At 45.3% G+C, this 60948-nt stretch overlaps 1 protein-coding gene across 1 annotated transcript; it reads left to right on the top strand.

Annotated features, from left to right (window-relative positions):
- Positions 1-1618: 1618 nt before the first annotated feature.
- Rcl1 (RNA terminal phosphate cyclase like 1) lies at positions 1619-43663 on the top strand. The gene is made up of 9 exons (XM_052187607.1): positions 1619-1876; positions 16420-16491; positions 18791-18966; positions 21800-21874; positions 22294-22418; positions 27781-27906; positions 30457-30613; positions 34018-34121; positions 42922-43663. Exons 1-9 carry the CDS (start codon positions 1741-1743, stop codon positions 43070-43072), a joined length of 1122 nt encoding a protein of 373 aa, XP_052043567.1. The 5' UTR covers positions 1619-1740; the 3' UTR covers positions 43073-43663.
- Positions 43664-60948: the final 17285 nt, after the last annotated feature.

Raw genomic sequence — 60948 nt, 5'->3', positions numbered from 1 at the left:
TGGGAAGAGATGCAGGGAAAGAAGCCAGGAAATTGTGCTTAATCAAGAGGATACCACAGTCAGAAACTGGAGCTTAAAGGACACCCCAGAGTTACCTTCCAGATGTGTAAAGAGAGCCTGGGTATTTCCATGTCAGCTCTAGTTTGTCATTGCTTGAAGACTAGGAGAATTAGTACCCCAGTACTATTGACCTGCAAATTCCAGGTAGGTTTGAAAAATCTAGAGGCAGAGGCGAGAAGCTGATGGAATAAAACTCAGCAGGTTTGCATTGAAAACAGTGAGCGCTGAATGGATGTGAGCATTCTTTATTGAATAATAATTTTTCTAAAGATTATTGATTAATTAAACGAGATGGCATTAAAAAGGAAAACAAAAAATCCATTCCTGATGTGAAAGTACTCCTGGCTCTTTAATATTCTTCATAGCAGCGTTTAGAGGAGAGTCTAAGGGTCCTGGAGCTTTTCCAACGCTGCCTGTCAGAGGATGCTTAGCTGTGTAAAGGCAGTCTGACAGAATGGCGTTGTGGTAAGTGGGTTAGCCGCCTTAGTGGATTTCAGGGTTGATCCATAGACTAGGTGCCTCCTCACTGATGGCCACCTTTAGATGCTCCTCTGGAGTTTCCTCGGCACTTACCTGCTTAGGATGACTCCTCTTTATCTTTCTCCAGCTTCCACATCATCCTCCACTGTGTTTTCTGGGATTTAAGGTCTGGGGTTACAGCCTATGAACGGCTGGCTGCAAACTCAATATTAAGACCACTGTGTTCGTAAGTTTGTAGTCATTTGATAGTTTTTTTAATGGAGGAGTGAAACAATACAATATTTAGGAAAGTTTTGGAGCGCAAGCTTGGATAATAGGAAAGATGGAAAAGCAAGATCCCCACCCACCCATCCCTGGTGTGTGCATGAGCTTGTATGTAGGTCTTGAAGTTACTGCAACTGTCCATTTTGAGCAGTGCGAGGTTACAGATCTGCCTTGACACCAAACTCAAAGACTGTGAACGAAGGGGCAGATGAGAAAGGGACAAAGAGGGGCCCCTCATTACAAAATAAGCAATGGCCTCTTGTCTAAAGGCTCGAGTCCTAGTTCAGGCAGCCTCTGACAGCTTGGCAATTTCCAGGGAATGAAAATTTGTAGGCTGCACCTCAGAGGATTTCGGTTCAGACCCAGACACCGCGCCAACAACAGGGTAAGCGCGCCAATCCTGCTCTCTTCTATAGCAGGAAAGCACGGGATAGGCTAGCATCTTTGCTTGGGGCTGCCGTAGGTGCGATGGTAAGTACCAGCCAGTTGCCAGGCGGAGCCATTACCTCCTTTAGCGCAGAGACTGTGAAAGTCGTGCACAGACAGACTCCCACAGCGTCTGGGTGCCGGGGGTTTCCCCCGCAGCACAACGCATTCTCTCCAGCCGCGCGCTGTTGCTGGGGTCCGGGCACCGCCCTCTTTCACTACTGGCCAATGGCGACGCGGTAGGAGCACCGCCCAGCTACAGCGCAGACCAATGGCGACGCAGAAAGGGCAACGCCCAGCTCCCCGGTAGGCCAATGGTAGTGTGCCCTGGCGCCCGGACCGCCCCAGCCAGGCGAGGAGGCGGGCGGGAGGCCACTGGCTCCTCCCCGCTCCCCTCTGACCCGGTGTCTAGTCGCTCTGTCTTCCTGTTCTAAACCACGTGGACGCGTCGGGGGCTAGTGTGGTCCGGGTCGCGCTCCCTGCTCCCCGGCCTCTGCGGACGGCGCGCACATGGAGACCCAGGAGCACTTCCTCAGCTACGCCGGGTGTAACTTCTTGCGCCAGCGGCTGGTCCTGTCTACCCTGAGCGGGCGCCCGGTCAAGATCCGCAGGATACGGGCCAGGGACGACAACCCGGGCCTCCGAGGTGACTGGGGGGCGGGGGGGGGGGACGCGAGGAGTGGGGATCCGGGGTCGCAGCCCGGAATGGCCACTGGGCGCGTGGGAGGGATGGTGGTCGGGCGGCGCGGGAGGCAGATCTGTCTGCTAACTGCGCCACGCGTGGAAGGATGCCCTGCAGCTCCTGGGCGCCGGTAGTAAACAGCTACACGTTTTCCTGGCTAGCTTGTTGCTATGAATCGTAGGCATCGCCTACTCGCTTCCCTCTCTGGAGTCTCTTGCTTTCGCCATAAACCTCCCAGGAGAAAAGCAGTTTATTGGACTAATATGTAGTGATTGAGTGAGTGGACGGACAGACAATTGGAGAGAAAAGTACCACTGATTGCTTTCCCGATCTCATCCAAAGCAGGTCTCTGAAACCGCTGCCCGCTTGAACACCAGTTGTTTATCGGCCTCTGCTCCATCTCTTCGGGAGTGTATTATACAGTTTTATTTTTAAATGATGCGCTTGTTTCTATTAGTCACCGATGTACGCAATAGAGAAGCTTTGAAATGGGGTTTTGTTTTATTTTTTGAAACGGGGTCTCATGTTGCCCAGGTTGGGCTCAAACTAGCTATGTACCTGAGGATGTCCTTCAAGTCCTGTTCCTTTACCTCCACCCCCCGAGTGCTAGGATTACAGGCCTGCTACAGAACACTCAGCCAAGACAGTTTTTATGTTGTAGACCTAGTTGTCTTGACTTAAGGAAAAGGAAGGCCAAACAATAAACTGCAGGCTTCAAAGGTCTTACTGATTTATCTGTTCCACAAAGGTAGATAGGTTGAACTCATCATTTGAACCCTGTCTCATTAAATGGCCTTAGTTTGCTGCTGTCCCGGTAGAATTTAGGTAGGTGTTCCAAAGTGTCTCCTAGATCTCTCCAGATAAAGACAATTGAATCAATTAAAACCAAAAAGAGAAAAATCTGTCTGTAGCCTGAAGGTGGGGCGGGGCTGTAGTTGGTTTGGGGGACCTCCTGGGTCAGGCTGTTGTATTTATTTGTGCAGAGTTTTTTGTACTAGAGGGCTAGACCATTTCATCATCTGTCTGAGTGTTTTTTATAATTTCATTGCTACAATTCTTAAAGTTTTGTGCATGATGATGGAAATAGAGGTTAGCAAAGAAAAAACTAGAAGGCTTAGTAAAGTGATGTGTAAAGTCTCTGTCTTCCCCATCCTGCTGGAGAGAGCTTTGGGCTTGCTGACTCAGTAGGCTGAGGCAGGACGATCCTAAGTTCAAGGCCATCTGGGACCACACAGTGAGTTTTTGTCTTAAAAAAACTGGGAAGCAGAGGCAGGTGTGTGTCTCTGAGTTAGAAGGCAGCCTGGTCTACACATGTGAATTCCAGCCTAGACAGAGCTATGTAGTCAGATCCTGTTTTGGAAAAAAAAAAATCAGTTTTATAGAATTAAAAACTGAAAGCAAGCAGTCAAAACCCTCAGAGGTTGAGGAGAGACTACTAAATTGGTTGTTCTCCTTTCCCTCAAATCTCTTACAGCCAACCCTCCTGCACCACCCCTCCACACCTCCCCCCCCCATACCCTCCCCTCTGTACCCCCAATTTTAAATCTGGTCTTTGGGAGAAGTTATTGCTTGAGCTGCCTTGTGTTTCCAGCCCCAGACAAGCCTGGAGACCTTGCTTCTGCCTTGACCGCGGGGCACAAGGTTTTGTTTTGTTTTTCTAAATTTATCTATTTATTTACTTTGATCAAAAGTGCTTTAGCCTGGAGACTTGGGCTTTCTTTCGGAGTTGACTTGATAGGTTGATAGGTGCCTTCCAATACCGTATTTCAATGTTTCTAGGAACTTACGTGTGAGTGCCTTCCAATACCGTATTTCAATGTTTCTAGGAACTTACGTGTGAGTTCTGTTTCTTTCAAAAGCAGGACTTTTACCCATGGCATTTTTCTGAAACGCTAGGGATTCTGGTACCCAGGGAGGCAGTGCTAGCTGGTATGTTATGGGGTGCACCACTGTAGAAAATAATTTGCTTTACCTCATGACTTAGGGTTCAATTGGTATGGCAAAACACTATGACCCAAAAGTTTGCAGTTGTAGTGGATCAGGAAGGGAAGTCAGGATAGGCGCCCAAACCAGAGATCAAGAACCTTTTATACCACAGGGCTACCTGCCTGGGGGCAGAGGTGGGGGCAGAGGTGGGGCGGGGCATCATTCTCAGTGGACTTGCCTGTAGGCCAGTCTGGTATGTGTACTTTCTGAATTGAAATTTCCTCCCCTCAGCTGACTCTAGTTTGTGTCAAGTTAACAGCAAAACCTAACTAACACACCTTCTCAAGGTTCTAATGTAACAGAGACTGCCACTTGAGGTTTTGTACTGGCTTATAGGTTTACTGCCTGGTTACTTACAGAGAAACCTCGTTCCACATCTCAACTTTAATTTGTAGACTTAACATGCCTGTGAATACATACATAAGTTAAGTATGCGAAATATCCCCATATACATAACCGCATGTATGAGGCCTTGGACATATGATTTGGGTTCATAGTTCAGTCCTCAGTAGCATCTTCCATCTCTGCTGCCTCTTTCTGACTCAGGTTATGGAACTTGGAAAAAACTCAGAGAATACCCAGTAGTACAGTCTCCAGCTGGAACCAGTGCAAGCACCAATCCCATCCCCCAAAGGGATGTGAAGGCTGCCCCAGACTATTCACGAGTTTATTGAGCCTCATGTTGTGCAAGGCGTTGGGGAGGGGAGTCTAGATAGACATAGGTTGCATTTGCACTCCAGGAACTTGTCCTCTAAACCAGAACTTGATTGGACTAGCTTGGCGAAATATCAGAGTCTAGTGTGGTGGTGGAGGGACTCAGTGGACCCAGAGCAGAGACTAACCTGGCAGTTGTAGGGAAGACATTCTGGATGTCCTTCTATTGTGACAGTGGAAATGGTGGCTGAGGGTCATTACAGGTGAAGGAATTAAGTCATCCCCCTTAACACTTTGCATGTGTATGAGAGTGTCACACAGGGCTTCCTCAGGTTGTCCTCTGACCCATGCATGCATCTGGTTGTATATACACACCCATCCTTACACATAAAAGAAATGTCAAAACAAAACTCATTTCTGAGCCTCAGGTTTTTCTGTTGGTAAAGAGGGGTCATGTAGTACTACCAGCTCTACCAGATTTCTGTGAGGCTCCACTAAATCCTTAGATCCAGTAAGCCGGACCCAGTGAGCAGGAGGAACAGACATTAGCTGGCTTAGTAAGAGTCTCTTGAGCACTGGGTGAAGTTGTGCTGTCTGGTGACCCAAGTCTTTCCCTGCTATCAGTGGGACCTTTTCAATATTTAAATTATATTGTCCTTTGAAGTATCCCTTTTAAGTGCTGATTTCTACATATTTGCATATTATTGCTAGTTTCATCCCCTGCTATGTTGACAGTATTTATAGACATTTTTTACATGTCACTGGGGGAGTTGTTATACCCTGTAATAACAAGATGGACCCCTCTGTCAGGAATTTTATTCTGTATATTAGCAATAAGTCTACTAAAGTGTCAGTACTGGTGCTGAACAACTCTGTTCTAGTAGACTTTAATAGCTAAAGCTTTTTAAACATAATTTTTTAATCGATTCTTTGGGAATTTCATATCATTCACCCCAATCACCCTCATTTCCCAGTCCTTCCCTATGTGCTCTCTACCCTTGTAACCTCCCCCCACTCTGGGAAAAAGACAATTAAAAAGACAAACAAAACCATCTTACTGTCCCCACTGAGCCCCTCTATGTTTGCAGCACAGCCTTCTCTAGCTGATGGGCAGCTGTCCCATCTCTAGTTCTACTGTGTCCGTTATCCTTCCGCTCTGCAGTGTTTCCTGCCTCTCCATCATATATTTGTTCCTTTTGTGGCATTGGATGCTGCAGTGTGTCTGTCACACAGTACAACCTTTTGCCCAAATAGCTTTACTTGCAAATGCTCATTACAGTGGGTCCTTGGTCTGGTTCAAGGCCTCTGGCATTTGCTACACCATTAATACTGAACCCTCACCAAGACTCCTCTGGGATATCTTGCTCTTGCCCTGGATCATGGAGGTTCTGTAGGTTTGGATCTGCAGGACCAGTCTCTTCATGTGCTGCAGCAGTTCATAGATGGGGTAGATGCTGGGGTGGGCCAGCTCGAGTCCTGGATCTGGGCCTGGGTGGTAGCTGAGTTGGTCGTCCCACCAGCTGTTGCTTTATACTCCAGATTCTTAAGAATAGTAGCAGGTATTATTAGAACATAGGTTACACTACCGTAGAGATGGCTGAGTTTGGAGCCAGTCTGGGCTGCAAAGGAAGACCCTCCTTGGTTTCAGAAGTGAATGAAGACTCAGGTCATGCCCAAGCCCTGGGACTTCAGGCAAAGTAATGAATCTGTTAGATAGAATTTCCGTCTTCCTGTGCAGAGAGGTTTAAATAATGGGAAGAAATTGGACTCCAAAGAAAGATGATCCTGGAGTGATTCTAGTTGACTCTGTAGAGACACCTGGTATGGTGGCACACACCTGCTATAACTCCAGCACCCGAAGTGGAGGCAGGAGATTAGCTCAAAGGTCATCCTGAGTTACTTAGCGAATTCTGTGTCAGCTAGGCAAAGTAGTCTTAACTTATGTCAAAACACTAAACAAAACAAAAGCAACAAAAATGCAATCACATGCAATTTATATTTCACTCTTGAACACAACAGCCAATTTTGCTGCCTCATTATAGTCTTCATGTCAGAGAAAGTAATATTCTGTTGTCCTGCCATTTTCCTGCAAGTAAAATAGCCTGGGTAGCTGAGTGATGGAGTTGATGGGGTTTATTTTATGAGGGCTCCAGCCTGAAGGGCTCATTTTTCTGTTACAGGTGTTGGGTATTCTATGGTGGCATTATAAAGCACCCGTCCCCTCTGTCCCCTCTGTCCCCTCTCACTAACCTCCCTCCTGCAGGGTGTCTCTGTGTAGCCCTGCTGTCCTGGAACTCACTCTAGATCAGGCTGGCCTCAACACCCCCCCCCCCGCCCCCCCCACCACCACCACCCAAATAGAGATCCAGAGCTGCACCTCCTCCGCCTCTGGTGCTCTGGGATTAAACAGGCATATGCGCATCCCCACGCCTGGCTTGTCCTGGGTGTCCTCACCTCTGGACTTCACCAGGGCCTGAGGAGTTCACTAGGTCTGATGAATGTGAGCTAGATGGTCTGGGTGCTAGCTGCCCTGGTGATACCTGGGGATATAGATTCTGACCTCCCAATCAGATCTCTGCCTCCCTGGCCCTGCAGCACGCACGAGGAAGGCAACTCAGAGTCAGAGTCAGCAGTGCACTGGCACCGTTCTCCCAGGACTTGAGTGGTGTAAGCCCATCGAGACGACTTCTGCCTTGCTCTGAAGGCATGACAACTCTGTCAGATTCTTACAAAGAACATTTTCCTGCCTTAAACGATGGCCCCATCCCTCCTTGTCACATTTATCCTCCTGGCTCCAATCCTTCTTCTTACCTCCATGTGGTACACACCCGCTTCCAGGAAACTGACAACTCAAAGGGAAGAGGGCTCATCTGGGCCCTCAGTACTCACATCCATTGTCCTTCTTCTCATTCCTCCTAATCTCTCTTCTGGTTGCAGTTTTGCCATAAATGTAGATGATCGAAAATACCGCGTGTAGAACATTCATATGATATTCAGGAAGGATCCCTTACGGGTGGCTAACTTTTGATATAGCAATGTTTATTAGCCGGGCAGTGATGTGCATGCCTTTAATCCCAGCACTTGGGAGGCAGAGGCAGGTGAATTTCTGAGTTCCGAGGCCAGCCTGGTCTACAGAGTGAGTTCCAGGACAGCCAGGGCTACACAGAGAAACCCTGTTTCGAAAAACCCAAAAACAAAACAAACAAACAACCCCCCCCCAATGTTTATTGTTCATACCTTATCCAAAAAACATGGTATTTTAAGTAAGTTTAGGAGTTTCTTGGGCTGCATTCATAATTATCCTTGGCAGCATATTGCTTGTAGTTGTAGAGTGAACATTGTTTTAAGTCTTTTTTTTTAATCATATTTGATCCTTTAAAAAAAAATTCCTGAATATGAAAATGAAGTGAGCTGGGTAGTAGTGCCACATGCCTTTAATCCCTGCACTTGGGAGGCAGAGTCAGGCAGGTTTCTGGGTTCAAGGCCAGCCTGGTCTACAGAATGAGTTCCAGGAGCCAGGGCTACACAGAGAAACCCTGTCTCGAAGAAAGGGGGGGGGGGGGAAGAAAAGGAAATGAAAATACCACTTTTTTGTCCGTCCCTTCCTTCCTTCCTTCCTTCTTTCCCTTCCTTCCTTCCTTCCTTCCTTCCTTCTTTCCCTTCCTTCCTTCCTTCCTTCCTTCCTTCTTCCTTCCTTCCTTCTTTCCCTTCCTTCCTTCCTTCCTTCCTTCCTTCCTTCCTTCCTTCCTTCCTTCCTTCCTTCCTTCCTTCCTTCCTTCCTTCCTTCCTTCCTTCCTTCCTTCCTTCCTTCCTCTTTCCACAGGCTTTCTCTCTGTAGCCCTGGCTGTCCTGGAACTCTGTAGACCAGGCTGACCTTGAACTCAGAACTCCACCTGCCTCTGCCTCCCAAGTGCTGGGATTAACGGCATGTGCCTGGAGTTCTCTTTTTATTTGAGGAACGTCTGGCTCTTTTCTAATTTTTGAACTCGTCTGCGCACTCGGTCGACTGGTGGCTCTTCTGCTCTGAGGCGCATGGTGTTTTGTCTGCATGTGTGACTGTATCACTTGTGTGCCTGCTCCCTCAGGTCAGAAGACACATCAGACCTGGAGTTACAAATGGTGTTGGATCTTTACGTGGCTGCTGGGAATGAACCTGGGTCCTAGGGAAGAGCAGCCAGTGCTCTAAACTACTGAGCCAGCTCTCCAGCCCCACCCCCTACCCCCTCACCCCTCCCCTACCCACCCACCCCCATTGATTTCTGGTTTTTGTTTTTTTTTTTTGTTTTGTTTTTGTTTTTGGTGTTTTTCGAGACAGAGTTTCTCTGTATAGCCCTGGCTGTCCTGGAATTCACTCTGTAGACCAGGCTGGCTTCGAACTCAGAAATCCGCCTGCCTCTGCCTCCCAGGTACTGGGATTAAAGGTGTTCGCCACCACTGCCTGGCTGCCTGGGTTGATTTCAGTGAGGACCACAGTCTTTTCTTGGTTGTAAATCATGCGTTGTATGTTAGCTGCCTCTTTCATTCTTTGACAGGGTGCCAGCTCTTTCCATGTGGGTCTCCCCAGCAGTGAGAGAGCACTTCAGTTCTCTCCATCCTGCCAGCATTTGTTGAAATGCTTTTCCTTTTAGTCATCTGGGCCATGTGTACTGTGCAGCCATTGCTCATTGCATTAATTTGCGTATGCCACCATATAGCTAATGTTGTCTGTGAAATGTCTTCATGTCATTGTCCATTTTTAAATATGGCTGCATTTATTCTTGTGGTCTTGGGATGTAGCTCACAGGTAGGGCCCAGAATATTTGCGGTTCTGTTCTTTGCCCTCCCTCCCCGTCTTCCCCATCCCCCAAGGCCACAGAGAGGGAGAAGGAATAGGACTGGTCTTTGTTTCAGTGAGTTTCTCTTATTCATTAAATTCTGCTTATTTCTTTATTATTTTATTCTCTAGTTTCGGGTTTATTTTGCTTTTTTTTCCTAGGTCCTTGAGGTGTTTAGAGGGCGATACCTCTTTTCTAATAAAAGCCTATGGTACACCAACCAGCCCCGTTCAGTAGTGCTTTAGGTGTAGCCCACACATTTTGATATGCTGTATTTTGGTTTTCTTTCCGTTTGGTGTGATTTAAAATGTTTCCTTTGGGACATTCTCCCTGATCCATGGATTGGTTATTTTCCTAGTATGTTTAATTTCCTAGTGTTTAGATTATTTCCTGCTTTCTTTGAGGTGTTGATTTTAACTTTATTATGGTATGAGAAGAGCACTATGATTTAACTCTTTTAAACTTGTTGAATTTTTAAGTCTATTTTGGTATAAGTTTATGGTCACTTAGAAGAACTGTCTATTCTGCTTTGGTTGGCTAGAGACTTTTTCTTGGTTAAAAGCCTCGACAGTGATATGTCAGCGCTAGTTGGGACACACCTTGACCAGGAGTGGCTGGATGTGCAGATCCTTGGTCCTCTCTTTACATCCATCTATCTCACTTAGAATTGCTGAATCCTTTACCTCTCTTCCCAGTGTAGCCATCCATGTGAATAGATCTCTCTTTTCTACTTTCTACTTCTTTTTAAGATTTATTTATTTATTATATGTAAGCACACTGTAGCTGTCTTCAGATGCACCAGAAGAGGGCATCAGATCTCATTACAGATGGTTGTGGCCATCATATGGTTGCTGGGATTTGAACTCGGGACCTTTGGAAGAACAGTCAATGCTCTTAACCACTGAGTCATCTCTTCAGCTCCACTTTCTACTTCTAATTTGGCTCTTTTAAGTGGCTTTTTAAGGATGGGTGACTGGATTTGACTTGGGGCCCAAGTGATTCTGCCCCCAAGTTCAGTAACAAAGGTATCACAGTACTTAGAGCCTCCACAGTGCAGTGCTGGCCTTACCTCACACCAGGGGAGCTCTGCTCTGTGAGAAAGGCAAAGGTGCTACTGGAGGCATTTTGAGAGACAGAACTCTCCCGTAACTTCTAGTATTTTCTTGAAATCATTCTGTTTTATGAAATAATGTTGGTCTCTTACTGAATTTTCAAATTAAACACAGATACATTCTGTATATAGGGAAAAAAGCCTATTGTATTTGGAATTTAGCACTGCCTGGGTGTTTTAGCATGGATTTCCCCATGACTAAGGAAGATTTCTCCATTCTTGAACTAAGGCTTCTATTTTAAAAACAAACCCTTTGTTAAATTTAGTAAGTGCACCATACCTTTCAAAACAAAATGTACGATACAGATCTGAATTCTATCAGATGCCTTTTTAGCAGTAGACTATGTGATTTCCTCCTAATTTATGCTTTCAGTGCTGTAGTTAGTAGTAGCATAGTTATTCTTTTTTTAAAATTTAATTTTATGTGCATGTTATTTTGCCTGCATGTATGTCTGTGAGGGTGTCAACCTGTGTCCTCTAGAAGAACATTCAGTGCTCTTAACTGCTGAGCCATCTCTCTAGCCTGTGACGTAGATATTTGTGTGTTTCATCTTCAATGTTTTCTGTTTGTTTTCTCTTTTTTATTAGAGAAAGAGACATTCGTCCAGTCTGACTAAGGAGTGTATTTCTTGTTGGAGTGGAGAGTTGAAGAAAGCATGATGATGATAATGTGTGTATCTGTGTTCTTAGGTGTGATCTGGGGGTTTTGATTTGTTTTGCTAAATTATATTAGCTTGTACTTGAGGTTATTTTGAAAAATAGTGTTTACTATTGACTTGCAGGAGCCTTCTTCTTGTGTTCTTTTTGTACTTTGGAATATGCAATTTACCAATAATTGTATTTTTCTCTGAATGTTGAAAAGATTTCCAAGGACTTCACCACTACTCTGCAGTATTGTTACATTTTCTTAGTCTTTGGGTTGGATCTTTTTATGTCTTTTGTTTTGTGATTTGTGTGCTTTCTTAATTATAAATGTTGTAATAGAGACTAGTGCGTTACAACAGCTCTTAATCCTGGGGGAGGGCGGAGGAGCTACCTGCTCTGGTGAGGGGCTTGCAAGCGTGAGAATGTGAGTTTGGATCTCCTGCATCAGCGTTGTTGATTTTATTTCTTTCTCAGTTTCATGTAAGAAAACCAAATTACACAGAAAACTTGCATGTATGAGCAAAAATTGTAGTTTCATGTTTATCTTATAAAAGTAGATTGTACACTTACTTCCTAGACCGTAGAACATTTCCGTGTTCCGGGAAGCAGTCTTTGAGACGTTTCCATAAGCGCCCAGTTCATCCGGGTCTGGCTCTTTCTGCTTTTCAGACTTCCGCGGTAACTTTTGCTTCCTGGACCCTCCGTGTACTTTCATGATTTGTGTTTTTTGTTTAGGATATTTGTTACAGTCTGTAGCTTTTCCATTGTTCTTAATCTAGGAAAAATGTTCTGTCTCTTTAAGAATTATGCAGGTCAGGCAGGCAGTGGTGGCGCACACCTGTAATCCCAGCACTCGGGGTGGCAGAGACAGGAGAATTTCTGAGTTCGAGGCCAGCCTGGTCTACAGAGTGAGTTCCAGGACAGCCAGAGCTATACAGAGAAACCCTGTCTCGAAAAAACCAAAAAACAAGCAAGCAAACAAAAAAAGAATTATGCAGGTCAAGAAATTATAAAGTGTTACATAATCTCATATAAAGGATTCATTTTTTTTTCTTAGTGATTGGACATCCCCTAACTGAGAACCAGGAGTGTGTTTATAATTTCTGTCTTTAGGACTTAATGGGGAAAAGGACAGCACTAACTTAACCTTTCAATGTCTTGCTTTCTCGTTTTTTTTTTTCTAAAGAACTTGAAACCACATTGAATATGTCCCTCTTAACCCTTCTCTTAATATAGTATGAATACTCCTTTGTGCCACTGAATAATTCTTTTCAACTGTTACTGTTTTTCTTTTCCAGTTGCTGAGGCACCGTTTTACTCTGCAGCCTGTGCTGCCTTGGAAGTCTTTCCTTCCTGCCTCAGCCTCGTGAGGTCTGAGATAACAGCCATATCCTGTAGTTTGTGGTTTAAAAACATTCTTAATGACTGACTAGTATCACAAAATTTGATATTTTGTGAATGATGTCAATTAAAGAATGATAGGAAATAATTTTTTAACTTTTAAATTGTGTGAAAAAGTAACTGCATTTTATGTGACTTTCTGTGCACTTAAAAACATATGAACATGGTTTGTTAATGGACAGCTGACCCCATTTTGGTTCAAAGTTTAGAAAGATGAAAGGAATTTAAAGTCTGTTTTCTAGGCTCAACTCTCTGAAACAGCCAGTCTTACTAACTTTGTCTTTTTTCAGGCTCTGTTTTTATCATAACTGCTGTCTGTCTGTGTCTGTCTCTGTCTCTGTCTCTCTCTTTCATACACACACACACACACACACACACACACACTGTTTTTTTTTTAAACATAGTGATCTGCATCATAATACATCTACAGGTTTTCTTATTGTACTTTATACCTTGGAGGTGACTTTCACTAGCTGAGTGCAGTGCTGTGGATAGGCTAGTCCAACTGCTATTTGTAGACATTTGAGTTAGAATATCGTTAAGTTGGAGCTGTTAAGTATAGTTCAATGAAATGTACTCCTTTTAGGTGGATCTGAGTTTGAGACCAGCCTGGTCTTCATACTGAATTCAATGGCATATATACAGTATTATAAACGTGGTATACTATATAATATATTACATATATAAATATAAATATTTCTAAAGGCATATTGAATCTATTTATGATATATAAATAAATATTTAAAATACATACATAATATATATAGTAAGACCCTGTCTCAAAAAAGCAAACAGTGTCTGCAAATTGGCTCCTTTTTTATTTTTTATTTAATTTACTTTTTGAGACACGGTTGCCTGTCTAGCCCAGATTGGCTTTAAAGTCCTGGTCCTCCTGCCTCAGACGGGAGTGCCGATGACCCTTGTTTTAAAGCATAAATCTAGGCCTTCAAGATGGTTCTAGTACCCTAATGTGCAATACAAACCTCAGAGTCCTTTAAGACATAAAACAGTGCTTAAAAGAGTGTGCCATGAACCTGTATGACCTCATCCAGGACACGAAGTAGGCCTTGTCCATATTTGTGTACTTCTAGCTTTTCACAGCCGTCGGCTGTGTCTCTGGTGGCAGCCACATCTTGCCCTGAGTTACACCGTGCATTTCCAAACAGTGTAGCAACACTGTGTTGGTTTTGAAATCTTGCCCCTGCATTTTTCAGCCCTCTGAGATCTTCGTCCCTAAGGAGTAATCCTGATGGGAGGGTCCAGGTGTGGTAGGTGGATGGGCAAGAATCTTGTGTGTCTTAGCTGAGGGCGGGGAATTGCGCTGTCCTTAGGACACTTCATGATCCTTACACCAAGTGATGGAGCTGTGCCTTCGCTGCTGGGAGCCCTGGAGCTCCTCTGAGCCTGGCTTTCTGGGTGAGCCTGCCATGACCCAGGATGGTCCTGCCTAGAGGCTTTTTGAGATGCCTCTCTCTTCCTACTCATGCTCCTGCCCAGCGATCGCTCCTGACTGAGGCCGAGATGAAGAGCACCCAAGGATTGCAAAACAAAATGATTTCATATTCCCTCCCTCCTTCCCTCTCTCCTCTCCCTCCCTCCCTCCTTCCTCCCTCTCCCTTGAGCTCTTCCTTCTCTCCTTCCTTTTCTTAGTGTATAAGACCTGTGGGACTTTAATTTTAGGCTTTATTTGTAAATGTCTCTTTGCTCCTTTAAGTACCTAGAAAGCTTGAAAGCTTGAACAAACCAAAAGTTTGCTTCTTTTCAGAGTACTTTGCATCTACTCTAAACCTAATTAGAGAGTGGCATTGTAATGAAAATTGTGCCTGTTTTTAGAAATAGCATGTTCTATAGAAGTAGCTAACTCTATCCTCCAATCACTTGCAAATTTTCATGGTGCTTCCTATAGATGAACCTAGTACGTATGTATGTATGTATGTATGTATACATGCATGTAAAATTGAAGCTACAGATTTATCAGTAGCTGTGCTTGTGCTATGTATTAGCCATTCTGATGTACACTAGTAGTCTTTCTCCTTGAGGCATTTGTTCTGTGACAGCCCCTACCACACCCCCACCCTCCATCACATCTCCCATCCCTCACCACACCCCCTCCCCCATCCCAGTTGATGCCTGAACTGCACATAGAATGGAACTCCAGTTGTGCCAATGCTTTGTTTTATTTTTGACAGGGTCTCACTATGTGGTTCAGGGTGGCCTGGTGTTTGCTGCTGTGTATTCTACACTGAGCTTGAACTCTTGACCCTCCTGCCCCACTCTCCCTAGGGCTAAGATTGGTAAACATTTTTTTTCCCATATACAAAAATACATACTAAAAAAAATACATGCATGCATATTCTTCTGAGCATAACCACATTCCTAGCGTCTCTACCTTGTGCTTTAGCGTCAAGGTAAAACATTAGGTAAGCTGTTGTTTGTTCAAGAGAAGCCTTGAACAAAATGCTGCGCGCATCTGATGATAGCTGAGATGACTTAAGTTACCTGAGAGCAGGAAGAATATATGACTTCAGTATGTTAGGTAAGTTAGGTAAAGGTAAGATTCATATTCTGGCAGAACAGAAGAAAATTGTTTATTTCTAGGACTTTCCATTTAAAAATTCCAGACTGTCATTGACTGGTAGTAATTTTTAAAAACATTTTACTTATATATTTTGTGTATGTTCATGCAAAGGTCAGAAGACAACTTGTCAGTCTTCTCTTCACTCTGGGGCCCAGGAATCAAACTCAGTACATCAGTCTTGGTGGCTGGTGCCTTTGTCTTCTGAGGTCTCACAGGTCTGACTGGTATAATTAAAACTGACTGGAAAATTAAGCTAGCTTGGTGACATACTCCTTTAATCCTAGTACTTGGAAGGCAGAGGCAGAAATATCTCGAGTTTGAGTTCAAGGTCAGCCTGGTCTACAGAGCAAGTTCCAGGACAGCTAGGGCTATATAAAAACAAAGAAACTGAAAACTGGAAAATGAAATCACTGGCTGCCTGTAGTCTACTCAGTCCTTATTAAAAAGGCATGTTGATTGGGGGCCATCCAACTGCCTGCAGAACCCTTCATTCTGTAGATGAGTTGGAAAGGTCTTGGTTCTGAGGTTGTAAGTGGAGGAGAGGCAAACTGTTGTGGTGTGGTTAAGGACATGGACTTTGGAGGACAGGCAGGCTCAAATCCTGGCTCCGCAATTGCTGTCATTTGAACAGGTTAGGCGAGTTGGCTTTGGTTTCCGCCTTTGTTCTCTGCAGTGGGAACAGTGCCATAGCCTTATGATTCTAAAGATTAAATGACAATGCATGGCTGAAAGGAAGTCTCCGGTAAAGACTGTAAATCACTATTTTTTTTTTCTAAGACTTAGTGGCATCGGCATCATTCTGACTTTTGGCCCCATGCTCTTTGGACAGATTGCAGAATCTGCCATGAAAGGAGTTGCAGTGTCGTTAAGAAATGAGAGGGTGGGCGGGAGCTGCTCAGGTGATTGGCTCTCCCTGTGATACTGTGACTTCTGGGGTGCTAGTGTATCAAGGGATGAGATCTGTCTAGGCAGGAGACTTGGTTAAAGTTAGAGGAGAGGCAGGGAGAGGCTTAAGGACATGGTCTCCTGTCTGTCACACTTATGGTTCCTTCTGTCATCTTCTTTTCCCTTCGACCCTACCTCTTCTAAAGAACTGCTAGTGTTTTTGTTTGTTTGGTCTTACACTGCTTGGCTTGTCTGGAACTCACTATGAATCTAGGCTGGCTCCAACCTCAACAGTCCCCCCTCCCGCCTCAGCCCACGATTGAACTGACAGCCAGTTCCAGAGGGAAGCCCAGATGTGACACCACAAGTAAAGGTCTTCTCAGTACCTATTTAGAAATAGTGCCTAATTGAAGCTTCTTTTTCTCCCTCACAGATTTTGAAGCAAGCTTTATAAGGCTATTGGACAAAATTACTAATGGTTCTCGAATTGAAATCAACCAAACAGGTAAGCTGCTCCTCTCTGTTCCTAAAAGCATCTGCATGTACTACTTAGACATTCTTCTGCTTCTCGTTTGAGTGGTATAAATACTGTATTATGTTTTTTTTTTTTTTTTTAAAAATTTTACTATTTCGTGTTTATATAAGCCATCTTCATGAATGTCCAGGAAAGACCTTTTGAAATTAACCCAAGGAAATGCTAAGTGGAGATTGTAATAAAAGTTTGTTATGTAATAAAGTGTTCGGCAATATATGAGTTTCAAATGGAAGGACCCAATATTTTTATGGTATGATTATATATGTACAAACACAAGCATACCATAAATGCGCGCACGCACACACACACACACACACACACACACACACACACAGTGCATGCCTAGCTTGCTCAAGGCCCTAGGTTTTCTTCTCAGCGCTAGAAAACAAATAAGGGAAGTCCACTCGATTTAGAGAAGTAGGCAAGTGGCTGTTTCAGACAGAAGTGAGCACTCCACTCTGACATACTTAGCACATACATAAACTTTCTGAAGTCTGTTTACCTGTGCAATTATGTGGAATTCTTACAGCAAACTCACCGTGTACTACATTGTTGTAGGTACTGAAATGTATTCTTGTAAAATTTTGTTTCAAGTTTATACAAGTATATTCAAGAAATGTGACAGTCCCTTCAGTTCCTTCTTCTTCCAGACTCTTCCTTGAGCCTTGTCATAGCCCAGTGGCACTGTGCATTTGATGTTCTCTTGCTGGTTGCTTCCTGCTGTCCTGTGCCGATCTCTGTATTCTGTGGGTCACAGTGTAGTACTTTATTGTATACGTGGGTAGCCATTCATTTAAATACTGAATAGGAAGAAGGACAGACATGCTTTGGTTGACTCCGTGAACTGTATACCTACATTCCAGAAAGGATTCTTTAGCCTTTCCTGTATGTGGAAGGCAAATTTGGATTTGTAGGTGGCACTGGACCATGTTGATATGCTGATCTCTGCCTGTGTTCATCCACATCTGATGGAGAGCAGGTCCAGGGATGAGATAGATGTTCCTGTGTCCCTTTCCAGTTGTGTTAGGGCTTCAGGTGGCAGAGAGGGTGTGGCCCACCTCAGCAGTTCACAGACTGGCGGGGCTTGGGGTAAGAGAAAGAATGTTGGTATGTTCTTCCTCATCCTTCTCTGCGCCCTCAAAGTGGGCCTCCTGCAGCTAATCCTCTCTGGACTCCTTCACGGGCACAGACAGAGGTGTCATCACCAGTCTCATAGGTTCTGTAGTAATAGTGATATTTACCCATCATGTGCCCCTGGTATATGCCATTCCTTGTCCTCCCCGGAATAATGATCAGGTCAGTTTCTTGTCTGATTAATTTGTAAATGTAAACAGAATGACATACCCCTTTTCAGCTTCTTGACCTAAAGTTTTGTTGTGGCTTAATATTGTTTGGAAGAATGACTCATATTCTCTTTCTGAGGAATGTTAGCAACTTTGATCAGAGGATGAACTCGGCTTCAGTTGTTTGGATTTCGTATTTAATATAGTAAAACCTATTTAGTTCATAAAATTTCCAAGAGACATTTTTCATTTGTATGTCTGAGTATATTTCCTTCCTCTAATGGTTTTATTTCTCGTAAGTATTCCAGAGATGACATAAAAGACTGAGCAGTAGAAACACTCATTTATTCATTTACTCTGAAACCATCTAGGATATTTTATTTGGTTTTCTTACCATATGTAAATTCAGTGAGAATTTTTTGTTTGGATTATATGACTACATGAAAAACTGAAGTAGGATAATGATGAGTGGCCACTAACATAAAATCAGTTGAGATATTTCACTAATATCAAATTAAAATAGCTGCCACTGATGGTGTAGGATATCCTAAGAGCCTATGTCATGTGATACAGTGTTTGGTAAGTGGGGTATGTGAGAGACCCCATTTGAGGGGAGTGTACAGGCTGCTGGTATGCTGAGACCATGGTCTGTGGGCCTGTCACCAGCAGTGTGAATGTGCCAGGAGCTTGGTGTCTGTTTGGTGCCTCTGTGCTCTGCTGTGACTGGCAGCTCAGCTAGCTTAGAGAGGACTTTATATATTCCTGGTGTTGTACCCATAGGTTATTTTCCAGAGGTATAGTGGCAGTGAGTCAGCTTTTGAGATGAAGTGTGGACTCTTAGGAATGGCGTTTTGTACTCCCCGGATGCCCTGGCCAGGCTCCCCTTGGAATGCACTACATTCATTGTCTCCGTGGTTCTCATTTTAGGATACTTCATTCTGTCTGTTCCTGCTCCATCACTTGTTTTGTTTTCCTCTTGGTTTAAGGAACAGCCTTATACTACCAGCCTGGCCTCCTGTACGGTGGATCTGCGGAGCACGACTGCTGTGTCCTCCGTGGCATCGGCTATTACCTGGAGGCTCTGCTTTGCCTGGCTCCGTTTATGAAGCACCCTTTAAAAATCGTTCTGCGAGGAGTGACCAATGACCAGGTTGACCCTTCGGTGAGTACTGACTTCAAACTGTGGTGTGATTTTTCTTTTGTCTGTTGTTATGGCCCAAGTTCTTAAAAGGAAGTCTCTTATAAGCACAGTTCTGTTTTCATGTGTTTCTTTTTCTTTTTACCTTGAAGCTTAGAGGTTAGTTAATTCACTCCAAGACACAGATGAATTAAGTCTTGTAATCATCAACTTGAAGATGATGGTTAACGTCCATCAATGTACCTTTCTCTGTTGTGTCTACAAACCTTCAAAGTAGATGCTGGCTGCCTCATGATGCATGACTTGAAATTTGGTTCTGCTGGCTGCAGTCAGGTGGAGTTCTATAAGGTTGCATTAGCACCAAGGCTAGAGGGCAGCAGATCAAAGTTTTAGGCACAAAATGATATCTCTGGGTGTTGCCACAGTATAGTCTTGCTCTATCCTGGCTTCAGCCATTAATTCAAGGACTTTTCACCTAAGAGGTTTCAGACATAGTAGGCGTGAGGGCAGGGAAGGGATTGCTGAGTGTTGACAGCTGTGGGAGACAGCAGGCTTGTCACTAAGCAGGTCACCTTCCTGTAGATAGGAGGAACCCGTGAGTTTTCATTTTGTTCACCTTGGTTGTCATGTCCATGATAGCATCCTCTGGGGGAGGGAAGGAGGTTCTCGTTTTAGGATACTTCAGTGACTAGAAGAGGCTTTGTGGCCATGATCTCCTCACTGAAGCCACCCCCCCAGTTCTCCGTAGACACAAGCCACAGCAGCTTCTGAGGGTAGTTGCAAGTTTTCTGCCTGGGAAGGAGCAGTTATGGTGACTGCGCATGCTTACCAGTGGTTCCATATGGTTAATGTGTTCTTGGGTAGTCAAGAACTTATTCCTCAGTTCTGGGAAACTTAGCTACATGGACTCTTCCAAGAATGCTCAAGATTCACAGCTTTTAGCTGTGGGTGAAAGAATGCTATGCGGCCTGTTTAAAATTTTAAATTAGAGCTTCTTGCCTCCTCCCCCACATCAGCTCTAGATTCTAGAAAATGGTTCCTTTACTTTAATTAGGAGAGGGGGCATCCGCACTTTTCTATTGTAGGTAGGTGAAGTGTCTCCTAATGGTAAGCACAGGTTTGGGGTCTTAGCACTGTGCTCTGTTTCATCCCCTTCTATAATTGCTAATGGTCACAAACACTATCTTAAGTCTGCATAAACACTTTATGTGTTAGTAACAGAGAGTTGATCAGTTCCCCACAAATAGTGCGTTTATGTAGATTTACTTTCATAGTTAGGGAACTGCTTTGCTTTTGCCACCTGTGGCTAAGATGACCTCCTTGGTTTAACCTGACTAGCCTAGGTTAAAACAAAGGCAGTTGATCCTAGGTAAAAAGTAACTTCCTCAGCCTTCAGGTCAGGAGTCTTCTCCGTGGTTCTGCTTTCTGCATAAGGAATAGCTTTCATGAACTTCATGAATTAATTCTTCCCTCAAAGAGCTTTCATTCTCTTGGGATGGGTAGCTGGAAGCCGGAAGGCAGAAAGAAGAAGCTGACCCCGGGAGATGTGCAGCTGAGGAGTGTGTGTCTTAGTCCGACGAGCATTGCTATAACAAAGTACCTGAGACTAGGTAGTTGATAAATTAGAACTTTTTCTTCAGGAATCTGAGAAATTCAAGAAATGGTGCACATTGTAACATGGTGAAGGGCATGGCCTGGCAGGACAGAGAAATTGAGGCAAACCTAACCTTTTATCAGAAGCTAGTTTCAAAAATAACTAAGCCACTTTCCTGATACTGTCCATAAACTATTAATGAAGACTGCATTTGAGTTACTAAGTCACCTCTAAAAGGCCCTGTCTTCTACCAGCATTACAGTGACAAACTTGACCGTGAGAAGGCTGTCAAGATAGAGCAATTAGGGAGTTACTCTCTCTGGGCCTTAGGGAAATCCTGGAGTAGACCATCATCTAGGTTTGTATAAGGACACTATATAGTTTCCCACAAGGACAAAATCACCCAACGACAGATTTCTGAGAACTTCTCCTTTTGGATGTATTTACCTTTAATATTTAGTTAAATTAGCTAATCTTCAGTAGTTTTGCCAGATCCTGCCCCCTCCACACCCTGTGCATTCTGAGTGAGTTAGTTCCTAGGCCTTGTGTATCATTTCTACTTCTAACCGCCCATCTGCTCCCCTTGGAGCCTTATAGGAGGATCATTTAATTGAATCAGCCTGTTGGACTTTGGCATCATGGAGACGTGGAGGCTTGAGGCCTGCCTTAGGGAAGGAAGTTCAGATTCTGTGATACTCCTCACCCCACTCCCCCACTGGAGCTGTGTAGCTCATCAGAGGCTAAGCTTGGGACCAGGACTGGGCTTCTGGTCTCTTCTGTTCATGTCGCCACTGCTCTTGCTTCCTGTCACAGGGCTGCCTCCCCAGAGTCTTCTGGGAGCTCTAGATACAAAAGAGATGAACTGTCAGTGCTGCTGTGATTACCATTGGGGGTTTCAATGCTTCATGCGTTTTGAGGCCATTGCTCCCTGTAAGGCTCCTCCCAACCCCCCTCATACCACCTGGATCAGATGTTTTAGGTAAACATTGAGGGGTTCATTGGCTTGCTCCAACCTAGAGAGATACCAACTCTTAAGTGTTAAAGAGCATACTTGTTATGTATATTGGAAAATGCTTAATAAAATAGCATTATAATAATATTTATTAATAAATTAATAGAGTAATGTTATGGGCGTGATACCTGTGAGAATGAGCAGGGGTCCCAGTGTCTCTTCTGTGTGAGTTCAGCAGTTTCTTGAGTTTTGTTTGCCACGTGGACTACATGTTCAAAGTTTAATTCAAAATTTCTTGAAATAACTTACAGGTTGATGTTCTTAAAGCAACAGCACTCCCTCTCCTGAAACAGTTTGGGATTGATGGAGAGTCATTTGAGCTGAAGGTGAGAATGTGTGAACTGCTGGCTGTATGTATCGGGGACATTTTTATTTAATTCATTGGAAGCATGTGATATATGATGAGGCTTATTAACCAGTGCTCCAAACCTTGAACTGAGAGAGACCCTTCAACAGTAGCCAACAGTTGTGTTGTTCTTCTCTGGTAGGTCTGTTATAAACACGTACGAGTCCTTCACACCTCACCACAGCTGTTGGTGAGCCAGGGAGTAGAGCCACGTGGAGTCTGGCCCTTTGCCTCTCTTGTCTGAATCATCCTGGTGTGATTCGTGTCCAGGAGCTCCTAAGACTCCACAGTGTCTTCAGAACCTAGTGGGAATGATTTAGCCTTCCTAGGTTGCGGTGTCAGGGGACCCATGTTTTCCGTGTTGGCTTTCTCCCATCTCCCCCTCACCACTTTGTACAGATCTTGCGACGGGGAATGCCACCTGGAGGAGGAGGCGAAGTGCTTTTCTCCTGCCCCGTGAGGAAGGTGCTGAAGCCTGTCCAGCTCACAGACCCTGGAAAAATCAAGCGGATCAGAGGAATGGCGTATCCTTCGCATTGAAGTCCCTATTCCCGTCTTGCCTGTGAGGATGACAGTGCTACATCTTTTCACTACTTACACTGTCAGCAACAATCTCATGAAAGTGTCAGTGGTGAAATTGCAGTTGAGATATGTTTTAGTATCTGCCTCACAGTCACAAGATTGACTCATTTTTCTTCACTTAATACTACAGTGTCTGGGGAAGGAAATAATTCTGTGAACCTTAGCTCCAGTGTGACCTGTAAATGATGTAGGGGTGTGGGGAGTGGCTGGGGGAGCTGGGACAGGGGTGGGGGTGGCCAGTTGTCTGGAGGAGTTTTTGGAGGCTGGAATTGTAACTGTGATCTCCTGTGAAGCGTTTCTTCTGTGTGCTTTAGGGAAGATCACTTTCTGCATCTCGGTTAAGCTTCAGAATGTTTCATGTTAACTCACATCCTATTTTGAGGATAAGGAAACTGGGGTATAAGAGCTCTCTGTTTGTTAATAATGTCACATAGCTGATAGGTACGGATGGGATTTAAACCCTGTCAATAATTTGGTGTCCAGCTTTTATCCTCTGCCTTATTTTTTTAACCTGTAGAAAGTGGAGACATTTGAATGAACCTTAAAGGATGGAAGTTTGTGAAGCAGGGCAAGAAAGGGGTTTGCAGAGGAAGCTACGCCACAGTTCCGGGGAGCGGCTAGTGATGTGGGTGGTTAAGACTCAAGTCAGGAGTGACAGTTGATGAACACGAGGGGGTATGAATTAGGCAGGAGCCTGTGAAGAACTGAAGGCCATATTGAGCCTTTATTTCAAAGTCAGTGATTTACATCTGAAGAACAAATTTGCATATTAGGACAACTTGGGTGGTCATGTAAGAACTTTTGTGATATTCTGGAAAGTATGGTTGTAGAAGAAACTCACCTAGGGACAGCCACTTAGGGACATGGTAACATAGTTATTGTGCCCTGTAGAGAGGCAGGGAGTGGGGTAGTAAGAGGTCAGGTTAGAGCTGCAGTAGAGAGCTCAGAGTCTCGGGGTGGTTTTAATGCTTTTTATCGAGGCTTGTTGGTAGGGATATTTGCTGACAGTTGCTACAAATGAAGGGAAGGTCAGTGTAGGCGGAACAGGGGCGGAGAGGAGAGGTTACATGTGTGGATTTGATGAAAGTCTAGAGAGAACTGCTCCACTGAAAGTCTAGAGAGAACTTTAGAACTGAGGATCTGTAGCTCAGGGGTCAAGATGAAGGCTAGAAGGACCTCTGTGAAGTAAGTCAGTCATGAGGAAGGGAGGAGCCTGGCCCCCTGGGCAGCCATCAGACCTAGAAAGCGAAGGCTAAGTGGGGAGAAAGACTCAGTGGGGAGGGACGGAAAGAAGCCAGCACCTGTTAAGGCTCTGAGGCATTGCTTCTTTTAGAAGCAATGGAGACAGAACCTGTGACCAGTCCTGGACTGGGGGGTGAAGGACAGAGAAGTAGTTGTGTTAAAGTTGTTCTTTTCAGAATCTTCACAGGCAGGAGGAAAAAGACGAGGTGATGGCTCAGTGGGGAAAACAGTGCAGAGCACACTCTTTAGTTTGGTTTTTTAATTTCATGTGCATTAGTGTTTTGCCTACATGTATATCTGTGTGATGTTGTCAGATCCTTTGGAACTGGAGTTACAGACAATTGTGAGCTGTCATATGGGTGCTGGGAATTGAACCCCAGTCCTTTAGAAGAGCAGCCAGTACTTAACCACTGAGCTATCTCTCCAGTCCAGAATCCACTTTTGAAGACAGGCTGTGGCTACACAGATGAAGTCCTGAGTGGGTTTCCCCAGCACCCACATTAGAAGTCCAAGTATTCTAGTGGCCTGTGTGTAGTTCTTACACTGGGGAAGCAGAGGGGGGACACCTGGGCCTTGTCACCCTGCCCACCGATCCTAACTGAGACGCTCAGACTTAATGAGAGTCTGGGCAGTTGCTGGTAGAGCTCTGTGGATGAGAATGGAATGGATTTTATGAGTTTCAGGTTGAAAGAGGCTGGGGGTAGGGAAAAAATAAAAGAGAAAAAAATGGGGTAGATGGTGTTCCTGGGGTTATCCTCTTGGTCTTCACATGTATGAGCACACACATGAGCACCGTTACAGAAACACAAACAAGAAAGGTCAGTCATGATTTGGGCCTTTCTGTAAAGGGATTTGGTGAGGATAGGAGTCTGAAGCAAAGGGACAAGATAGTGCAGACCCAGCGGTGGGCCGCCCTGGGTCTGCTGCACACTGCACTGCTGCTCTGATGTCTGGTGCACTACTGTCACCAGGCCTGTTCTGCTGCATGGGCTGTCATGGAGTTATCGAGTAGAGATGGGCAGGGTGAGGCACTAGAAGGCATAAGGAGGCCACTGGGGGACGGTGGCTCCTGTTAACGCAGGCACAGGCTGGTTCAAGGTAGAACTTGGGGGTGGGGTGGGCTAGAAAGGGTTTGGATGAGTTTGAAAGTTGAGATAAGATGAGGCGAGGCTACAGAGAGGGTCGTGGTAGGAGAAAGGCACGGCAGGAAAGCAGCTGTGTGCTGTCACAGTGTGGGGTCGAGACTGAAGACGATAAAAGTCCTGAGGTCATGAGACTGAGGGCTCAGAAGATGTTGGCATTTTCCCATGGTAGCAAGTCTGGCAGGAGAAGCAGGCGAGGAGGCGGCCTGTTTGCTCCAGGGATGGCAACCCCTGGCAGAGTGGGTGTGCAGTACAGGATAGGGCGGAGAGATGCGGAGAGCTGGAGAGTCAGGGTGAAGCTCTAGCCAGAATGTGCCTCACTCAGTAAGGTGGTGAGACTATTCTGGGGAAGGCAGGAGGTCAAGAGATTGGAAGCCTTAGCTTGCAGGTCAGATGTAGACATAGGTGTGAGTGCTGGGAGGAACTGGGGAGTTCCGTGTGGGAATACTGTTGGTGTTCTGTGTAGTAAAAGTGGTAAGAGATCTGGGTGGGAACAGGCATTGCAGGCTGTGAAGGGAGAACGTTGTCCTCCCTGGCTTCCCCTGCCAGTGTTCTTTGAACTCTTCCCCTGTGGAGTCTGAGGCAGAAGACACTTGTGAGGTGCCACATCCTGCCTCTGGACTGAAGCAGAGACAAAACACCTAAACTGGCTCCGGCCTGCCCACGGGCGCACCCACAGCACCCAGTCTGAAGACTAAACATCCCAGCACCAGTCAGCGGGACTGTTAGTTAATAAGCCCCTCAAAGGAATGTGGGCTTTCGTCTCCACCTTTGCTGGTTCTAGAATCCGAGAATAAAAGCTGACTTTGGAAAAGCAGTAGTTAATTCTGTGGTTTTTACCTGTAGGGCTGGTTCTGGCTGCACGGAGCTCGATTGTTCTGGAGTTGGGAGCACTGTGGTTTTAACTGATACCCTACCCCCACCCCAGTAAGGCTTCTCCGGCTTGCAGATCAATGACCAAGCAGCCAGGTCCTGGGATAGAGCTGGTGGGGGTCAGTGGCTGCAGCTGTGACTGCCATCCATTCTGACAAGAGAGAAGGAGCACAGTCTTAGCTTCATGGGCTGACCCAGAGCTCATGATTCAGTGCATGATTAAGTGCAGAGGCTGGGAACAGACAGGGGACTCGGACAGCTGGCGTTTGTAGTACAGTCTGGCTTCTTTTCCCTGTTGAAGAGTTTGAGTCTTTATGTGGACTTCACACACACACACACACACACACACACACACACAGTACACACCTTAACTCAGCCATCTCTTGCCCTCCCCTTTCCCTAACTCAGGAGGGGTGAAAGGAAGCTGGTTTTTGTTTGTTTGTTTGTTGTTTGTAGTCAGATCTGTTTAGCTTTGAGTGTTTCAGTTGTGCATCCCAAAGGCTCACCCAGTGATAAGTTTAAGAGCCAGGACTTAGGGCCCCATCACTGGGTTGCTGTGAACATAAAACAAAGTGAGGTGTATGAGAAAGAACTTTGGGAATCTTAAGTGTGGTGGGGTTGTCTCAGGGTGGTGGCACCTTCTGAGCTGTCTGAGGGACAGTGGGTAGGGTCAGTCCCCTGAAAGATGGCCCCCACTCAGTCCAAAGGCTGTAAGACCTGGGGCTGTTTGTCTCAACGGTGTTCAAAGTACATTCTAGACAGAAGGGGTGGTGATGAAACCGGGTTCTTTGTGTATTGAAAAAAAAATCCCTTTTGCTCTTTCGCCCTTTTGGATTTGTCCTCTGAGTCAAGTCAAATATTTGTCAAATGATTCTTAGTACAAAAGTGCTTTGGAGTTGTGAGGGATGCAGCAGTAAATCCCTCGGCCTTATGGAGCAAGACATGGTAAGTTCAAGTCAGGTGCTGCCTGGAGGGCTTCAGGCCGGAGGTGTCTGTGGACCGAGGAGAACTGGGAGGCAGTTGAGGTTGAAGACTGACTGGGTGGAGGTAGGCAGGGGTTGCGAGCTGAGAAAGGACTCTTCACAGCAGGATCCAGGAAGTTTGCTCTTTGGCTGTGTTCAAGTTCAGTCAAGGAGAGGAGCTGGCTGACAGGCTGTGCTCCGTGCACAGCCGTTTGTTCTTAGTTCTAATGAGAATCGGGTGTTGTCGATAGTAATTACTGAAGAGCCCTGTGGGAATGGGCAGCTCACACTGCACCGGAGTCCACATGGTTTACCATACGCCCTTTTCCCAGTGCTTAGTCCTGCACCTATCCCTCCAGCTCTTGAGCATACACCAAAGCTCGAAAGTGGGGTCAGGAGAGGCAGTCTCTGTTACCGAGTTTTAATTCGGAGTTATGGGTTCCAAAACCCCAGTCACCAACTCCTTCTGCTAATTTCTCCCTCCTCTTCTGGCGTCCCTTGTAGAGTTCTGGGTAGTAGTTTCCACCAGAGAGTATCAAGTAGAGCCCCTCTGTCCTCACAAATGCAGTAATTGATTCTTAAGTAATATGTTTGGGAAACCTGTGTACTGTGTTTAAAACAGCAGTCACCTTGATCTTTCAGGGACATTTTCTGCTTCTGACCCTCTGGGAGGCGGGATTGACCCAGAGTTAGCCATTGTGGTATCTGGCCTGGCCTTAGGTCAAAGAAAGGCTCCTTACAGCAGTCGGACTGCACAAAGGGTAGCAACGTTGTCACTGGGAGCCCGATTGTGACCGCAGTGAGTGCAGGCATCTTCACCCTGTGTAGAGTAGACAGTTTACAGAGAAGCCTGGCTGGGATGTCACAGCTGGGCTGTGGGACCTGACTTTATACCTTGTATTCTAGGAATCTAGATTCCTTTTCACCATGACTGCTTGAAACATTTTTTATAATAATGAAAAAAAATTTAGTCATAGAACTATTAAGTCAAATGGTGCCAGCCTGGCCCAAGCCTGCCAGTGTTCTGACTTGCTTTCTCTCTTGTGACTTCCAAGCATCGTAACGTCCTTAACCCTGGGCTGCAGGTACTCCGTGCGCGTATCACCTCAGATGGCAAACCGGATTGTGGAGTCTGCACGGAGTATCCTCAACAAGTTCATACCCGACATCTATATCTACACAGACCACATGAAAGGCGTCAATTCTGGGAAGTGAGTGCATCCTAGAGCAGACTTGAGCAGCCGAGCTCACTGAGAGAACCACGCCGCTCCTTTCTCATCTCACTGGTTTCCAGGTTTTATCTCCCCCAAATGAAAAAACACCGGATTCTGCAGTTAATCTGCTTGGGTTAGGAAATGGCCTTTTTCTCTTAAGGGCAGCACAGCCAATCCTCACAGCTGCTTCAGAGTCTCTCCTGATTTGAGCAAAGAGTCCAGACGAGGACCGGGTGGTTGAGTGTCAGTGAGGAGTTTGGCCTTCACACCCTGCAGTGGAAAGTGATGGTGTCAGAGGTCAGGGCTGGAAAGAATGTGTGTACAGAGCTGGCCCTTCCCTCTGGGGATGGAACGGTCATTGACATTTCCATGTCTTTTATTCAAACACCAGAACATTCTTTATTTACACACCAAGGGTAATGATGTACCCTAGGATAATTGTAAATATTAAACTTAAAAGGTATCTATGTATGCTATCTGTATCTAGCTGTGTGTACATGCTACAGAGACACACCTCCTAATGTTGGCCTTTTCTTCCTGTCTTCGTCCTCCGCCGTAGGTCTGGAATTAGTGGGTCTGCTCTTTGCTTTTTTCTGGAGGGTATTGCTGAGGCCTGGGAAAGGGTAGGTAGCAGCAGAGGCTCTGAGGGCTCCAGGATCGACTGCTCTCTGATCTCTTGCTTTTCTAGAACGGGCAGAAAGGAAGAGTACAGGCCTGAAGGCCAGGCTGCCCGCCACCAGCTGGACTAGCCTTCTGTAGTGCTGCCCACACAGCTGCCCTGGCATAGAGTGAGACTCTGAGGAGCGTCCTTAAATACAGATCAGTACATTGACATGATGAGCTCCGAGCTCCATGTTGAAAATTATGTATAAAACCGATGTATTTCTCACATTTGTGTTTAGTTTTTAAATTCCAAGTTACAGGTTATAAATCGTGCTGAAGTCATGCCCGGGTTATACCCCTGTCAACCAGTGATGGTTCCACATAAGTAAGGGTTGTTGAAATGTAGTTTTCATGCCCTGGAACCCTGGGAGCCAACAGTTCTTGGTGGCTATGTTAGCACTTAGACCAGCATGCACATTGGTTCTGGTGGCCCACTTTGACAGCCATTATTTTAAAGAAGAAGTAATAATAAAGCAGTCTTTTATGAGTTGGAAAGCTATGGAGGCAACACTTTGCAAAGTGCCACTACAGATCTCAGTGATGTCGTGGGCACACTGCCACCGTGCTAGGCACGCAGTTTTTCATGAGGCATCTTGTGTGTTAGATTATCTAGTTGTCTAATGGTGAATGATGCTAGATGGTTAACCATGAGTCAGGTGCTCTGGGACCTTGCTCTGGCAGGTATTGTAATTGCTTTAAGGAAGTTTAAAACTGGGCAGAAGAATCCTTCCACAGGATGAGTCCATATGGAACTTGCAAAACGTCACTAGCCAGATTTGATGGTGCAGAGACAAGGATTGAGCAGGAGGCCAGCTGGGGCTGCCTAGTGAAACAGTCTCTAAAAATAAAAATGAATGTAACTATACATAGAGTTTTTCTGGAACTACTTTGGCCAGTGTTTTAGCTATGGAAGATATTTCGTGAGCGGTGTTGAGCAGTATTAGAGGTCTGTGTTGCAATCGTGCATGGAACATATCATTGGGAAAGCTTTTCTAGTGATATATTTACTTTGCACTGGACAAGGTATGTTTGAGGCATCAGATCCCACAAATTTGTGGAGAGGTGTTTTGTTCCCTTGTTTATGAACTCTTGTTTTGTTCTGTTTTTTTCTGGTTAAATTGTTGCTGTGTTTTGTAAGGATGGAATCTCCGGTGTCTACGCAGCATACTTTGATTCCTGGGTGTGGAAGCTTCCTATAGGTTCTTGCCTGTTGGATGCCTAGGTCATCTGAGGTCCCGGACAAAACTATTAAGTTCCTGCTGTTGGGTGGTAGAGATGCGCAGAGACCACAGTGCCAGCCCACTGATTGTTCTCATTGAAGTGAACTCTGAGTACAGTGCTGTCTCCAGACAAAAGTACAAACTTGGGGTTCCTTCCCCCCTTTCTGGTTTCATACTTTCCACTAAGGGAAACGTGGTATTCCACAGAGTTGTAGTCACACAGTCTCCAAAGTTGTAGTAAGTTCTGAATTGGCTGTAGTTCGGGGTCACATGGGAACTGGAGAACTTCCGTAGACTCTGGAATGTGTAAGGCCTGCACGTCAACCACTTCTCAGCTGAGCGGACAAGGTTCAGGGTACTTCCTAATCTCAACATGGTCTCATTTGGAAATGAACACAAGACTGAAGTAACACTCAGGTTGTACCTGGAAGCCCGCTGACGTCACAGTCTGTGATTGTTAGGAACTGTGTGAGTCTTTGTAAAGGGCAGGGAGGGAGAAAGCCAGGGGATGGCGGGATGGCGGCCTTATAGGAAACGCAGACTTCCTCTTGCCTCGCGGCTTCTTTGTGCGCCTCAGAGTCTACTCCAGTGAGAGCACCTCTGTCCTCCTCGTGTGCTCCTGCGTGTGCCTTTGCTCACTGGCTGTCTGCCGTTGCATCCCTAGGTCTCCAGGCTTTGGGCTGTCACTGGTTGCAGAGACTACCAACGGCACCTTCCTGAGTGCTGAACTGGCCTCCAATCCCCAGGGCCAGGGGGCAGCAGTGCTTCCTGAGGACCTCGGCAGGAGCTGTGCAAAGCTGCTGCTGGAGGAAATCTACAGGGTACGTCCCCATCCCTGTCCCCGGGCTCTGCGGGTACAGAGGGAGGAAGGAACGCCGGGGGAAGATGAGCGCCTTCTGGAGCACTTAAGCTAAAGAGCCAACCTATGTTCGTGTGTCAAGCAGTTTAGAATTAACTAGTTTAATGGGTTCATTGAATTAGTCCATGAACAGAATCTGCTCTGTTGGGACACAGAACAGATAGTTTTTAATGGGGTCAGAGGGGAGAAGGGGGTGAGGGTCCAAAGTAAAACAAACCGGTAAGGTTAAGATGGAGGCTGGCACACTGACCTGACCAAAAGGAGTGTGCCCCTAGGCACCCCCACCACCCCTCTTTCATGCTGTCTCTCTCTGTTTTTATTTTCTGTGTGTGTTTGTCTGCACGTATATTTGTGCACCACATGCATTCTTGGTGCCTTGGAGGCCAGCAGAGGTTGTCAGACCCCCAGCAGTCCATGGCCGTGAGCCAGTCTGTGAGAGCCGAGATGAGTCTGAGTGCTCTCCAAGTGCTCGTAACTCCAAGCCATCCCTTTAGTCCCGCGACTCCCGCCTCTGAGCTGCTCCAGTTGTTGCTATGTGGAGATGGGGACTTCCCTTCAGACTTATCAAGCTAGAAATCTGGATTTGTGTGTGGATAGAGTTTTACGGTTTCTTCTAGAGTGTTGAAGACCATTTAGGGAAGACCAGACTTTCACCGCATGGTGGAGACTCTGGGAAGTGTGAGAACTGGGCATCGTTAAAGAGAGACTTTAGCCAGTTACTGTGTTGTGCCTGTAGTTCTGTGGGTAGGGTGCAGCTCAGGTCACCTGCCTGCTTCATGGCCACAAACTGTTGATCACGCATGCAGCAGGCACAAAAGTGAATGCATTTAACTCCCACAGCTGGCATGACTGACAGGAAGGAGGAGATTGTGAGGGAAGAGGAGATGCTGGCAAGAGGACACAGTTCCCACAATGACCGCACAGTTGAAGACCGCTTACCAGTGTAGTTTGCTCCCCCATCCAAGCCCGGCCTTGAAACCTGCTCGCTGGTCATGTGATGAATGTCGGCTGTCTACCTGATTAAAGAGAGGAGCCCCTCCCTCCAAGGGCAGGGCGTAGCCATTGCACTTGCTGCTGAGAGCTGTGGAGGCAGGAAGTGAGTTCTCCTTTAGGACCCGGCCTGTCAGGAATCTTGTGTAGCACTGGTCTGATGCAGGGTTTTTCATGCCACATCAGTTTATTTTTGATGAAGATTTCACGTTGGTTTTGAGAGATAGGTGGTGGTTAGATGTAGGTGGGTAAAAGGATGAAGCCATTGATTTACTAGTTACTTGATTCATGGCGTTTTCTAACATTTTCCACCTCTGTGTTGTCAGGTAAAGGGCACAGTGGTAGCTGTCTGCCTCTGAGATTCCTGTTGGCTTGTGTAGGTTTCCATCTGACCTTGTGGGCTGACGTGTCCTCTCTCCAACTATGGGGACACTTATGTCCCTTTCTAGGAGACCAGGGGAGGATGGAAAACATCATGGTTCAGAGGAGTTGTGTGGGAGCCCATGGGCACGGCTGGCATTTGGGTTTCCTACCAGTTACAGGAGGAAAGCATGCATCCTGCATTAGGCATTGGATTCTTACCTTTAATTCAGATCTTTTAAAAACTATTATTGTTCCAAACACATTTGCTTTGTTTTAGTCATTAAGAAAACTTCCTGTCAGTGTCTAGTCTTTACTTAGTAAAAGGCTGAAACCATTTCATGCTGTATTGACTAATTTTCTATAGGTCTGTGGTGTGACATATAAGTATAAAGCCTTCCCTTCTAAAGGTGATTTTTCAATATATATATTCAGATTGTGAGTCTGACCCAGTTCCTTCTGCTCCTGGATTACCGTGTCCTAGTGGTTGTGCCCTGCTGTTCTATCCACTCCCCTCTGTCTTTCCATCTTACTTCACCTCACACTCAGTGGGAGCCACTCTTGTCTTCAGCAAGGAGATTCTTTCCACATCGTCTAAAATCTCCCTCTCATTCCTTCCAGACCTGGACTTGATCTTTCAGTCCACTTGCAGAGCCCTTCCCTGACTCCTCACCCTCCCGGTACAGAGCCCGCTCTTTCCCCTTGCCTGTGAGCCATTCCACCCTGCTGCCCTTGTCTGATTTCCAAGGCCTGCTTGTCCCCCCAGGCCATCTCAAGAGCCTGCTCCAAAACCTGCCTCGCTGTGCCGTCACTTGTAGCCCCCACTCCCTCCACCATGCCCTGTACGTGGACCCTGACATCTTTATTACATTAGAGTTTCCCTCCAGTATCTAGTCCAAGTCATCTGAGGACACTGCAATAGCAGCTGGGTGCAGGGAGCGGGGAGAAGAGAGCAGCTTGCTTTAGGACTGTAGGAAAATAAACAAGAGCTGTGAAACAATTGGTGTTGTTGGTCAGATTTCCTGTTTGTATGGAAAAACAGCTTTTGTCCTAAGGTTTGATGAATAAAATGAAAAAAATGTTTCTTATTGTTTCTTAACTTTGGAGGAATAGATTTTTAGAAAGGCCTACTAAATCTAGAGGAACAGCCTGAGGCGTGTGTGCAGCGGGGACGACTTTATTCCCTGGCCTGCATGCCTTCTTCACAAAGGAAGGAGGCACCCTGTTAGCCTCTCAGGCTAGCTGCCTGCTATACCCAGAGTCTAGCCTTGGACAGCTCTGAGCCATGGGCACAAACTTAAGTTTTCAGATATGTAAGATGGGTAAAAACTTTATGACATCCTGCTTGTACCTTGTAAAGTCATATATATGCTGACATTGTTATGGTTACCCTAGAAAGGATAATGAGGGAAAAAGGCCTTCTTAAAAAGCATGGTCTAAATAAAGAATGAAAAAAGGAAGCAAACAAAGCAGTTGTGCTTCAGGAGGAAAATTCTGAAGAAAATTCTGTTTTGCTTATGCTTGGAAGACAAAGAAAGCTTGAGGAGGGATAATGTCTTCATAATAAGAACAAGCAGTCTGACTGTGGCTTGCATGGGAAGAGATAAGGAGCACTTAGGAGCGCCCGGAGTTTCAGACCTAGATGGGATGAATGCAGGGAGACCTGAAAGCTACTTGCTCTGTGTGTGTGTGTCTGACTGCTCAGTGACTGCTAAATCAGCATGGGTCTGCTGGACCCTTGGGAGCAGCTGCTCCTCTCCTGGAGCAGGGGCAGGTTCGTTGTTTTCCCCAGTAGATCTTTGCTGGGAACGTGACTTTCAGCTGTTATGTGGGTAAGCTGTTAGTTTAGCCTCATGGGTTGGTAGATGAATCTTCCTCAGAAGACCACGTTCTGTCTGTCGCTGCTTGACCTGCAGTCCACTGTCGGGAGCTTCTGGTGTTCTGAGGGCTTGTGTCCTCCTCTCTCCCCTTTCTGGTTTGTGCTATGACTGACCATTAGCCTGTTTGTATTTACAGGGTGGATGTGTGGACTCGACCAACCAGAGTCTAGTTCTGCTGCTCATGACCCTCGGACAGCAGGACGTTTCCAAAGTCCTGCTGGGACCACTCTCGCCCTACACGTAAGCTGCTTTAATTTGTCCTCGTTCACATGTGCTGTTTGGCTTTCTGGTTGTACAGAATGACACAGATGTGCCGTGTGTGGGCCGTGACCACAGCAGTGTCCCTGCTTGTATTGATCTTTAACCAGCCAGCAGTGGCAACTATTAACCTGATGTTTATTTCTTCACACCTGGGTTTGGGCCTTCCCTTCTTCCCAGTACATTTGCTGTCCCCCATGTTATCTGAGCTCTCGCACATACACTGCATAGTTCTTGTGTCTGTACTTTGTTTTGTTTCTATTCTGGACATAACATGTAGCTTGAAACTTTTTCATTCCCATCTTCCTGCTGGCCTTCTTATCGTGGCCAATGGGCTATTTTTCTAATAGTATTCCATATTAGCTGGCTGTAAGAACTAAAGAGAGGCAAAATTCGTAGGAATGTTGCCAGGCAGTTAGGAGTTACGGAGATGCGTTTGGGCAGTGGGCTATTAGCAGAAACTAAGTGCTAGGGGATCAAAACCTGCGCACTCCCAAGAACAGTAGCTAGTCAGAAGACTTGAGTTACAGAGCACAAAGCTCAACACTCATTTCTAGTCAGGGATACATGAGCAGGTTTGGAAACAGGCTCACGTATGTGTGTGTTTGCATATATGTACATGCACACATGTATATGCACATGCACTAACATGTTTGGTCAGCCGGGGTGGGAAGTGGGAGGGGCAGGTAGATCTGAGACTGAACTGCCCTTTTTCGGTTATCATGGTACCGATGCTGTAGATCTGAAAGGTACAGTACTGTGATAGCTGAAGAATGGTGGTGCCTTCACGTTGGGGGGAGGGGTGGGGGAGGGGCTGGGAGCGGCATGCTTGCAGGAGTCTCCCTTTTAGAGTTGGCAGTCGGTGGTGTTTGAAGAGAAGATGAAAGGGAATACACTCTCTTAGCAGCAGGGGACGCTGATAAGCAGGCAGGGCCACACATTATCTCCTGATAAGGTGTGTAAAGTGTTTCACAGGACAGGAAACCTAGACTTGAGTAATCCTAATGGCACGCCAACTTCAGAAGTCCACACTGCTCAAACAGAATGTCGCTGGAGCGTTGGGGGGGGGGGGGGGGAGGTGGGCGCCAAGCACAGCTCTGTGGGTGCAGGATTCCATCAGAGTTCCCGGAAGCAGCTGGTGGTTATGGGGCCATCTTGGGATGCTTGGCTTCTTAGCTGGTCAGTGCTGTGTCCAGCCTTGCTCGGCTCCAGGGCAGCAGAGGAGCCGTGGCTCTCCAGGAGTCAGTAAAAGTCCCCGTTCCCAAATGCCCAGGGTTTGGGCCTTGGCAGAACAATCATGTGAACGTGGAATGTATGTTTTTATCTTTTTCGTTCATTTTTTTTTTACATTGGTTTTGGAGAGTCCTTCATTCGAATCTGGGGCCTTGTATAATCTTTTGATGTCTATAGCCTTTTTGGATGTGACTGTCTTTCACCACATAATCCTTTTTTTAGGCTTCCTTTCTTCTTCCAGAAACCTAAAATTACTGCATCTCCTGAGAAACGGTATTCTGCTCCGAGTGGAGCTTTAAAAGTAGTCTGTATGGGAGTGATCCGTACCTTGAGATTTGGGTCTGAGGCTTGGACACGTGGTCCTTCCCCTGGGGCTTAGCATACCCTGCCTCCTCACACACACACACACCACACACCACACACCACACACATACACACACCATACATACACCCCCTTCCCGAAGCAAGCACAGCTGGGGAATTGTGTTCAGCCAAGGCATATCTGTGATTGGGACTCCTTTGCCCTTAATCTTGTGGAAGGCTCCAGCGTCTCGGAGAATGAAGGGTGAGCCTGGGCCCTTACAGGCACAGTTGGCATCTTACCTGCGAATGGGACAGGCACCATGACTCATCATGGGGGCGGGGAGGGTATCATGTGCGTATTCTTGGACTGGTCAAGTCATGGAGACACATTTTTTTGGGACCTCACTTTCCTCGGGGAAAGCAAGAATATTCTTGGCTTGAAGAGAGCATGTGTATGTCTTCTGGCAGTTCACACACGTTTGGTTTGTGTAAATAGCATCTTGGGTGCCATGTTCTGGAGCACCAGGATTAAGAACTTTTTTCTCCCTGTTGAGGCCCTTGCTGAGAAGTATGAGTTACCTGTTCCTCTCTCCCTGGTTTCCCTGTTGCTATAGGAGGTTACTGCTTCGGCTCCTCTTTACTATTGGAGGAAATAAGTCTATATGTGACCTTTTTGAGACCAGACAATTTTTCTCAGTTGAATAAATAGTATTGGGTGTCATAGACATGAAAAGAGGACCTCTCTTTGTTTTAAATTTGAGTGTTGTTGGCTTATAGCTTTAAGCCGGGAAGCTTAATTTTACATTTTAGTAAGAAACTATATTTTATTTACAAGCTGAAGTAACAAAATATCGTACATTATTATATATCAATGTATCAAATATCTTTATATATTGAGATACACTCACACACACACACACACACTCACATCTTCGTCATCATCATCATCATCATCAGGCACTTAGAATGCTCAGAAATCCTGACAGATCAAAGCTCCAGGATTCGGCTTTCTGCCTGTGCATAGGCCTTGGTGTCCAACCTGTCTGTCTGTCCTTACACTCTGTCTGTGCTACAGTGCCACCATGGGCAGCTGATGTTGAGCATTGGTGAGCCTCTGTTAATAACACGGATGGATGGTGAGGCACTTAGCAGCACTCGTAGCACTATATCTGAGAACTCAGATCCTGCTTTGACACCTCTCATCTCATCTCTTCCCAGCCCATCCCCCGTCACGTCAGTTTGAACTTCATGGGTGAACTTCCACAGAGGGATCTCAGGCCTGAGCTCAGCTGCACATTGACTAGTGCACTGTCTATGAGTCTCTATTATTACTTTTAAAATTTACGACCAACTTCTAATCACATTCTTTAACTGCGCTTCCTATTTATACTTCCGAAGAATGGGGTAGGTAGCGTTTGCTTAGCAGGAATGCATGGTGTCTGCTGTGAGCCGGACACTGGTCTTTGATTTTTGTTTTTGTTTTTTTCTGTTTGTGGTGCTAGCGATCAAATCCAAGGCCTTACGTAGCTTAGCCAACCGAGTGAGCCTCAATCCCCAGATAATCTTTTCTTTCAATTCTTTAAATTTTTTTAGATTATAATAGAATTACATAATTTCCTCTTTCCCTTTCCTCCTTCCAAACTCTCTCATATATCCGGCTTTGTTCTCTCTCAAATTCATAGCCTCTTTTTTTCTAATTATTATTGTTACTTTCATTCATACATACATATGCATATTCATACATACTCCTAAATACATAATGCAGCTTATATGAATATTTTCAGGGCTGACCATTGGACAAGCGTTTGATGTTCCTTCCCTGGGAGGAGCTCTTTCTCCTACTCTTCTCAGCAGTCCTTAGCTGCCCCTAGTTCCTTGTATAGGGCTCAGGCCTCCTGGGCTTCCCACCTGCTTCCACTTTATTGTGTCTGTTCCACTTTTCCAGTTCATGGTTAGGCGCCATGTTGGTGAGACGTTATAGATATAGCTCCAACATTCAAGACACCATCTCACTGCAAATTCCCTGATTCTTTCTCACTTAAGGCCATCCCACCCCCACATCCCACCACCTTCCAAAATGTTCCTTGAGCCTTAGGTATGGGAATTATAGGTGTATTTATCTGTTGGGGCTGGGCTCCACACCTCAGCATTTGGGTTGGTTGTAGTTTTCTGTGATGATCTCGAACTGTTGCAAAGAGAAATTTCCTTGATGCGTGAGGACTACACTTAGCTGTGGTATAAGGGCAAATATTTAGAGTGTAGTTAGGGATTATGCTGGGTGTAGGTTCTCCAAGATCCATGACTTCATTAGTCTTGGGCAGTTGTCTTGGTTTTCAGAACGAGGCTGATTTCCCTTTTGTTGAACAGAAAGCTAAGTCATTTTAAACCTTGTAACTCCTGTGGTTTCTAACATACCCCTCTGTGAGTAAAAATGTAGGTTACCTGCATGCCTCATCTTAGCCAAAAAGCCTCATCACTTGCCAGGGTCACACAAAAAGCAGGGGGCGCTCTCACGTGGAAGAGCTTCATTGGAGATTCCGCTTCCCTTGCTGCTTTTGGCTTCTCGGGACTTTGCGGATGCGTAGCATCCCCCTACAACTTTCAGAAGTCCTCATTTCTACTTCCGCACACCTCAGACCGTGATGCTTTCTTATTTTATAAAGTGATCCCTGCTTATGGTGAGTGGCCAGCTGTGTGCCAGTGGAACCCAGTTCTGCTTCCTGTTGCCTTTCACTAAGTTTAATAATGACACTCTTGGAGTAGAGTTGAGGTGTTAGCATCTGACACACCACTGGTCTCAAAAGCTGCCGTGTACTGACTGCAGGGACCACGTGAAGGCGTCTTCCTACTCTCTGATTTCGTCCCTCAGCCTCAAGGGACAGCTCCTTAGACCTACCGTGTTGGCAACCCTAACCCAGGCCCACATCCAGGTGACACAGAAACCATCTGGGTTGCTGAAACACGAGGCAAGATTTTCTGTCTGTAGCACCAGAAAGAGGCTGACCCGTCACTGCTCCTTGTGCTTCCCAGGGCACTGGAGGGGCTGTGCCTTAGCCTGTCCAGGCCTGGCCATTGGGACTCTGTGGGCAGATGGTACTTGCTCATTGACAATGACAGTGGGAACAAACAACCTTTGGCAGCACACAGGTTAGAGAGAATTATCTCTGCTTCCAGAATTCTCTGAAACCTCCTTGTCAGATAGAGTCAGGGCTTTCATGGCAAAGTCTTTGTTTTAACAGTGAATCACTTTGTTCTAAAGAAAAAGATAGATAGATAGATAGATAGATAGATAGATAGATAGATAGACAAATAGATATATCATTGCATATCAGGTTGTCAAGTGAGAAATTAAGATCATTTATTCAGAAGTTGCATAAAACTCCAGTTGCCCCCAGAGGCATATAAGAAAAGCTGCTCCTTGCTTTTGGATCAGATACTCTCCCCCCCTCTCTCCCTCCCTCTTTCCCCCACCTCTCTCTTGCTCTCTCTCATTCTTTTTTTTTTTTAAAGACAGGCCTTCTCTGTACCCTTGTCTATCTTGAAACTCCCTCTGTAGACAAGGCTGATCTCGAACTCAGATCCACCTGGGGCTGCTTCCCGAGTGCTGGGATTAAAGGTGTGTGTGCCACCACTGCCCAGCCAATTGTGTTTTTTTAAGGAAACTGTTTATCTTAAGTTTAACATTATTCCTTGTCATATTTCAATTCAACTTCATTTTTGCTTTTTAATATCCCAGCTACAGAAGATGTAGGGAAAGTGAGGCTGGAGGTAGAGGAAGGGCATTCTGAAATATCCCTCAATCCCATCTTCTGCTGCCTTCCCCGAGAGGCTGGCAGAACAACTTTGCTTTTCATAACTGTTCCCAAAGCTACAAATCCCTCAGAGTGTGCCTGCACACTCGCTTTTGTATCTCCTCCAACCTTCTCCAAGACTCCAAGCAAGCTGAAGTCCCCAGGAGCTCTGCCAGCAGGGGAGGGCATCTGGCTTTTTTAGCACAGTTGAATGATTCAGAGTGCAGTAGCTGAATGAGGCCCAGAGGGAAGCTTGCCTCAGGCCTGTGTTCGCAGGCTGCAGCAGCGAGGGAGATGAAGCTGCCTTCCCCTCAGCCTGCAGGTGAGTCAGGAGGCCGTGGTGTTTTTCCTGTGGCTGCCAGCCAGAAGCTTGGCTCATACACTCATGTGGCCTGTTTATCTGTGGGCTTTGTGTCATTGTCTTCTCTTCCCTAAGACAAGATGTGGAGGTAGATGGATAGATGGAAAAAGGAGAAGGGAAAGGAATAAAGAGGAAAAGAATTCCTATGGTTAGTAAGACCAGAAAGCCAGCAGGGGGAGAACTGACTTCCCTTAGTTACCAAGAATGCTGAAGTCATATCTCAGTTACCACCACCACCCCCCCCCCCCCAACTCCTCAGTTCTCCTTAGTGTCTCAGTAGTAGGAGAGTTTCATGTGTGCAGAAGGCCATCATGGTTGAGATACTTATGTGACTTACCCAGAGGGTTAGCGCTGTGTAGCAGTAACTTACATAGCCATTAAGCGGAGAACACTATAGAAATGCATTTAAGGCAAAGAAGAATTGGATGGATGTGTGTTACTGGTGAGGGTGGCTCTATGGAAGAGTTTAAAATGGGCTTGCATTGTAAAGATGAACTCGTGTGTTCTTACATGGAAGGGCAAAGATCTCGCCTGAGCTCTGGTGCTACAGGTAGCTCAGCAGTTGGTCCCTGTCTTGTGACATGCCTATAAGGGTGACTTGATCTGCCATGCTCTGGGCTTTCCGTATAGTTCCCTCCTGTGAGTGGATCAAGCACAGGTGGGGGGAGGCACATTCACCGCAGCAGGCTTCATCCTTAATTTCATATGTAACTGACTAGGGTTGGGACCAGGGATCAGTACATAGATAGATCACTACACTCATAGATATGTAGAAGTATAATTTTTGTGGCTGCGCAGTTTGCCCATTTACAGTGTACAGTGTAACAGTTTTTAGTATACTCATAGAGTCGAATAACCACAGTCTAATTTTAACTCATTCTTATCACCCCGGAAAAAAACTGTGCCCATTTGTGGCTGCTGCCCATTCGTCCCGCTGTCCTGGCTCTGCCGCAGTAAGAGAGAGCTCTTGTAACCCGTCTAGAAAACAAGTCATGTAATGATATAGGTCCTTAGTGACCACCTCTTTCACTTAGCACAGTTTACAGAGCTTATCCTGTTGGAACACATACAAGTGCTTTAGAGAGCTGGGTAGTGTCCCATGAATAGGACACAATTATTCTTTTGTCAGTCGGTGGACATTGGGTTGTTCCTCTTATGCGTTCTTATTGGGTAGCTCACTCTTATGAACAGTGCCTCTGCGAATGTGTGTGTTTGTGGGTGGTTTTGTAGGGAGGGTCACTTCCCTTGAGCACCCATCCAAGAGCCCTTGAAGGGCTGGTTGTTGTCTAGGCAGCAGTACTTTACCTCATGTTGTGTGAGGTAGCTCCCCGCAACCTCCCAGCACGCGTGTTACTGTGCCTTCCTTAGTGCCACCAGTTGAGCATGAAGTAGGTTTTTCCAGCACACTTGCTTTTCATTTCCCTAACGGCAGACAAGACAGAGTCTCTTTCCTTGTGCTTGCAGGTTACTCGTGTCTGTAAGGGGATTCTCCTTGGATCTCTTGCCTGTCTTTTTAGTTGTTTTCCTAAATCACTGTAAGAATTCTTTGTTCTTTTATTGTTCTGATTTTGGTGTTTCTGTTTTAGCAACTTAAACTGTTCGAGGTCCAAATGTAATGGTGTTTACCCTATAGTTTCAACGTTTACGGAGGCCTTTGATGAGCTTGAGCTGATTTTGAGTGTGATGGGAAGGAGTCAAATGCCTCCATGCAGATTTGTTTCCTGACACCTTCCCTCCCCCTCCCCCCCAGGTTTTGTTCCACTGATGTACACGTCTAGAATCAGTATGGTTAAAGTTCCCCAGGTGACCTCTGTGTACTTTAGGCTTAGACCTATGTGGCTGGGGTGGGGAGGCTGGCTGGGTCGGGAAGCAGTGTGCCACACAGGTGTCTACCTGATACTTTATTGCAGATGAATACAACAGGCAAGTGTTTCTTCAACTAGCTCTATAAGAGCCACCCATTTCCCTAATGGCAGATTCTGATTTTGCTTGTTAGTCAGTAGAGTTATGGCCCCTATGCCCTGATAGCACAGAATACAGAAAAGAGGAGAACATGTGTTTACGTGTGCTCCATGATTCTGGGCTTTTCCATGAGGGTACTTCCTCTAACCCTTAGGACCCTATGTGTTTAGCGAATGTTCCAGGTGAGCCCTCCAGCTAAGCGGGGGTCACACCAAGTGTGCTAGAGCAGCAGTTCAAAGCCCCGAGACTTCTTTACAGTTCACCGGAAGAATTGCTGTCCCAGGAACGGGGAATGCCATGCTCTCTCTGTTACAGGAAGTGGTAAGAGTCGGCCTCGTGAATTTTTCAGAGTTCACTGTGAGCTCTTCTCAGGAACCTTAGTTAACACTTGTCTCCTGTTAAATATGCACCCGAAAGCATACAAGCACACTTCTTCCCCCCTGCTCGGCAAGGGCAGGCTCTACCACCAAACCACACCCCTAGCTTCCCTTCTCTTTCTCGGTGGCTTTATTTAAAGGTTTACAACTGTTCCTAAGAATCCCAAACTTACTTCTGTAGTCTGTAGCAGCAGATGGAGATCTGCATGGGGAAGTGTTCATCTTTGCTCTGACTGCAGGGTCGCTCTGACTGCAGGGTCCCTCTGACTGCAGGGTCCCTAGTACCAGTAACAGAGCCTGAAGCTATAGACATTCAGGAACTACTGTGGGGTAGTGGAGGGAAGTTACTGGAGTTCAGGATAAGAAATAGTCTTTGTTCATCTTTTTCTCCCCACTGTTCTGTGACTAAGGAGAGAGATGTTGTATTCGCCACTCAAAATTACCTCCGTATTTGCAATTAATACGATGTAGGGCAAGAAGGCTGAGTGTCGTGCACTGGCCTCTAGCCTGTCTCCAGCCTAACCTAGCTTGCTGAGTTTTGTGTGTATGTATGTTTGTGTGTGTGTGTGTGTGTGTGTGTGTGTGTGTCTGCAGGCTGCTCTAGTCCTCTTGGGAAGCTGACAGGCTATAAATATTAAGACAGTTTCGATTATGCAGTTTTAATTTCAATGTTCTTAGTCTAAGAAATTAAAATTTGGGGTTTTAGGAGGACAGAGTTTCTTTTAAAAATGAATATTTTCATTATTTTCTTTTAGGATAGAATTTTTGCGGCATCTGAAGAGCTTTTTCCAGGTTATGTTTAAAGTTGAAACCAAGCCATGTGGTGAAGAACTCAAGGGTGGGGACAAAGTGCTGATGACCTGCGTTGGTATTGGCTTCACTAACCTTAGCAAGACCCTCAAGTGATCCAGTGCAGCGTCGGACTCTGCCGTGTGTGGATGAGACAGGACGGTGCCAAGGACTAAAGGGACTATCCAGACAGGTCCACCCAGGACAGGACAGCCTCTTAACGTCAGAGACTTTATTTCTTTTCCACTGAAAATACTGATGTGCAAATAAAAGCTGTCTCTACCGTGTGGCTTCCAGCTGCCTCTCCGGTGACATTCCTCGGAGGCCCAGGCTGTGGGTTTCCCGACTCACCCGGAGGAGGGGCCCCCAGTAACTGGCAGACAGTGTTCTGGCAGTAGTTCTTCGTCTTTGGACTGTGGTTTTGTGTAAGTTCATGTGTCAGTGTGTGTAGAAGCCCTCTAGTCAAGACAAGCTAGGAGACTGCCAGAGGCCAGGGCATTTGTTTTATCTCCTGTCTTGTGAATGAGTTGCTTGTGTGGGCAACATGCTGTACTAAATATGGTAAATTGTGTTTGTGTGGGTCTGGTGGTTGGGGTGGGGAGGGCAGACATGTCTTAAACGTTTTCTGTATCCCAGGTATGGCATAAAATTTTTTTTTATTCTTCTAATTGCACTGTAGTGTAAATTATTATAAGAAAATTCAAAGTATTTTGTTCATTTGATGTTTATAATTTAAAAACATTAGATCTGAGTTAAAGATGTAACAGACAGAGTCTGGGATTTTATCTCCCTATAAACTAATATTCCTGTTTCATGGATGCTAGTAGAAGACATCAAAGTCCCGGGTCACAGACATAGACCTTTGTAGCATGGCAGGTGGTGTAAACATTTAAACTGATGTCTCTACAGCCAAGCCCTGCTGTAGAAGGGAGGAGCTCAGGATGGTGTATATACTTTAGAATGTGTGTCACAGGCAGGGAACACAGGTCCTTTTCCATAGCAAGTCTATTCTTTGTTCCACTAGAGATACTATGTCACCCCTCAAGACTGCTTCCTGCAAACACCCTTCTGAGAAGGGACTTAGGGAGGGATACCCCGGACCGTGGCAGATTCCCTACCACTCGGTGGATTCTGCGTATGGTGGGTGTACAGGATAAGGAACCACTGTTCTCCATGTTGGAGGGCATTTGCCTCACTGTCATCCTCAGAACCTTTTCCTTTTCACTGAAAGACAAGTGCTCTTTGCTGCTGACTGAGTGAGGATGCAGAAGCCAGAGATCTGACCTTGAGGAACGGAACGCCTGGATGTTTTGGATGAGGCCCTGAGCCCAGAGCTTTCCATGATAGTGTTCTGTCTGTACACAGCAGATGGTGTAAGACATGTTCATTCACCATGAACATCATCATTCACCATGAGTCAGTAGGTCTGAAGTGTCGGGGTGGGGTGGGGTTAGTATCTCTCCCTGGCCTCAAATAAGATTGCTGTCAAGGTCTTAGACCCTCAAGCTCTTGGGCTCTGGGACAAAGGAGGTGCGTGTTTCAGCGCATAGGACTGTGGTCCATTTTCTTTTGCTGGCCGCTGCCAACAGCTTTGACTGGTGGACTCTGCCAGCCTTCCCTTTCATTTGACTCTTCCATCTTCAAGCCAGCAAGGCTGTATCAAATCTTCGATATCTAACCTGAATCTGATTTATTCTTGGGGCATCTGCTAGGAAAAACATCACCTTGAAGTAATTTGTGGCCCAGCACTCCCGCCCAGGACTCATGTTCTAAGGGTTAGCCAGTCATAGCACTATCCAAATTACTATTTGATTGGCCACCTTAGAATTCTGCCTATCGTAGTTGAGGCCACTGCTGGTTTAAATCAGACCTGCCCACACAGATCTAAGTGGCCACACTCATTGTCTTGACCCTCCCAGATTTTCTCTGATACAGGAAAATCTATCAAAAAGCTTCATACAAGCTTTGGAGATGGTGCTGTTGGTCAGCGTCAGGGAGCAGGTAGAAGCCTGAGCAGATTGTCACAAGTAGCAGAGGGGACACAAGTGTCTGATAGGTTCCAGGCCTCTGCTCCAGCTGCTTCTGGAGTCGGGACATTTGGGAGCAGTGGCAAAGATTATGCTGAAAAGAAGGGATGAATTATCTTCTTCCCATTTGGACAAGATGTTAGTAAGTAGTCCAGACTTGGCGATGCTTCCGCTTCCCGAGTACTACAATCACAGGGACGCATCCTCACTAACGTAGAGTTTGTTTGAACAGCTTGTTCTTGATCCCTTTTCAGTTTCCCAAAAGAAGCACTACCACTAGACGGGAGTCGCCAGCCAGCTTGCTGTCTGTCCTGTTCTTGGCTCTGCTACTCACCGGGGGTCATTTAATAAGGGCTTAGTCCTGTGTCTGTGTTCTGTTTGAACAGATCTGATTTGGGAATTTGGCTTGCTGTCTTGGCCTGTTCTGGTTTGGTTTCTATTGCTGTGATAAGACACTATGACCAAAAGCAGTTAGGGAAGGAAGAAAAGGGTTGTTTGTGTGTTTGTTTTGACTTACATGTCCCAATCACAATGCATCATGAAAGAAGAAAGTCAAGGTGAGAATATAAGCAGGGACCGGAAGACAGACTCCGGAGAACAGACCCTGGAGGAGTGCGGCTTACTGGCTTGCTCAGCCTGCTTTCTCACAGGACTAAGAACTCCCCGTCAGAGGTGGCACCACTCAGTGAACTGGGACTTAGGGCAAGCATTCATCTAGAAAGTGCCCCATAGACTTTCTAATCTGATAGATTTTTTTTTTCAATTGAAGTTTTCTTTTCCCAAATGACCGTGGCCTGTGTCATGTTGGCACAAAACTAACCAGCATGCTTCTCTTTCTAGATTACAGACCGCTCTTATGTACAGAGGGTAGGTGGGAATTGACTTGACGTTTTTTGTCAATGTGCGCAGTGGGAATGGATTTAACTGGCTGAGAACGGAATGGGGTGGATGAATAAACGGATTCCCTGGGCCTTAGTCAGGATGTGAGAAGATTCAGAACTGCCTCTGTTGGAGACTTATGGATTTAGTGTGCGGTTATAACCGGTTTGAGGGATGGAGATACAGCTCTGTGGTTATAACTGGTTTGAGGGATGGAGATACAGCTCTGTGGTCTATATGCCCAGCCTGGGTCTACATTGTTTTTCACCCATCCAAGTTATAATGACAAGTGAGCAGGACTTAGAACGCCACGTATGTTCAGGTGGCCCTAGGCTGTCATGTCCTTCAGAAGTGACTTAACAGTGGGACTGCGCACAGGCAGCTCGGGCCTTTATGTACTGCTGTTAGCCACACCTGAGATGTCAATTGACGGGAATGAGTTATCGGTGACATCTAACAGATCTAACACACCATGCCTTTGTTTAAACAGAAGCCATTTGTCCAGGGTGTTGGGCGGTAGGACTGCTTGTCATAGCTGGCTCATAGCATATCATGGTCTGACCCGGCTCGGGCACAGATCCTGATCATACTCGTTTGAAAACATCTAGGTGATTTCTGACATTGGGTTTCAACAGACAGCCCAAGACATACTTTATTCTTTGCACAATCTCCACCCTTTAAAGAACCTTGCATCCGGATTGGCTGACTTGTTGGGTTTTCTCGACTATGATTTGGGGGAAATGATGCGCTCAAACTAATGAAGGCGGATACCAGGTTAAAATGAAGGTACCCAGCCTAGTGATGCACATGGTGATCCTATTTGTTCTCTGGCTTATGTGTCTGGATCAGCAAGGCCGGGGCAGAGTAGCAGGGTAGCTGCCAGGCCCCATCTTGGAGTAAGGGCTGTTTGCCACTGCTCTTGCTAGTCTTCAAGGAAGGACATGAGAAGGGATGGCTCTGTGCTTTGCAGCAGCTGCCTGTCTTGCTATGTGGAGGGAACTGACAAGCAACTTCAGGCTGTTTAAGTTCCTGGAACTCTCTCCACAGACCCATGCTTCCCTCTGTCATGAGCTCTGTGGGTCACTGCTGTCTTAAACCCACTATGCAATTAAAGGCATTGTGTCTAAGATTTATAAGCCCTGAGAATGTTTGCAGGAAATCAGAGGGCTGCGGCCTGCAAAGAACAAGAACACTTGCATACCCAAAAAGCAAGATCAGTGCTTTTGCAAGCCTGATTGTTGAAAACCTTGAAAGCTGAATAAGTGAGAATGTTCACAGGCTCTGGAAGGGCACTGACTGTCAGGAAATTAAATATCTCGACACCAAGCAATGTAAAAGGGAAAATTGGGACGTCTTAGAGATTTTGATGTGTGGTTTGTAACCCTCAGAAAGCCTAGAAAATTCAACCAACCTCTTTGCTTTTCTCCCCGAGCCTCCTCAGTTCTAGTTCCTGGGGGAGGCCCTGACTCCCAAATACCCTCTTCCTGTTTCCACACATCCCTTGACCCTTTTCGTAGTATTCAGCATTCTCTTACCTTGCTTAACTCACAGTATTAAGCACTGGGTGTGTCTTGTAATATTTTGTGTGCTTTGTTTTTGTTGTTTTGTTTTTTTAAAGGGAAGCCTTTGGTTCCTGAATTTCAATAGAGTCTTGTTAAAACACCAGGGTTCAGAGTTAGACCTGTAGCCAAATCCTAGCTTTATCAGTACTCCTGGGCTGGCTCTCCATCCTTGGGACCCTTGGTTTCTTTTGAAATTCCAAAGCACCTACCTCATTGCATACCAGTATTAAAAGCATTTATTAGATAACCTGAGATCGCGATAGATAGTTTTTTAGCTGTTCAGTTCTTGGTGCTGATTCAAAGCAGTTCTTCATCTAACAGGTTAATGTCAACATGAGTCACGGGCCATATCTTTACATCTAAGTCCTTGGGTGTGCTCAGCTAACAGACCAGATACAAGCTGTGGCACCTGCACACAGCTTGAGGTCAAACTGCCCCCACAACAAGACGACAGAGTTAAAAGGAGGCCTACAAGCATCCCAGGGAGGTTCTCTGTGTTCCAGCCAGTGAGGGCTGGATGAAAGCTGGCTCCTTCAGCACTGCCAGGTCTAAAGCTCTATTCGCTCAACCAGATGGAGCTGTAAGGAGCAGCTATTCCCACCAAGAGAGAAAAATGGCTGTGTCGAATTTGAGATTGTGTATGTCTAGTCTGGTGCCATGTAGAACATCATGTAATACAAAATGTCAGACAAGCCCAAGAGTCAGGTTGCCTCTTAATAGCCGAGGCCTACTTTTGAGCAAGTTACAGGTCCTTTTGAGCCTCAGTTTGCTCATTAGGATATAAACAAAAACCGACCACAAACAATAAAGAAGTGCAAGCATATGAGTATGCCATGCTTCGTGGATGGTAGACTAGGAGATTTGGGGTCTTGAATCCAGAAGTACCTTGACAAGAGTCTGGACATTAGTTTGCATGGTCAGGTTTTGAAGTAGGAAAGAATGCTGCAGCAAATGAGAGCAAACTGACTCAGACTTGCAAATTCTACCTGAGAAGTTCACCAGGACTCCCCGGGCTCCAGGATAGCCATGTCCAGGAAGCAGATGTCTTCAGAGTTCGTTCCCATCTCAGCTCTGCTTTTTCCACTGTTGTCCCCTCCTCCTGGGTCGGACATTGTCTCTCTTCTGTTCTTTAGCTGAGGTTGGTTTGGTTCCAGTTCTTACAATTGCATCTCCCCTTGCTGAATGGAGCTTTCTTCGGGCTTTCTGGGTCCTGTTCTCCTCTCTGGATGGTAATGTTATTGTTAACGCAATTTGTGTGGACAATGAGAAAGGAAGAGACGACTCCCAAGGGAAGGGGCGACTTGAGTGCTTCTTACAAATGGATCCTGGGGAAACAGAATCGAGCTGTTAGTTGTAAATTGCGTGGTCAACCCCACTCAACACTCTCAGAAAGATATTCTGCAACACTCTGCTGACCACCCTTTCCCCCAACCAGAATCTTCCAGTACTATAGTAAGGAATTGGTTGGACAAAATAAGATCAGTTTAACAATTTATACTCCACTAAAAAAGATTATATCCAGAAGGCTAGTGACCATTTTAGCCAGTGGTATTCCTGGACGAAAAGAGGAGTGGCAAGTGTGGAGAAGTGGCCGTGACCAGTTCAAGATGTGGAGCAGCATGTGAGTTGCAGACAGGGGGAAGGTCAGACGGGGCTGGAGTACAGATGTCAGTCAGCTCCTGCTCCCCTGTGGCTCTGCCTTTCTCAACCTCGGGAAATCAATTCAAGAATGGGAGGGGTAGCGGAGGGAGATTTCTGGGAATGTGAAATGTTAATGGTTACAGTAAAAAGCAATGAAGACATCAAGTGGGGCACTGGATGGGAGCATGCGCATGCGACGTGTTGCTCTCATCGTGTAAGTCCTAGTTTGCTTTATAGTTGATTGTTGAACACATGAACTTAGAACCTAAGGTACACCTCCCAGAGCTCTTTTTCTCAGCAAGGGTCTTAGTCTGGATTGCTGTTGCTATGATCAGACCCCATGACCAAAAGCAGCTTGAGGAGGAAAGGATTTGCTTTGCATATGTTCCCACATCACAGTCGTCAACAGAGGAACTTGGAGGCAGGAGCTGTTGCAGAGGCTAAGGAGGCTTGCTCAGCCTGCTTTCTTATAGCATCCTAGATCCATCAGCCCAGGGGTAGCCCCACCCACAGTGGTGGGACTGGACCCTCCCCCATCAATCACTGTTAAAATGTTCTACTGCCTGCAGCCCTGTCTTATGGAGACATTGTCTCTCTTGAGGTTCCCTCTTAGATGACTCTTGTAACATGTTTACAGAAAAACTAGCCAGCAGTTAAAAATTAAATGTTTTTGCCCCATCCTTAAAGACACAAAGAGTGCGTGAGTACCTTGTGAAGTAGCTGCTGGCTGGGACAGAGGCCCTGTGGAGGCCGATGCGGTGACAGTGGCCTAGGGGCTTGGCCCTGCTGGTTTGCTCTCTCTTGCTGGCTGCAGCATTCTAGACTAGAAGACTGGGCTTGAGTTATGGTCACTAGGCACAGTGAAGCACTTCTTCTGTGTGTGTTGGGAGGAGGGGGCGGCAGTGTATGGAAGCATGCTGGGCTTTTCCTGCAAAGGGGTTGTAGACAGAGGCCTGGAATACTTTGCAGCTCCCACCCCAAATGAGTCACACTCATTTCTGTAAGTGATGTAAGAAAGAGATGACTCAAGTGGTGTAAGTGAATGATCTGTGTAGTGTGGTACTTCGAACTCCTTGACCCGGGAACCCTTTCCCATTCTGGAAAGAAAACTGTGTTGACGTCCGTGTTGACTAGTTTTTATGTCAACTTGATACACTGGAGACATCAGAGAGGAGGGAGCCTCAATGGAGAAAATGCCTCCATAAGATTGGGCTGTAAGGTATTTTATTAACTAGCGATTGATAGGGAGGGCCCAGCCCAATGTGGGTAATGCTATCTTGGACTGATGATGCTGGGTTCTATAAGAAAGCAGGCTGAGCAAGCCATAGGGAAGCAAACCAGTAAGCAGCACCCCTCCACGGCCTGTGCATCAGCTCCAGCCTCCAGGTTCAAACCTTATTTGAGTCCTGATTTCCTCAAACGGTGGACTACAATGTGGAATAACCCTTTCCTCTCCAGCTTGGTATTTTATCGCAATAAAAACCACAATGAAGAAAATGTCATGCAGGTTTATTCTGAAGGTAGAAAATTAGTAATTCCTAGCATAGCAGTATTTTTTTAATAGCTATATTGTCTTACTTTCTTTTGTTTTTGAGACAGGATCTTACACAGCCCAGGCTGGCCTCGAACTCACAATCTTCATGTTTCAGACTCCCTAGTGCTAGGATTACATATATGCATTTAACTCTCACATTCCTGACTAGAATATTTTTGAGAAGTTGAGTAATGTAAGGGACTTGAGGTGGAGCACCCAGGTTTACTCTCACCCTACCTGTAACATGAGGAATCCGTACATCTGAGTTTCAAATCAATGGCTGCCCACCCCAAAGGGATATGCCCTAAGCCATATCCCTCTGGGATTCCAGAAATTAAAAACTTCAGAAGTGTGGGTAGGGATAGAGCTTCCTTTTATCACTTATGTGTTTATTACAAGGGCCCCAGTTTGTCTGAGAGTTGCATAGACTATTTTTTAAAATTTATTTGTTTCATGTATGAGGGTATACTGTCACTGTCTTCAGACACACCAGAAGGTGGCATCAGATACCCATTACAGATGGTTGTGAGCCACCATGTGGTTGCTGGGAATTGAACTCAGGACCTCTGGAAGAGGAGTCAGTGCTCTCAACCGCTGAGCCATCTCTCCAGCCCCTGCATAGACTATTCTAATCCTAATAGTTCTGTGCCCCCCCCCCCCCCCCCCCGCCCACTTCAAGTCCTTGGCAAGATGGGGTCAGAAGAACTTAGGGAGAAAGACTTGGAGAAGGGGACCCTGGAAAAACAGGAGGCTCCCAGAATTTCTATGGTTGAACTAGGTCAAGGCTGAGCCTTCAAATGCTTGTATCTTAGAGAAATCTGACTCGGGGATTCCGTGCTAGAAGTTGCTGCTGAGATACAAAATTGTGTCTGTTTATAACTGGTACTGGGGATTGAAACCTAGGTACCTGGGCATGTCACAGGCAAGTGGCATGGAACCACATCTCCAGTGCTGTTTACTTTTCTTTCTTTCTTTCTTTCTTTCTTTCTTTCTTTCTTTCTTTCTTTCTTTCTTTCTTTCTTTCTTTCTTTCTTTCTTTCTTTCTTTCTTTCTTTCTATTTCTTTCTTTCTATTTCTTTCTTTTTAATTTTCAGATGGTGATTCCTTAAGCTGCCCCCGCTGTACTTGAATCCCAAGTAACTAGGATGACAGGTCCACACCAAGATCAGCAGAACAAATGGCTTTGGGGGACAGAGAATCTGGTTTCTGGGAATGGGAAGAGGGCTTGGGCCTGTGAGTAGGTTTCTGGGAAGATGTTCTTGTGTGTAAAACAAGCACTTGTTGTGAATGCTGCTAGCCTGCTCACTGGATGAGCTCTCCAGAAAAGAGCCTGGCTGGATACTCTATCTTCTCTAAAATGGAGAGCTCACGTGGGTGCTTCGAGAAGCTGTTGCTCCTATACAGGAGTGTGTACACTCCTGGGGCACTTTCCTGACTAAATGGGTGCTATTTTTAGGCCTGAGTTTTGTCTGTTGAGCATGTGGGATTCAACCAGCTCCTGTACAGCTCAGGCTAGGATAACTGAGGCACTGAATGCCCTGCCCATTTTACCCGAGAAGAGAGAAGGCATGGGCAGGTACCCTCGGATGGAAGAAATGGTATGGCAGGAGCCTTTATTACAATATTATTAAAACAGCTTTGGCAAAGGAGAAGGACACAAGCAAGTGGAGAGAGTCAACAATCCCAGTCCACTGGTGACTGGTTGCCAGGACTCTATGCCCCAGAGTGCAGGGTATGCCATGGGTATTTTGTGGCATTTCCCTTCCAAATGCTGAAAAGCACTGCAATTGTGATCAGTTTACATATCCATGTTAAAGCATTACACAGCTGAGCATGGTGGTGTTTATGCCTGTCATCCCAGCACCAAGTGTCTGAAGCAGGAGGAGTGCAAACTCATGGCCAGCCTGGGCTACCACCTGGTAAGACTGTCTCAAAAATAAACGAGCAAACAAATAAATAACAACCCACAAATAAAATACAGTGGGACTATTCTTATGTCATCTCTTGGGCAGTGGATTCTATCTGGTAGCAACAAGTCTGAAAATTTCTTGAACTTTAAAGGAAGTTCTGGCGCATCCTGAAAGAGGTTAGAATAAATGCTATGACATGATTGCCTGCTGCTTAAGTTACATTGTATCTCCAATGCTGCTTAAGTTACATTGTATCTCCAACCTGCTTAAGTTACATTGTATCTATCTTCCTTGGCTCCTCAAAGCAACTCTGTGTCTCTTGTTTGCTTTGGCAATTGTGCCTGTTGCTACCTTAAAGATGTCATTCCCACAGACGCACACTCCTAAGCTATAGTTTAGAAAAGCTCTGGTTGCACAGCCAATGGTGAACCAGGAGCATGAACTGAGATCCAGGAGTGCTAACCCAGGGCAGGTCATACCTTGGTGCCCTTTTGCAGGAATATTCTTTAGGTACCCGTCTATTTAGAGATGAGAGGACGAACACTGTGAGGGAGGGTAGAAAGGCAGTGCCCTAATTTTTCCTGTTTTAAAAAGAAAGCTAAAGCTCTGTAATTCGCTGTGCTGGTTGAGTTTTGTCCAGTTGTCACAAAATAGAGCTGGCTGGAAAGAGGAAACCTCAGGTGAGGAATTTGCCTCCATCAGAACAGCCTGGGGCCATGTCTGTGATTATGATGTCATCATTCTTGATTAATGATAGATGTAGGTGGGCCCAACCCAGTGTGGGCAAGTGGACCTGGATAATATAAGAAAGTAGGTCTCCAGGCCTGGTGGAGACCTTTAATTCCAGCATTTGGGAGGCAGAGGCAGCCAGAAATAGACTATTTCTTGCTGATTTAGAGGCATTGAGTTCCTTGGGGCAAGTCCAGTCTTTGTCATCAGGAGCCTCTTTGCTCACAAACACTTGACAAACTTGAACAACAGCAACCAGGAGCAGCAAGGGGAGCAGAAGCCATCTTCTTGGAGTGCTTTCCCATCCCCACAGCTCTCTCGGGGCTCTGGCATATCCCTCTCCAGAGTCCCCAAAATTATACTGTGCAGCTGGCAATGATCACGTCCCTGCTAGTGCACCAGGCAAATCATAATCACCGGCTGTGAAGTAGCTGCTTATCCCACACCTGGGATTAAAACAAAAACGTCTTCATAAAACATAGCTGGGTTTTTAAAGAAACCAAAATTCTCACTTGCAGGGAGGAATCTCTGCTGGCCTCAGAGCTAGGAAATGTTCTCAAGTTAGTTGGTGAACGTGGTGTGTTATGGGCCTGTCCAATAGTGTTTTCTTTCCCACATCCGGTTTTTAAAAGTCGATAGCTTAGGCTATGGGATGAATGAATAAGAAAGTGGGGGTTGGGTCATACCCATATCCAGGTATGACTTGGGCTAGGTCGGCAAAGTGAGGCAGCAGGAAAATGGTGGCTGCTGGTCCCAGATTTCCTAAGTGAGGCTGGCAGAGTCCAGAGGAGCCTGACCCTGATCACGGATCACTCACTGCCTGTGCAATCTCAGTCATCAAAACATGTCTCCTAAAGGTGAGCACAATTTGATGCACTCCTTGGTGCTGACCTCATTTGAAGAGTACATCAAACCCCGCTTTAATGCTGGCTGGGAAACCAAGGAGTGTCAAACATCCTGTATCTGCAAGGAGATTGGTTTTTCTAAGGTGCTCTCTAGGCTATTCTCTGTAGGAAAGTGGCTCCCCCTCCCTCCCCTCTACACACTCACCCACTGAGGAGGCTTTCAAGTGCAATCAGCAGCTGCTCTCACTGAGAGGCCTGTCCTGGCTAGGTCAGCAGATGCTCTTGACAGGAGGCTGGAGGAATTAGTGAATGAGGTTGTAGATGGTCTTAACAAAGGGAAGCTCTAGAGGAGAGCTCCACTAACAATCACCAGCTCACCTTCCAGATCTCTCCTGCAGCTCATTGCGATGATTTCTATCTGACCAGCACAGGCCTCAGCACGTGTGCCTTTCATCCTGTGGGGGAGTGTGCTGAGTTTTCTTCAATTAGCTTGCTGAAAATGTCAGACTGCCATGCTGGGGGCTCCTTGTCTTGGGTGTATCTTTCTTTCTTTCTTTTTCCTTTTTTTTTAATTGAATATCATCTTCATTTACATTGCCAACGGTAAAACCTTTCCTGATTTCCCCCTCCCCAAAGATCCCTAACCCCTCGTCCCCTGCCTCCACTTATATGCCTCTTCACCCGACCCACTTCCACCTCCCCCCCACCTCAATTTCCTTTTGTCAGGGCACCTATTGAGCCCAAGGACCTGCCCAAGGACCACTCCTCCCACTGATGCCCAACAAGGCATTCCTTTGCCACATTTTTGGCTGGAACCATCTGTACCCCTTGGTTAATGGTTTAGTCCCTGGGAGTCCTGGGGCATCTGAGTGGCTGAAATCATTGTTCTTTCCACGGGGCTGTAAACCCCTTCAGCTCCTCCAGACCACCCTCTAGCTCTTCCATTCAAGACCCCACACCCAGTCCAATACTTGACTGCTAGCATCTGCCTCTGTATTTGTAAGGCTCTGGCAGGGCTCCTCCAGAGATAACCATAGCATGCTCCTTTTGGTATACACTTCTTGTCATCCATAGTAGTGTCAGGGTTTGGTGACTGTTTATAGGATGAATCCCCAGGTAGGGCAGTCTCTGGGTGGCCTTTACTTCAGTCTCTGCTCCACACTTTGTCTCCCTTATTGCTCCTGTATTTTGTTCCCTTTCTCAGAGGAACCAAATCACCCTCACTTAAGTCCTCCTTCTTCTTGAGCTTCCTATGCTGGGTGAATTGTACCTTGTTTATTTTGAGCTTTTGGGCTAATATCCATTTATTAGTGAGTGCATACCATGTGCGTTCTTTTGTGATTGGGGTACCTTGCTCAGGATGACACTTTCTAGTTCCATCCATCCTAAGAATTTTATGAATTCATTGTTTTTAATGCCTGAATAGTACTCCATTGTGTATATATATCACAGTTTCTGTATCCATTCCTCTGTTGAAGGACATCTGGGTTCTTTCCAGCTTCTGGCTATTATAAATAAGGCAGCTATGAACATAGTGGAGCATGTGTCCTTATTACATGTAGGAGCATCTTCTGGGTATATGCCCAGGAGTGGTATAGCTGGGTCGTATATCCTCAGGTCGTACTATATAATTTTCTGAGGAATCGCCAAATTGATTTTCCAGAGTGGTTTTACCAGCTTGCAATCCCACCAACAATGGAGAAGTGTTCCTTTTTCCCCAAATCTTCTCCACCATCTGCTGTCCCCTGAGTTTTTCATCTTTGCCATTCTGACCAGTGTGAGGTGGAATCTCAGTGTTGTTTTGATTTGCATTTCCCTGATAACTAAGGGTGCTGAACATTTCTTTAGGTGCTTTAGAGCCATTCAAGTTTCCTCAGTTGAGAATTCCCTGTTTAGCTCTCTACCCCATTTTTTAATAGGGTTATTTGACTCTCTGGAGACTACTTGAGTTCTTTGTATGCATTGGATATTAACCCTCTATCAGATGTAGGGTTAGTAAAGACCTTTTCCCAATTTGTTGGTTGCTGTTTTGTCCTAGTGACAGTGTCCTTTCCCTTACAGAAGCTTTGCAGTTTTATGAGGTCCCATTTGTTGATTTTGTTCTTAGAGCATAAGCCATTGGTGTTCTGTTTAGGAACTTTTCCCCTATGCCTATGTGTTCAAGATTCTTCCCCACTTTCTCCTCTATAAGCTTCAGTGTGTGTGGTTTTATATGTAGATCCTTGATCCACTTGGACTTGGGCTTTGTACAAGGAGATGAGAATGGGTCAATTTGCATTTTTATGCATGCAGACCTCCAGTTGATCCAGCACCATTTGTTAAACATGCTGTCTTTTTTCCACTGGATGTTCTTAGCTCCTTTGTCAAATATCAAGTGACTGTACATGTGTGGGTTCTTTTTTGGGTCTTCAATTCTATTCCATTGATCTTCCTGCCTGTCTGCATACCAATACCAAACAGTTTTTATCACTATTGCTCGGTAGTAGAGCTTGAGGTCAGGGATGTTGATTCCTCCAGAAGATCTTTTGTTGTGGAGAATAGTTTTTGCTATCCTGGGTTTTTTGTTATTCCAGATGAATTTGAGAATTGCTCTTTCTAGATATATGAAGAATTGATTTGGGATTTTGATGGGATTGCATTGAATCTGTAGATTGCTTTTGGCAAGAAGGCCATTTTTACTATATTGATCCTGCCAATCCATGAACATGGGAGATCTTTCCATCTTCTGAGATCTTCTTCGATTTTTTTCTTCAGAGGCTTGGAGTTCTTGTCATACAGATCTTTCACTTGCTTCATTAGGGTCACACCTAGGAATGAAATATTATTTGGGACTATTGTGAAGAGTATCATTTCCCTAATTTCTTTCTCATCTTCTTTATCCTTTGAGTATAGGAAGGCTACTGATTTGCTTGAGTTAATTTTATATCCAGCCACTTTGCTGAAGTTGCTTATCAGTTTTGGGAGGTCTCTGGTGCAAGTCTTGGGGTCACTTAAGTATACTATCATATCATCTGCAAATAGTGATATTTTGACTTCTTCCTTTCCAATTTGTAGACCTTTGACCTCCTTTGGTTGTCTGATTGCTCTGGCTAGGACTTCAAGTGCTATATTGAATAGATAAGGAGAAGAGTGGGCAGCCTTGTCTGGTCCCCGATTTTAGTGGGATTGCTTTGAGTTTCTCTCCGTTTAACTTGATGTTGGCTACCAGTTTGCAGTATATTTCTTTCACTATGTTTAGGTATGGGCCTTGGATTCCAATATCTCCAAGACTTTTATCATGAAGGGATGCTGGATTTTGTCAAAAGCCTTTTTAGCATCTAATGAAATGACCATGTGGGTTTTTTCCCCTTTAGTTTGTTTATGCAGTGTATTGATGGATTTCCATATATTGAACCATCCCTGCATCCCTGGGATGAAGCCTACCTGATCGTGGTGAATTATAGTTTTGATGCATTCTTGAATTCGGTTGGCCAAGATTTTGTTCAGTATTTTTGCATCAATGTTCATGAGAGAGATTGGTCTAAAGTTCTCCTTCCTTGTTTGGTCTTTGTTTGGTTTAGGTATAAGCATTATTGTGGCTTCATAGAATGAGTTGGGTAGTATTCCTTGAGATTCTATTTTGTGGAATAGTTTGAAGACTATCAGTATTAGCTCTTCTTTGAAGATCTGATAGAAACCTGATCTGATATAAACCCATCTGGTCCTGGGCTTTTTTTTTTTTTTTTTTTTTTTTTTTTTTTGGATGGGAGACTATTAATGACTGCTTCTATTTCCTCAGGAATTATGGGACTATTTAGATGGTTTATCAGATCCTGTTTTAACATTGGCACCTGGTATGTATCTAGTAAGTTGTCCATTTCATCCAGATTTTCAAACTTTGTTGAGTATAAACTCTGATGATTTTTTGAATTTCTACAGTTTCTGTTGTTATTTCTCCCTTTTCATTTCTGATTTTATTAATTTGGGTACTGTCTCTGTGCCCTCTGGTTAGTCTGGCTAAGGGTTTATCTATCTTGTTGATTTTCTCAAAGAACCAGCTCCTAGTTTTGTTAATTCTTTGTATGGTTCTTTTTGTTTCTACTTGGTTGATTTCAGTCCTGAGTTTGATTATTTCCTGCCATCTACTCCTCTTGGGTGTATTTGCTTCTTTTTGTTCTAGAGCTTTAAAGTGCATTGTCAAGGTATTAGTGTAAGCTCTCTCTATTCTCTTTCTGGAGGCACTCAGAGCTATGAGTTTTCCTCTTAGCACTGCTTTCATTGTGTCCCATAAATTTTGGTATGCTATGTCTTCATTTTCATTAAATTCTAAAAAGTCTTTAATTTCTTTCTTTATTTCTTCCTTGACCAAGCTATCATTGAGAAGAGCATTGTTCAAAGTCCACATGTATGTGTGTTTTCTATTATTTTTGCTTGAGCTTAAGACCAGCCTTAGGCCATGGTTATCTGATAAGGTACATGGAATAATTTCAATATTTCTGTATCTGTTAAGGCATGTTTTGTGACCAAATATATGGTCAGTTTTGGAGAAGGTACCATGAGGTGCTGAGAAGAAGGTATATTCTTTTGCTTTAGGGTGTAATGTTCTATAAATATCTGTTAGATTCATTTGGTCCATAACTTCAGTTAGTTTCACGGTATCTCTGTTTAGTTTCTGATTATTCCATGATTTGTCCATTTTTGAGAGTAGGGTGTTGAAGTCTCCCACTATTATTGTATGGGGTGCAATGTGTGCTTTGAGCTTTATTAAAGTTTCTTTTATGAATGTGGGTGCCCTTGCATTTGGAGCATAGATGTTCAGAATTGAGAGTTCATCTTGGTAGACTTTTGACCAGTATAAAGTGTCCTTCCTTATCTTTTTTTGACAATTTTTGGTTGAAAGTCAGTTTTATCTGATATAAGACTGGCCAGCCACTCCGGCTTGTTTCTTGGGACCATTTGCTTGGAAAATTGTTTTCTGACCTTTGACTCTGAAATAGTAACTGTCTTTGTCACTGGGGTGGATTTCTTGTATGCAGCAAAAGGTTGGGTTCTGTTTACATATCCAGTCTGTTAGTCTATGTCTTTTTATAGGGGAATTGAGACCATTGATATTAAGAGATATTAAGGAAAAGCAATTGTTGCTTATTGTTATCTTCTTAGTTAAGGGTGAAATTCTGATTGTGTAGCTATCTTCTATTGGGTTTGTTGAAAGATTACCTTATTGATTTTTCTATGGTGTGGTTTCCCTCCTTGTGTTGGTATTTTCTACCCATTAACCTTTGCAGAGCTGGATTTGTGGAAAGATATTGTGTAAATTTGCTTTGTTATGGAATGTCTTGTTTTCTCCATCTATGGTAATTGAAAGTTTTGCTGGGTATAGTAGTCTGGGCTGACATTTATGTTCTCTTAGGGTCTGTATGACATCTGCCCAGGCTCTTCTGGCTTTCATAGTCTCTGGCGAGAAGTCTGGTATAATTCTGATAGGTCTGCCTTTATATGCTGCTTGACCTTTTTCTCTTACTGCTTTTAATATTCTTTCTTTGTTTAGTATATTTGGTGTTTTGATTATTATGTAATGGGAGGAATTTCTGCTCTGGTCCAATCTGTTTGGAGTTCTGTAGGCTTCTTGTATGTTCATGGCCATCTCTTTCTTTGGGTTAGGGAAGTTTTCATCTATAATTTTGTTGAAGATATTTACGGGGCCTTTAAGGTATAAATCCTTGCTTTCTTCTATACCTATAATCCTTAGGTTTGGTATTCTCATTGTGTCCTGGATTTCCTGGATGTTTTGGGTTACAAGCTTTTTGCATTTTGCATTTTCTTTGACTATTGAGTTTTCTATGGAATCTTCAGCATCTGAGATTCTTTCTTCTATCTCTTGTATTCTATTTATGACTCCTGTATTCTTTCCAAGGTTTTCTATCTTCAGAGATGTCTCACTTTGCAATTTCTTTATTGTTTTTATTTCCATTTTTAGATCCTGGATAGTTTTGTTCAGTTCCCTCACTTTTTTGTTTGTGTTTTCCTGAAATTCTTTAAGGAATTTTTGTGTTTCCTCTTTAAGGGCTTCTACCTGTTGACCCATGTTCTCTGATAATTCCCTATGGGATTTTTGTGTTTCCTCTTTAAGGGTTTCTACCCTTTGATCCATATTCTCTTGTATTTCTTTAAGGGATTTTTGTGTTTCCTCTTTAAGGGCTTCTACCTGTTGACCCTTGTTCTCCTGTATTTCTTTAGGGGAGTTATTTATGTCCTTGAAGTCCTCCATAAGCAATATGAGATGTGATTTTAAATCTAGCTCTTGCTTTTCTGATGTGATGTAGTATCCAGGATTGTCTGTTGTGGGATAACTGGGTTCTGATGGTGCCATGTTGCCTTGGTTTGTGTTGGTAATGATCTTGCATTTGCTTTTGGCCATCTCATTATCTCTGGTGATAGCTGGTCTTGCTGTCTCTATCTTCTCTGTCCTGCAGACCTGTGTTTCTGTATTCCTGGGATTCTCTTTCTCTCCAATGCCCTGCCAACAACTGGTTCTCCAGGAAGTATCAAGTGATGGGGTCTTCCCTGTGGCAGACTTGGCAAGAGTTGAAAACCCTGCAGACTGCTAGTTCTCAAATGTTCTGCTGCTGCCGGTTCTCGAATGCCCTGCTGATGCTGGTTCTCGAATGCCCTGCTGATGCCAGTTCTCTAGAAAGTATCAGGAAGTAGGATCTTCCCCATGGCAGAAGTGGCGAGGGTCTACCACATCCAATGGTGGTGGGGGAAGAGGGGGGTAGAAGGGATGGAAGGGACAGTAGAGGTTGCTGGGTAGTGAGTCCCAGAGTGACTTTGGGCCTCTGGAGGTGGGGGGTGGTTCTTACTGAATGCCCTACTTCTGCCAGTTCTCT

Source organism: Apodemus sylvaticus, chromosome 1 (genome assembly GCF_947179515.1).
Source record: "Apodemus sylvaticus chromosome 1, mApoSyl1.1, whole genome shotgun sequence".
Classification (NCBI taxonomy): Eukaryota; Metazoa; Chordata; class Mammalia; order Rodentia; family Muridae; genus Apodemus; species Apodemus sylvaticus.
The sequence above is the reverse complement of the archived record's forward strand: the minus strand, read 5'-3'. Positions and strand labels throughout refer to the sequence as shown.

What these genes read in the sequence shown, in the direction of transcription:
- Rcl1 (XM_052187607.1), top strand. Translation starts at nt 1,741, where the DNA reads ATGGAGACCCAGGAGCACTTCCTCAGCTACGCCGGGTGTAACTTCTTG. An exon ending in AAAGGCGTCAATTCTGGGAA is followed by an intron (nt 27,907 to 30,456) that starts GTGAGTGCATCC and finishes TTGCATCCCTAG; the next exon opens with GTCTCCAGGCTTTGGGCTGT. An exon ending in GGACCACTCTCGCCCTACAC is followed by an intron (nt 34,122 to 42,921) that starts GTAAGCTGCTTT and finishes ATTTTCTTTTAG; the next exon opens with GATAGAATTTTTGCGGCATC.